The sequence below is a fragment of the Scleropages formosus genome, chromosome 13 (assembly GCF_900964775.1).
Source record: "Scleropages formosus chromosome 13, fSclFor1.1, whole genome shotgun sequence".
Taxonomy (NCBI): Eukaryota; Metazoa; Chordata; class Actinopteri; order Osteoglossiformes; family Osteoglossidae; genus Scleropages; species Scleropages formosus.
Window position 1 is genome coordinate 13,489,823 of NC_041818.1, and position 71,189 is coordinate 13,561,011.

Genomic DNA, 71,189 nt, shown 5'->3' on the forward strand with positions numbered 1-71,189 from the left:
ACACTGCAGAGTCACCAAGTCTCCAGGATGTACTGTGTCTGACACGAACTGTTGCACCACAGTCCAAAAACAAAATGTATATTTCAGATAGTTTTTAAAACCATTTTGTAGTAACATAATTAAAAATAAATTAAAAATATCTCTCTTCAAAGGTAACAATAATAATTTTATCTATGAACTCACCCAAATTACTGAAGAGAACCAAAGCCACACAAAGTATGCTCATTTTCTCAAGCAGCTTTTGTCATTTTGCAGGGATACTGTATTTTGCAAATAGGCTGTGCCTGAGTAGCAGAACTGTACATTTGAAAATTACTTGCTACAATTAAATAAAGGAGAAGCTGCACTGATGGAACTGGTTCAATGAAAAGAATGAACAGGATACTCTGAACCCGCTGCCTTCCATTTGACAACTTTTTCAGCACCTTTCACCTTGTTTTGACATTGTACGTTAATCATTTTCTCATTTTAGCCTTGATGTGAGGATGGTTTTAAGGCTTTCCCAAAGTTATTTGCGTTCTCAAAACTTTCTCAAATGTAAAAATTTAAAATGTGCAACTGTAATTTATATTCTAAATAATGTGACAATGACAATGTATATGTGTATGTATACTGAACTATGTTTCTTTCTGAATAGGGAATAATTACAACATTAAGATATTAATGTATAGGGAATAATAATACTCTACAAATTAGAATTTTATAAATTAGTCCATTAAGATTTCTCTGGAAGTATATTTTTTATTAATAATTACTACTGAACATTATGTAAATTGTAATTGTAACAGAAACAAGATATAGGCTATGGCTTATTGACTACACAATCAGGCTAACAAGAACCAAAGGTTACTGTGTGCCAGCCATTTTTATTAACTTGCATAAATGCATTATACATATAAATTTGTTTTGGAGTTCTGGAAAATGTGCAAAAATTGCCGTTCACTGTAAGAAATACTCCAGTCACAAAAGCAGTTGTGTAACTCCTCATGCTTGCACTGTCACATTCTAAAGTCACAGTCTCCAAGCTGAACTGATTTCAGGGGAATTGGTTGAACAATGTCATTACTGAAGGTCATATCTGAAAGAGATTTAAAAAAAAAAAAACAGGACAAAAATTTTGGAAATCTTGACCCTTGAAATTTGTGAACCATTTTGTAAATACTTCCTATTACAAAATATTTAAGACATAAGTTACCACCTTTACAACACAGAAAATTCTTAGCATTTATCTAGACATAAGAAAACTAAAACTCTTCATTAGACCATTAAGATTTCTCAGGAAGCATATTTTTTTCTTAATTATTACTACTGAATTATTAAACCACTCTTAAGGTCAGAAGTTTTGGGACAGACATCACAGTGAAACTACTGCTTCTGTTAACTATACAAGTTGAAAACACTGGGGTTTAGGGAGAAGCTGTTACATGATGCTGAAGGAGGTCTAACTTCTGTCTTCTGTCTTCTGCCTCTGCTGCCCTTTATTTTGTGTGACCAACAAAAATCTCTTAATAGTGTTTTTTAATCTCACATCAAATATAATTTATTTTATGGGTTTTTCTAAGGGGTGATGCAGTGGTGCAGTGGGTTGCACTGGGTCCTGCTCTCCAGTGGGTCTGGGGTTCGAGTCCCGCTTGGGGTGCCTTATGACAGACTGGCGTCCCATCCTGGGTGTGTCCCCTCCCCCTCCAGCCTTGCTGCCGGGTTAGGCTCTGGCTCCCCGCAACCCCATGTGGGACAAGCAGTTCAGACAATGTGGGTTTTTCTAGATATTATTTTTTTAATTGAAATGAATACGTTTTACTCTGACTGATCACATTCATCTAACTGATGCTTTTCTTCAAAGAAACTAGGGTATATCATGTTAAGTTACATACAATGATTTACCTACCACATAGTACAGATGAGTCATTTTTACAGGAGCAATAACAGACTGAGCTGGATTCCAGTCAAGGTCTAAACCAACACCTCTGGAGAGCACCTTTGAAGAGCGTCCTTGCCATGTTCATGTCTTGAAGCAATATGTGTTTATACTTAGTGACATTAGATTTTTTTTTATTATTTGTTATAATTATTATAATTTTTCTGACAAACCTAACAAGGGGGTCACATACTCTATCCTTTGCTGATATGAATGGACAGCTACCGCATGTTATTGTTGTTAATGAAAAAAATATAAATTTTACTGAATGAAATTGCATATGTTTAGTGCTTGTTAGTTAAGCAAACTATTTAATAAAATACAGTAAATGCACAAGATGCTATGCTATTATGTTATCCTGTATAGTGTGGTCTCCTACAAAACAGACAGATTTAAACAACTTTTTTCCATTGTAGGCCGATGCAATTACCTGATGTCCAACATACACTTCAAACTATTATGGTTGTAACTGCTGTTTTCACTGTCTGCAGGAAATTGCACCTCAGTGTTGCAAACAAAGGGGGCGCGGTGGCGCAGTGGCACAGTGGGTTGGACCGGGTCCTGCTCTCTGGTGGGTCTGGGGTTCGAGTCCTGCTTGGGGTGCCTTGCGCCAGACTGGCGTCCCATCCTGGGTGTGTCCCTTACGCCCTGTGTTGCCGGGTAGGCTCTGGTTCCCTGCGACCCCATCTGGGACAAGCGGTTCAGAAAAAGTGTGTGTGTGTTGCAAACAACTGCTTACTCAGGTGCAGAATGTACATTCAAGCAACTACCTGTACCTAAAGAGTAAAGAAAGGCAAACTAAACTGACAATCAACTTGAGAATGTTTATCAATGCAAATGACAGACCTTGGGTTTGAAAAAAATATGTGTTTTTTGTCATTTACTGACAAAAGTGCCCCATTAATGTAAACATATCCTGAATTTCACATTTTGTAAGTGCCAAGGTATAGCTGTCATTTTACCTTTATGTCACAGTTTTTTTTTTTGTTTTAACTATGTGTTAGTTCATGAGAGACATCAAAAATGCAGAAAAACAATAATGTCACCCATCCTGTGTGCTATTAAACCACAGAAGTAGCTGCACTACAAGCGCAACAGGAGTCTCCGATAGGCTGAATTGAAAGTTTTGAAGACTGTAGGCCGAGTGCTGTTTCTAACGTATTTGGTGGCTGTGGGTTGTGTACGGGGTTTTATAGTATCATGTGACCAGACTTCTTTTATCACGTGCGATGTGTGAATTCCATGATGAAAAAGTCTACTAAGCACAAAGGTTAATGCACAAAGAAAGACACTACAAACCCTTTGGCACAGCATTTAACCATCTGCTACAAGCCAAATGGAACAGAGCTCTTTATTGTACTGTAAAGTATGTTGAGCTGCACAACTATAAATGATTTTGCTAAAAAATACATGGGGTGTCACATCCTAAATTATTGGTTACAGCATCAAACTGTAAGATATAAGGTGGCAGGAACTGGAACAATAGAAAAGCATGTGAATTCCTAAATCCTTTGACCACATGATAAGTAATCCTGTGCAAATGAAGTCCTAGACTATGTCCTGTTAGCAAGACCCACTACAAGGACAGCATAAGGAACTGCACTTACATACTAGAAGTATTCTGTTTGGAATACAGAGGTAATCACTATTTGCTTTCCTTGCTGGTTGCACTACACAGATTTTAGGAATGTTTTCACTTTGTGCTGAAATCTTCTCTGTCCGTTCTACTCTTTTGTGCATATGTGACCGTAGTTACTTTTACCCCAGCATATATTTCTAACTGAATATGTTCTTAGAGTTAACCGGAGAACTCTATTCATCTTTTCTCTTTTGTTTTACAAAATTTGTAAATCAAAAGAGAAAATATGAATATTTAGATTTACATCAAAAATGAATTTTTTGAACTTGAAATGAATTACTACAGATGTATGTATGTGTTTAATAACTGGAAGTTATACCTGTAGAAAAATTGATTAATGCATTTCTCCAAGCAATATACTGCTGAACAGAAACAGGTTCTAAAAAGCAGCGATGTGGATAATTTGGACAATCTGGAAAAAAAGTCTTTAATAATAAAAATTGGATATAATACAAAGTACATGTTAGATGAAATATTCTGAAAAAAAATAACAGCAAAAGTTTATAGGCTTAAAAATCAGCACTTACTGGAAACTGAATCGAGATACATCTGGACATAAGATGAAACTGAAATCATACTTTCAAACTGGTTTGCAACTTGCTATTCACTCTTTATATACTACATATCTAAGTACACTGTAAATCAGAATTCCTGAATCCTTTCAACGGATTATTGATGAGACAGGAAACTTCAAGCTTAAATAGATCTTAGACCAAAAGATCTTAAGTTAAAAGATCATAAACAAGCACAGCATCGACAGCTCACTGATTTTAAATTTATATTTGTTTCATATATATACACACACAAGCGCCTTGCAATTTATCAGCATTAGCTGGAGTACAAATTATACTTGTACTATGCAAAACATTTTGCCATTATTTCTGCTAATGGTTCAAAGGTTGAAAGCAATTATCTAATTGTGTCTTTGTTAAGAAGTAGTTTTTCAACTGTGTAAACTAGAAGTTACCAGAGCTCAAGGGTTTGATTACTTATGCAGGCAGCATATTTCAGTTTTTTTTTTTTAAATTTCCAAACAATTACAATATTTCTGTAATTTTAGTGTTAGAGCATAGAAATTCATAATAAAAATACTGATTGAAAAAATATGTGTAAGTATAATTTGTAATCCAGGAAATGTTGATCATTTCCAAGGGATCTGGATACTTCGGAAGGCATTGTAAAAACAAACTAGCATTCAACACAAATATTACTGAAAATTACAGGTTTTCTAAGCAGCATTCTAAATGTTGTTTAATTTAGATCATTAAATGGAGAAATTCTGGGAAAAAAAGGCATGTTGTGTTTTCCAGTTATTTAGCTACTCATTTATGGTCATGAATTTGTATCTGAAGTATTGAAAATACAGGGGGCGCCGTGGTGCAGTGGGTTGGGCCACAGTCCTGCTCTCCAGTGGGTCTGGGGTTCTAGTCCCGCTTGGGGTGCCTTGCGATGGACTGGCGTCCCGTCCTGGGTGTGTCCCCTCCCCCTCTGGCCTTACGCCCTGTGTTACCGGGTTGGCTCCGGTTCCCTGTGACCCCGTATGGGACAAGCGGTTCTGAAAGTGTGTGTGTGTGTATTGAAAATACCATTCACATAGAGTATATGTGCCAAATCTCACAGCCGCTCCTTAGTTCTCTTGAAGCTAACAGAATTTACCATTTGGACTCTATTCTAATTTGCATATATACATACATACATCCGCACATTGCAAAGAATAAAAACAGGTTTGCATTCATTCATTAAAATTCAAAGATTCTGAAATTCTATAAGACAGCACAGTTTACTTATGGACTACGTTATGACAGATAATATAACTATTTGTAATTAGTCATAACAGGGATCAGTAGTTCACTGCAGAAAAAAGGATCCTATTCCTATCCTATTCCAGTGCCGGATACACTTTATAGAAAAATGTGAACATCAGAAGGACACAAATAACTACATTCCGTGCAACTGACAGCCAGACGAGGATCCTCATCTCAGCACCACAGGAATCTGATGAGTTAAAAGAATTTGTTACTAATGTCACTTTTACATTTTCTGTTTTTCCTGAATACCGATGACACTAACTGAGGCAAAAAAAGGGCACAGGTAGAAAGATGACATTGCAAAATAAAAGATGATGTCTATATGAACTGCTGACATTTGCTGGAATCCCAGCAGTGCACTGAATAGTGGATTGTTAATTTAAGGTTTACCTACAGTACTGCTACTACTACTACTTCTACTACTAATAATAATATAAAAATAACAGTAATAGTATTGATAAAACTAAATATATTAACAGTGAGCAAAAGATTACTGTTATCTGTGCAGTTACATTTAATATAAATGATTTTGAATGACTAACATTTAACTTTGACTTACCTTCAATGTCCAGCTGCGTCCCATTTCCAAACAGAATGTCCTCACATGTGACCACAGCACAGTAATAAATCCCAGCATCAGAGCGGCTGAGGTTCCTCTTGGGGAGGCTGTAGACACAGCTGTGTGTAGGAGACCCAGCCTCAGGGCTCTTCTCACACTCATCTCTCCTGTTTCCATGGGTGTAAATGAGTCCCGGAAGGGATTCTCCCGAGCCGTGTCTGAACCAGTAAACACTGTGTTCTCCTGCACAGGTCTCACTGTCTACTGTACACTGCAGAGTCACCGAGTCTCCTGGACGCACTGTGTCTGACACAGGCTGCTGAACCACAGTCCTGCTTGTGGATTTGCGATCTGAAATGACCACAAACATTCAAATAATAAAATTCCTATTTTCAAAGTAGATCATATTTCCAATACGTTGTCCTTTTTTTTCTCTGCTGGATGTTCTTACTTTTTAATTGCCTTTCTCAGAGTGGCCTTTTAAGCAGTCACTAAGAAATCTATCACAGAATGTGTTAAGGGGTTATTGCAAATTGAAATTAAAACTAAAATTGCAAATTTTGAAAAGACAGCTTACCTGAAGTAAGTAATTTTAAAAGAAGTAAATGGAAAAATTGGTAACAGCTTTCATAATTACCTGTTATAATCAAATAGGATGTGGCACCAAAGTGAAAGTCCAGTTTATTGCCATAGAAAGCACAGTAATAGAAACCTGAATCAGAAGTACTTGTGCCTGAGATGCGCAGATTGAACATGTTGTGTTTTCTCTGCAGAGTAAACCTTTGGGTGTCATTAAAGCCATTATAAAATGCATAGTCTGTGGAGTGCTGGTATGTCGCTAAAATAAACTGTGTCTTCTGTCCAGCAACATGTCTGAACCAAACTGCTGAGCTATAAGAAAAAGATGTAGAATCACATGTAAGAGTAACACTGTCTCCAGACTGCGCTGTCACCACTACATTGGACTGAACAATGTCCTCTGTGACAGTTTTACCTGGAAAAAATATTCAAAACAGGATCAGTACTATTACTTAATGAATGAAGGTATCTTAAGCATTAAGAAGCTGGCATTTTCGGTAGTTACAGACAACTTACATAATTTTGTGAAGAAGACAAAAACCAAGAGACCAGGCATCTTTGCAGACCTGTGATTCTTGAATCAGTTTGCTGTAGTGTCTCATTGAAAGTCAAAATACAATCTTGGTTTCTAATGGCAGTAAGTAGGAAGGCACATATTGTATCTGTGGCAATCTGATTGGTCACTGAGCTCATCTGATCGCTTTCATTAAAAAAACGTAACAATAACATTAGAATGTATGTGCATAGCTTCAAGGAGCAGTCACTCATTGCAACAATAAACATAATTACTGTTTCTGTTTTTATATTTTCCATTATCTAAAACTATGTGTTTAATGGAGGGTCGCAGAGGTCTGGAGCTGTACTTTGAACCAAAGAAGCTAAAGGACAAACTCATAATTATTATTATTATTATTATTATTATTATTATTATTATTGCTGCTGCTGCTGTTGCTCTTAATTATTTATCTCAGTCAAACATTTTAGCTGGTGTTTGAGAAATTCACATAATGAATTTACAATTATGTAAATACACAAAAGACAAATGAACAAGAGGCCAGAACATTTTTTTAATTTCTCACACTTCATCATGGCTTCTGTCACAGAGTACAGGAAATTGTGCCTCAGTGTTGCTAGTAAAAGCATTTCCACACACATTCAAACTAAACCACAGAACTATGTGTACTGGAGCAGCACCAGTGTTTGTTTCTATCTTTGTAAAGGCCAAAGTGGAAAAAAAAAAATAGTGGATTTTTAATTTGTGTGTCTGTGGTGCAATTAGACCTCTTCACACTAATAAAGAGCTTTGTATTAATCATATGTTGTGATGTCTCAGGACATACAAACCTTGATGCCATATTCAATATTTATTCTTGGCACAAAGACAATGCAAAATTTTTGGTACTTATAGTATAATAGTAGTTTGGTGCAAATATTATACTGTAACGTTTATTGTAAATAGTTGGGAACTGTGGAAGAAATGTAAAATAGTTGTTCAATCGCTGTGCAGGCTGACATGGATTGTAAGGGGGTGACTGTTTGTTGGGCGATGTAGAACGGCTAAACAGGCTTGTAAATGTTAGATGTCCTTGAGAGAAAGGGCTCCTTGGATCAGAAGCATTATTTCCACTGGTGTGCGCAGATAAGTGCTGATGTTCCAATCAACGCTCGTAAAGAACATTGTCCATGCGTCCTTCTTTGTCGCATCTGAACCAAAAGCATTACAATACTGTAATACTTTTTCGTTAACCCCTCTTTTGGAAGGTGCACAAAAGAGAATTTTATACTCAGCTGAACACTTGATCAGAAGATATTGTTATACCAAAACAGAGTAAGAACATGTTCATGATAATACAGTACTGTATATAATAATATACTAAAGTGAAATATTCGTACATTGATAGTTAAAGCTTACTATAAGATTTTCTACATTTGTGTTGTATTCCTTAGCAGCTGAAGAGCTTGGTCACTGGTGTCTAGTGATTTGGATATAATCATAAATCGGGATCAGCTAGCATCATTGGCACTGATGGATTAGTGTAAGAATGTCCTCCTGTAGAACAAAATTTACATGTCAGTGAAACAGGATGTGGTTGATGCAGCCTTGGTGCATTTTGTTTAGTGTCTGCATGTGGGTAAACAGTCAGTAGCTTGATGGATTAAAAAAAAAAAAAACTAACCTTACAAACTTGTCCCTACTTGTTTTTTAGGTGTGTACAAAATCATACCATTGCACATAAAATTATCTGCCGGTGTTTACCATAACCCTAACTCTAACTCGAAGTATTTGCAGATGTAATTAATGCAAAGATGTCAAGAACGCTGATCTAAAATAATAATGATACTGTTTTTAAGCTAAATAAGTCAACAAACAGCACCGTACAGAGAACAACAATGTATGTGTTGATCACAATGGAAAATTATGTAAAACACAGTTTATTTGTTCAGCCTAATGAGGTCAGTGAGGGGACTGAAAGTAGAAATGCTTAAGTTATTTTTCTGACAAGTATTACAGTATAAGTGATCAGTCCAGAGCTGACTAAGTTATGGCAATATCTGCTTACATGGAATTCACATAGAATCATAGAATTAACTTTTTAATAACTCAGGAATTTTGAATCAATAGCTGCCTCTAATGAACAGAGAGAGAGTCATTAAAATGAAACACTAGTACTATCATATTTTTTACAAAACCACAGGAGATGAGTCCTTCAGTGACACCTCCAGACCAAAGATCAGAAGGAAACCACCATGAATGAATGCACATTGTGGGTAAAACACTGCTAGTCAATGTGAAAAAACAAAAGAAACAGCATACCCACCTCATGCAAGCAGTTTTTTTTTTAGAACAAATTAAAAAAACAAAAAAAGGCAGATGCTTCCTACAGCCATAATATGTGAGTTGGAGAGGGTGATGCTGTGTTTAGTAAGACCTACTCCAAGATCAAACAAAGCAATAAATTAAACTATACTGACAATATTTCATTTGAAAAAAGTAAATGTTTTCATTTGCATTAGTTTCACCTGACAAGACAAATATTGTCTACATCCTTAACTGGTCTCTGTCACAATCATCTCATTGCACATTGCCCTCTACTGGTAATTAAATATATTACATATAGAAGGTTCTTTTTATTATAATCGATAGATTGCTTAGATTGTCCCTTTATCCTGTACAATTTATAATGTAGATTATTTTGCATTGGGGGGTGTGGTGGTGCAGCAGCGCGGTGGGTTTGGCCTGTGCCTGCTCTGTGGTGGGTCTGGGGTTCAAGTCCTGCTTAGGGTGCCTTGTGATGGACTGATGTCCCATCCTGGGTGTCCCCCCCCCCCACCTTGTGCTGCTGGGTTAGGCTTCAGTTTGCTGCAATCTTGCTTGGTATAAGCAGTTTCTGTGTATGTGCATTCTGCATTGCTGACTATTAGCAAGAGGGGCATGCTGGTGCAGGGGGTTTGGCCAGGTCCTGCTCTCTGGTGGGTGTCAGGTTCAAGTCCTGCTTGGGGTGTCTTGTGACAGACTGGCATCCTGTCCCGGGTGTGTCCCCTCCCCCCTCCAGCCTTACACCCTGTGTTGCTGGATTAGGCTTCGGCTTGCCGTGACCCTGCTTGGGACAAGTGTCTTCAGCAAATGTGTGTGGTTATTAGCATTATTCAGAGGTATTAAGGCAAGAGCAGGCAGTGGGACTAAAACAACTTACAAGTTACAAGTCCATGACCTGAACTACAGTAGTAATACAGCCAAAGTTCAGTGTACAAGTTGTGCTTTTTAGAGTCTCTGATCTATTGTATTGTATAGTATAGTGGAAAGTTACTAGGGGCAGCTGCTGCCTTTGGACCCGAAGATTGTCGATTGAAATCTCACCTCTGGCAGTATTACCCTTGAGTGACATATTGCTCCAGTAGAATTACAGTACCTAGCTGTATAAATGGGTAAATACATGTAAATAGATTAACATTGTAAGTCACATTGGAGAAAGCTTCAGATAAATGTATAGTAATAGACTTCCCAAAAGTGCAATCAATCCATCCACCCATTGATGATAATAATGAAAAATGGTTCAGTCTGATATTTCTATAGTGTAATTAGAAGCACTCAGTGATCCTGGAGAGCCCAACCAAGTCTACACTCACCAACTGTCAGCAGTTTTTAAAATTTCAGGTTCCATTGCATTCCCCAAAATTACAGTTTGCCATTCGACACCCTAAGTGTAGGCATACTCCTTGTGAGTAAAATGAAGTATTTGCAGTTGTAATGATGTACAGTATCATGTGAATGGATTATATTGTGATCACTTTCACCAGGAATTTTTAAGTTTTGAGTTTATTTTGATACTGATACACAGAGGGTGAGGAAAACAGATAAAAAGGAGCTAAATCTTTATCATAGTATATCGTACACTAAAATGTACAGTATGTCTACATATAATTTTACAGTATGGTAAAAATTTATAGCGAAGTATAGTAATTACAAAGGAAGCCGGACATGAAATTTGTAATAGGTTACTGCCAGTTACTAGCATTTGTTATAATTTTAAATTGAAGTGTATAGTAACAGTATTACCACAAAAAAAAAAATTAATTGCTGTAATACCAGTGATATTCACTGGAGAAGTAGAGTAAGTAGCCTTTAATAATGGGGTCCTATAACCTGAATTTATGACTACAGCTGTATTATCCAGTAATAAAAATCATAAAATGACTGCATTCAGCAAAAATAAACAAGATAAAGACTCTATAACTTTTTAAAATATACAGAAGATGTATTTCATTCCCATGCAGAACAGCTCACAGTCGAATAAACTGTTTCCTCTTTCAGTTCTCTTCTTTCTCTAGCAGATTTATAATTCTTATGCTTGAAGTTCAGAGCAGCATAATTCAAAATATCAGCATGATTCTGTAAAAAAGAAGTACTGCATAACATCCATGAATGCTTCATTGTCATGTATATGAATAAATATTAAATTAATAAAACATTTTTTGAGCTTAGTAGTTCAGTTTTCTGTTCATTTAAATTGTTATAAATTATCCTGGATAATCTATGTTTGTTAGACTACTTATCACAATTATTTCAATAAAATATTTAAAAAAATACTCTCATAAACATCTAGTGCTGAGACATTTTTCACGTTAAAACAATCTAAAATTTTTCAGTACATTACAAATTTAAAGAGATAACATGTTTTCAGAGGGATATTTTCTCACAAAACACAGCACACTGAACAGTCTGAAGAAGGTTAGACTTAAGGAACATTTATTCACCTTTTCAGTTGCTTTCAAGTCTTCTGCCGAACCGTCATGATGTTTTTTCTTATCTGGACAACAGAAAAAAAGCAGAAACAGAAAGTAGTTGCTCATATCTTTGTTTTATCTGGTGTCTCAATGACTGATTATTATTATTATTATTATTATTATTATTATAAGGGACAGTCCTTCATGTATGTAAATTGTGACAAATTATAGCTGTAACGTAATATAGAACTATTTGCTCTATACAGCTATACATATATAAAGCTCTTGTACAAAATAAAAAGCTATCCCATAAAAACATGATATAATTATTATTATACATTCCACATACCTGTAGAGTGCTCACAACATTTTCTGTAGTTTCTGGTGCAAATAAGAGCAAAGTTGAGAATGGCAGAGAAAGTTAATACAATCCCCATACCGATAAATGCTGGAGAGACACCATGGCCTAGAGAAATAAAGAAATTCAAAAATCATCAATAATTATGGACAAATCATTGAAAATTAATACCAAAGAGTACAACTGCTTTGCTTGTTGATCTCTAGTTATGGATTTCTGTACATAAAAGTTAAAAATAAAACATTTTCTCATATGTTTAAATAATCATTTCCTGGCATAAAGGGAACCCCTAGGATTTTACTGAAAACAAAATATGTGTATAATAAAAGTATTTAAAGCAGCGTAAGTCTTGCAGAAATTTGAAAAATTATATCTAGTTAAAACTAGGAGTCGATTCAATTTAAAATAAAAAGCAGCTCTGAAGGTGTTTATAAATCTATCTTTTTTATTCTACTTCTGTTTTTACTGAGAAAAGGTACTTTACTTTGTAAACATCATAATTAACAGAATTTTCAACTAAATTTCTAACCCCTTCACTTGTAAGGAGACAGCCCTTGCCATAGTGGTTTGAGCCACTGCCGTCTTCTCAAGATACCCAGGTCTGAGTCTAACCTCTTCCTCTAATTCCATTGAGCTCAATTAGAAATAATGCAGCTTTGTAAATATGAACATAACTGTGAGTAGCACAGTGTACAAACTCAACATTCTCATTTGCTTGAGAGAAAAGCATCGGATAAATAAATAGTGAAACTGTCATCTGCATCTTGCTTGAGACAAAAATTAATAGCTGTCTTGTGTTGAGAAGACATTCTTTGTCCAGTGCCTACCTTCAATGTCCAGCTGCGTCCCATTTCCAAACAGTATCTCCCCACATGTGACCACAGCACAGTAATAAATCCCAGCATCAGAGCGGCTGAGGTTCCTCTTGGGGAGGCTGTAGACACAGCTGTGTGTAGGAGACCCAGCCTCAGGGCTCTTCTCACACTCATCGCTCCTGTTTCCATGGGTGTAAATGAGTCCCGGAAGGGATTCTCCCGAGCCGTGTCTGAACCAGTAAACACTTTGTTCTCCTGCACAGGTCTCACTGACTACTGCACACTGCAGAGTCACCGAGTCTCCTGGATGCACTGGGTCTGACACAGGCTGCTGCACCACAGTCCTGCTTGTGGATTTGCGCTCTGAAATGACCCCAAATATTCAGATAATAAAATTCCTGTTTTCAAGGTAGATCATATTTTTGATGCATGCAAATCATCATAGATGCAGATTTTGAAGAAGATGCTTTGCATTTATTTTGTCATCCAACAAAACCAAAATTTAAATATAGCATCCCAATAATACTGAGGCATTTAGAGAAGAAAGCTTCATTGAATAGTCACAAGACATATTAAATTGGGTGCTACATATTTTACAGCAAAAGGAATATTTATTTTTCATAAATGTTTAACTGTAATAAACAAACTTAGTGGTAAAGTATGAAGTACAAATAGTTACCTTCAATATTTAAAAAAGTTCCTCTAACGAATTGTATTTCAAGTGAATACACAAAAGCACAGTAATATGTAGCTGAATCCAAGGGATTAATTTTAGAAATGTATAGGTTAAATATGTTTCCTTTTTTCTGGAGGACAAATCTTTTTGTTTCATTAAAGCCATTGTAGAATGTGTACTCCGTGGAGTATCTGAATGATCCTACAATAAATTGAGGCTTCTGTCCAACATTCTGCTTGAACCAAGCGATTGACCGAAATTCAGCATTCGGGCTGCTACATGTCAGGGTCACATTCTGTCCTGGCTGTGCCATCAGCATCAGGTTGGGCTGAAAAATTTCCTTGGTGAAAGATTTGTCTGAAAAAAGCAGTTCCGAAATTAACATTTTGCCTTAAACATACATTCAAATTTGTTAAAATAGCATTAAAAACATTGCATAGCTATTCTTACTTTCACTTACATATTACAGTGAACAAGACAATAGCTCTGGCCATCTTTTTTCGGTCCTCTTCTTTTCAATCAAACTCTGGATGAGCTAACATCAAAGTGGAATTAAAATGTTAAAAGTGAGACTATATGCGGACACATCTGCCAAAATATGATTGGCCAGTCAGTAGAGCTGATATGATGTGATGGAGAAGTATCACCTCCAGTAAGTAAAACCAATTTCCAAGTAACACCCTGCAAATGTTGGACTAAAATAGATTGTTGACATCACACTACTACTTTACGCCTACGACATTACGCCTACTGCTAACCACTCGATGAACATTTTTGATGTGTGTTATTTGTATAGTTATAGAGAATATACAGTGAACCAGAGCCTACCCAAGAAGCACTGGGTACAAGGCTGAGGGGGGCTACACCCTGGATGGGACACCAGTCCATAGTAGGGTAGCTACATATGCACACACTCACTCACCCATTCACACACTATGAGCAGTTCAGTTTCACCAGTTTACCTGAACTGCATGTTCTTGGACTGAGGGGAGAAACCAGAGCACCCAGAGAAAAAAATGGTTTTTCATGTCATTCATTCATTCATACATTCATTCCTTTTTTCATTTGTTTGTTTGTTTGTTTGTTTGTGTAATATTAAATACAAATTAAAATTCGTTCACCCCTCCTCGAACTGCCAGCTTAACGTGGTGGAGGAGTTTGAGTGCCTGAATAATCTAAGGAGCTATGTTGCCTGGGGCTTTATGCCCCTGGTAGGGTCTCCCAAGGCAAACAGGTCCAGGGTGACAGACGAGACAAAGAACAGTTCAAAACCCCCTTATGATGACCATTAAATCAAGGTTCTCGGTTACCCCGCCCGCTATGGGGTCACCAGGGCCCCATCCTGAAACCAGGCTGGGGGGGGCTCGCATGTGAGCACCTGGTGGCCAGGTCTATGCCCACAGGGCCTGGCTGGGCTCAGCCGGAAGCCAAGACGTGGAGCCGCTCTTCGGTGGGCTCACCACCTGCCGGAGAGGACGTAAGGGGCCGGTGCGTTGTGATTTGGGCGGTGGTCGGGGCCGAGTGCCCGGCCGACCCAAACCTCGGGCGCCAACTCTGGCTTTTGGGACTTGGAATGTCACCTCACTGGCGGGGAAGGATCCTGAGCTAGTGCAGGAGGTTGAGAGATACCGTCTAGATATAGTCCGGCTCACTTCCACTCACGGCTTGGATTCTGGAACCACTCTTTTCTACCAAGGATGGACTCTCCACTATTCTGGCGTTGCCCAGGGTGATAGGCGGCAGGCAGGTGTGGGCTTATTAATAGCCCCCAGTTAAGCCGCCATGTGTTGGAGTCTACCCCGGTGAATGAGAGAGTCGTCTCCCTGCGCCTTCGGGTCAGGGAACGGTCTCTCACTGTCGGTTGTGCTTATGCGCCTAGCGGCAGTGCAGAGTACCCGGCCTTTTTAGAGTCTCTGGGGGGCATGCTGGAAAGCACTCCCACTGGGGACTTTAATGCCAACGTGGGCAGCGACAGTAACACCTGGAGGGGCGTGACTGGGAGGAACAGCCTCCCTGATCTGAACTCAAGTGGTGAGTTGTTATTGGATTTCTGTGCTAGTCACGGTTTGTCCATAACAAACACCATGTTCATACATAAGGGTGTCCATCAGTGCACTTGGCAGCAGGACACCCTAGGTCGGAGATCGATGATCGACTTTGTAGTCATTTCTTCTGATCTTCGGCCATATGTCTTGAACACTCGGGTGAAGAGAGGGGCTGAGCTGTCAACTGATCACCACCTGGTGGTGAGTTGGATTCGATGGTGGGGGAAAAAGCTGGACAGACCTGACAGGCCCAAACGCATAGTGAGGGTCTGTTGGGAATGTTTGGCGGAGGCCCCTGTCAGAGAGGTCTTCAACTCCCAACTCCGACAGAGCTTCAACCAGGTCCCGAGAGAGACTGGGGACGTTGAGTCCGAATGGACTATGTTCCACACCTGCATTGTCGGGGCGGCGGTTCGGAGCTGTGGCCATAAAGTCTCCGGCGCCTGTCGCGGCGGCAATCCCCGAACACGGTGGTGGACACCGGAGGTAAGGGATGCCGTCAAGCTGAAGAAGGAGTTCTATCGGGCCTGGCTGGCTCATGGGACTCCTGAAGCAGCTGACGGGTACCGGCGGGCCAGATGGAACGCGGCTCTGGCAGTCGCCATGGGAAAAACTCGGGCCTGGGAGGAGTTCGTCGAGGCCATGGAGGAAGACTTTCGGTCGGCCTCAAAGAGATTCTGGCAAACCGTCCGGCGACTCAGAGGGGGGAAGCAGTGTTCCATGAACACTGTTTACAATGGAAGTGGTGCGCTGCTGACCTCAACTGAGGATGTCCTCGGGCGTTGGAAGGAGTACTTTGAGGATCTCCTCAATCCCTCCGACACGCCTTCTGTAGAAGAAGCTGAGGCTGGGGACTCGGAGGGGGATTCGTCCATTACCCTGGCTGAAGTTGCTGAGGTAGTCAAAAAACTCCTCGGTGGCAAGGCTCCGGGGGTGGAGTTTCTCAAGTCTCTGGATGTTGTGGGGCTGTCTTGGCTGACACGCCTCTGCGGCATTGCGTGGAGCTCGGGAATGGTGCCTCTGGACTGGCAGACCGGGGTGGTGCTCCCTCTTTTTAAGAAGGGGGACCAGAGATTGTGTTCCAACTATAGGGGATCACACTCTTTAGCCTCCTTGGGAAAGTCTATGCCGGGGTACTGGAGAGGAGAATCCGACCGATAGTCGAACCTCGGACCCAGGAGGAGCAATGCGGTTTTCGCCCTGGCCGTGGAACACTGGACCAGCTCTATACCCTCACTAGGGTGTTGAAAGGTTCATGGGAGTTTGCCCAACCAGTCCATCTGTGTTTTGTGGACCTGAAGAAGGCATTCGAACGTGTCCCTCGTGGCATCCTGTGGGAGGTACTTCGGGATTATGGGGTTCAGGGCTCGTTGCTACGGGCTGTTCGTTCCCTGTATGTCCGGAGTAGGAGCTTGGTTTGCATTGCCGGCAGTAAGTCAGACCTGTTCCTGGTGCATTTTGGACTCCGCCAGGGCTGCCCTTTGTCACCGATTCTGTTCATTATCTTCATGGACAGAATTTCTAGGCGCAGCCAGGGAACGGAGGGTGTCTGTTTTGGTGGCCGCAGGATCTCGTCTCTGCTTTTCGCGGACGATGTGGTCCTGTTGGCTTCATCAAAACAAGACTTGCAGTGTGCACTGGGGAGGTTTGCAGCCGAGTGTGAAGCGGCGGGGATGAGAATCAGCACCTCCAAATCCAAGGCCATGGTTCTCAGTCATAAAAAGGTGGATTGCCCCCTCCAGGTTAGGGGGGGAGTTTAAGTATCTCGGGGTCTTGTTCACAAGTGAGGGAAAAATGGAGCGGCAGGTTGACAGACGGATCGGTGCGGCGTCCGCAGTAATGCGGTCATTGTACCGGTCTGTTGTGGTGAAGAAGGAGCTGAGTCGTAAGGCAAAGCTCTCAATTTACCAGTCGATCTACGTTCCTACCCTCACCTATGGTCATGAACTTTGGAGTTTCCTCCGCGGAGTGGCTGGGCGCACCCTTAGGGATAGGGTGAGGAGCTCAGTCACCCGGGAGGGGCTCGGAGTAGAGCAGCTGCTCCTCCGCATCGAGATGAGCCAGTTGAGGTGGCTGGGGCACCTGTTCCGGATGCCTTCTGGACGCCTCCCTGGTGAGGTGTTCCGGGCACGTCCCACTGGGAGGAGGTCTTGGGGCAGACCCAGGACACGTTGGAGAGATTACGTCTCCCAGCTGGCCTGGGAACGCCTTGGGGTTCCCCCAGAGGAGCTGGAGGAGGTGTGCGGGGAGAGGGAAGTCTGGGAGGCTCTGCTTGGACTACTGCCCCCGCGACCCGGTCCTGGATAAGCGGAGGAAGATGGATGGATGGATGGATAGATAAAATTCATTCAGCCTCTTTATTACTGGCAATGTGAAAGACTAATTCAAAAACAAGTCAACAAAACAAGTCAATAAGCATATCATCAGGTAAAAGCTCATGCAGAGTGACAACATAGCGGGTTTCAAATAGTAATGTTTTTATATGGATGATCAGGGGCTTGTAGGTCGGGTTGGACGTGTTTATCTCTACTGAGGAAGTGACGTATTGCTGTCATTGTACTCTTTTTCTGAACATGAGTACTATCACCCGGTAACATGATTTAAACTGATATTATCAGATATTGTTACTCCCCTGATAATTAAGTACTCTTATAATTCTGACCTTAGTGAGCAACTTAGTCTTCATTCCATGAAACCTGTTTTCATCATACAGGAAGTATACATATATAGAAAGTATGGGGTGTTGCCTTGAAAAATGCTTTGTTTCTAGACTCACAAAGAAGAGCGACCACTGCTGGTGTACTGTGTGTACATGTGCTGTAATATCTTCTGTGATCAATCGACTGTGGAAAATAATATTTAAAAACACCTTGTCATGGCCGTAATTATTTCCCCAATGAAAATGATTTCCTTCGTAACATCATCTTCAATGGGTGATCATGAATAAAAAAATATGTTGAATGAATGAACTGCCAGTTTATTAAACATAAGTATGCATGCAAATAAAGAGATATTCCACCTTATCCCCAGAGTCTGTTTCCCATGTGTACACTGTATCATTCCACTTGTCTTTATGGATATGGACATGCTTCACAACTCTGCACATTTTACTTTGAGTAGTATTATTTAACCGGACTGAAAACCAACTTTACAATTACTTCTCTGTGGAAAAAGGGAATTTAATTCAATTAAATGCACTTTCTGTAGACAAACGAGATTGTGACTAATGTCATTTTGTCCATTTATATGTACACAGAGTAAAAGGGGAACACTACTGTCACCCACTCTTTGGTGCTCTCTGCCCATACAGACACGGAGCATGGGGAACTCTACATGACCATTAAACGATGAGGTTCCATTCCTCTGTAAGATATTGGCTAAAAGAAAATAGGCACAAACTCTACCATCCGTGCAAGATTTCCACACACCAAAAATGACATTTGCAGCTTTCCTATAACTATAGAAACTTGTTTTTTATTGAGTCATAACCAAGTATAATTTTTGAAGGACTTGTTGTGCATGCTTCAGTACATCTACTGCATGACTTTCAGGTACCTGTAGAATTTTTCTGGCCACACCAACCACAGAGAAACATCTTTTTACCACGGGGTGCTTTCTCTTGGTTGTACAGTTGCACAAGAGGTAGAGCGAGCATCTCATGTCACCTCGGCTGTTTTGTTGTAGGTTCGACCCCAGCGCAGTCTGTGCGATGTAAGCATGTCCGCTTGGTGTCTTCATGGGTTCCCCCCACAGTACAAAGACGTACAGTTCAGGTGAATTTCACGCTTTAAACTGCCCATAGTGTGCAAACGTGGCTATGCTGCAGTGGACTGGCAGCTACTTCTAGCCTTAAACCCAGGGATCCAGGGTTTCAGACATGGGCTCGTGAACCTTGCCAGGGCAAGTACTTAACAAAAGTAAGTGTGTTTTCTCTGACAATATTTTTTCAACATTGAAACTTTTATGTTTTGCCAGAAAGATCTTTTTTCCTGCATAAAATGTGTCCTTGACACTTCCTCCCTCATAGACTTTGAGTTTGTAAACCAGCGGAATTCATGGCAAACATTCGATTACAGTAAAATCCTGCATTTTTGTTTGCACATAGCCTTTGGTAAACTTTCCACAAACTTTTGATACTCTGACCACATGACCAGCATTAAATTGAAACTTTCGCTTTTCAGGACTATTTAGCTTCAAATTATAAATGCTACTAAAAATGTGAAAGGCATTCAGTGTCTGTACCTCAACAGGTTTCAATTAAATAGTGCAATGGTATGCATTATTGAAAGAACCTTCCAAATCTTGCATAACGTCTACATATATCCTTGTGCTCTAAGAAGTAAAATAATGTTGAATCATTCTCTTCAATGTTCAGTTAAACCTTTCTCTTACAGATGCCTTGAGATAATTATAGATGGCAAAAAGAATTTTGTCATGTTTATTCTTCACAACGTGAAAATATAAATTCTGAACAAATATAAGGTCACTGGAATTGCAACAAAAAATATTGACTATTTAAGAAGTTAGCCATTCCCACATCTCCCAGAAATGATGATGTTGCAATACAAAAACTGGCTTGAACCAGGAGATATAAATGCAAGTAGGGCTGACATAGAAAGCTATTCTGACTGACAGCATCACCTACAAATGGTCTTAATTTGGGTTACCCTGAGCTTTGAAGTGACAGCCAACATTCTACAGGTTGGTACTGTATGAACTTTAAATTGTGGAATATCCACTTCCAAAAATATAAGTAAATTCTTCGCAAATGAAAAAAAAAATTGTATTAAGTAGAATATTTTATGGGTTTCCAGAGAAATCTGGACTTCATTTATGCTGTTGTTGCTTTACATGTCAAAATTCATAACATGTTGTTCAATGTACCATTGTGTGATTTTATTTCAATAGAAAATCCAGTTAACATATCAGTCCAATATTTTTTATTCCTGTAAAATCTTATTAACTTAGATGTTAAGTTTAAATGTTAGGAACACCACAGTTCATCAGGAAATGTAAGATTCAAAAGCACTGCTCACAAGCATTTGCTTAATTAGTCTTACATTTTAACAGTAAAGCTTTCTGGGATATAGTATTATTGCTATGAAAATGTTTGCTTTCCTCTAAAGTGAAGTTCCTTGTTCTTTATATGAAGTTGCAATTATGTCTTTAATTTTTTTTACTTAATCATCACGACCCCTCCATAACACTAGCTATTACAAAAGGTAACAAGTTTGTTCCTCTCACCACTAGTAACTTTGCTTCAATTAGGGACAGCCAGTAGTTAGAACTATTGCCTTTAGATGAGAAAGGCTGCAGGTTTGATCCCTGCTTCTGGCTGTATTAGCCTTGAGCAAGGCTCCAATAGAATTACCTAGCTGTATAAATGGGTAAATAATTGTAACCTTAACACTGTAAGCTGCATTGCAAAAAAGTGTCAGCTAAATTAATAATTGTAAATTAAATATTACAGGGTAAATTTAAGGTATTTTAAACTTATATAATGTTGTCATTGCGTTTTTGTGTGAATTCCAGCATTTATCTGAAGATATTGACTTTGTTCTACCTGAAAAAAAAAGAAAATTTTAGAAAGCATCTTACTTAAAGCAAAATATTCAAAGGTATGTTAATTGTTGATTATTCAAAAAGTCCCATCAGTGTACTTTTTTAATGGAATGTTTTCATTGTTTTATTTTTAAGTCAATGTCAAGTGTTTTATACCCTTTTATTTACAGTACCAGTCCGTTGCTAAATTATACTGAAAACACACACACACACACACACACACACACACACACATTTTCAGAACCGCTTGTCCCTTACGGGGTCACGGAGACTACCCGGCAACACAGGGCGTAAGGCCGGAGGGGGAAGGGGACACACCCAGGACGGGACACCAGTCCGCCACAAGGCACCCCAAGCAGGACTTGAACCCCAGACCCACCGGAGAGCAGGACTGCGGTCCAACCCACTGCGCCACCGCACCCCCATAATATACTGAAAACATTTTTTGCTTTAACAACACAAATGTGATGCATTTGGTTACCAAGTTTCAGTGCTGAAACATTTCACTGGTACTGTAAATAATCTGAATAGTTTGGAATATGTTCTCTGGGTATTGAAATTAGTCCATGACAGCTGACTATGTCTAGATGCTGAATATAATTCGGCCTGTGTATTTTATGTATGAATACAATTGTAAAATATTCATCATGGTGATGTCAGTCAGTACCCTATGAACCAGAGGCAGTAACCATACACTAACATTCTCTTCCTTTGTTTTTCCAGACATGAACGTTGATCTGCAGTGCCGTGCCTTGGTTCTTATCCTGCTACTGTGGGCTGTACTATCCGTCTATGGTCAACCAGAGGATGTTAAATACAGATACAAAAAATTTCTCAATCAGCATTTTTTTATTAAGATGAATGAACATATCTGTGACAAAGAGATTGGTTCTAGAAACATTTATATTGAAGATGATGGTAGGCAATGCAAGGACACAAACACCTTTATATACAGCACGTCGTTAAACAGTGTAAAGCAAGTTTGTAATAATGCTGGAGAAAAGATTATAAGAGATGGCAAAGTCTATTTCAGAAGCCTCCAGCCATTTCCTGTGATCACATGTAGACTAAAGTCAGGGGTACGTCCACCGCACTGTGAATACAGGGGAACAAAGAGTACGAGGTACATCGAAATTGGTTGTGATCAAGGTTGGCCAGTACACTATGACACAGACATTGTTCAAGTCTAAAATGACAGAACGCTCAGATGTTTGGCTGAAACCAAAGGACAGCAACAGCTTCAAATGACATAAAACATTATACGAAAAATTGCCAGCTAACAACTGTTGCTAATTGAAGTTTAAGGTAGTTTTAAATTCAGATTTAAAAGTTTTTTTGGAATAATTTTTTTCTAAAAATATTGCTTATATGTCACATTGTCATTTGAGAATGAATCATTCTGGAAATAAGTGAAAAAAAAATTTAAAAGGGTATCCAGGCACAATTGCATTTTTAATGTTCATGTAATTTTTTTGGATAATTAGGAAACAGTTCCTGACAGAGACACAAAGTTTTGTAGGATGGTTATGCATATTGTTATCTTGCAAGTATGGTCCCATATAGTTTTGTACAACATTGTACAAAAAACTACAATGCTGTGATCAATAACTTTTGAACGGTTAGTGATTTCTTTCTTTGCATGTACACTAAATAAAAACATAATACTGAAAGCGTTGTTTCTGATAAATCTAATCTTTGTGAAATTGTGAAATCATTCTGGCACTCTTCACAGTTTGAGTAAGCATGGGAGTATGCTAATACAGTCTACAGGTGTTTTGTGGACTAGGAGAAGGCGTATGACCATGTCCCTCAGGATGTGCTGAGAGATCCTGCAGGCATATGGGGTACTAGTGCTGATGTGTATCATCTGATCCCTGTAAGAGTGGGAGCTGTGTCAGAAGGCGTCTGGGTGAAAGGATTAAACGTTGCACCTCTGCTGTTTGCAAATAATGTCTTTTTGGCCTCACTTGACTGCAACCTTTGGTGTGTTCTTCAGCAACTGTGAAATGATTGACATGAAAATCAGCACTTCTGAAATTATGCTCTTTTCTCTGGAAAGGGTGGAGGGCAGCCAACTGAGTAATGGAAACTAAGCTGTATTTCACAGGTTCAACACTAAAACACGTGTTACTTGAAATACCATATATATTATCACTCATATACTGCAAGCCATTAAGAGAAATGTAAAAGAACTCATTCTGAAGCACTCACATTGCAATATACTCAGTAAAAGGGCAATTTGGAAATGCTCATAATACAAAGTAAATATTTTTTTCTTGTTTTTCTTCTTACTTCTTCCATAAACTGTGGAATAAAAGTACTGTCGCAAAGAGCAGAGCGAAAACCCAGGTGCGGCCCCAATTGCAGGATCTTTTACTAAAGATATTAAGGACAAGCCAAACCTCATAGTTCAGAGACAAACGTGGTGAATCCGAGGTGCAAATGTGGTTCGAGGGGACCATCTGAAGACATGGTTGATGAAGCGAAGTGAGGTTCGATGCCATAGGAGACAGGAACAGGGACAAGGAGACGGGCGTGGGTACATGGAGGAGGCCAGGTAAGGCGCTGTGGAAGCGCCATGAACACTGGAGGGACAGTTGTCTCAAAGAGATTTCACAACTGGGAAGGGACTGGGGATTGTTTTTATAGCTGAGTGCTCCAATTGTGGACAGGTGCCTAATCGGAGCCAGGTGCTGCTGGTTGTCCCATTCAGGGTTGGGTACATATGAAGAGGAAAACTACAGTTCAAGTGAAGCCCATGTAGTGTATGCTGTGTCCAAAATGCAAAATGTTATTTTAAATTACATTACTACACACACACACATTGTCTGAACTGCTTGAGATGGGGTTGCGGTGAGCCGGAGTCTAACCCAGCAACACAGGGCGTAAGGCTGGAGGGGGACACACCCAGGACAGGACAACAGTCCGTCACAAGGCACCCCAAGCAGGACTCAAACCCAAGACCCACTGGAGGGGACCCGGTCCAACCCATTACGCCACTGCGCCACCACGCCCCCCTTTGAAGATATAGCCAAAGCTAATAAAATCGTAAGTCTCTATACTAATAATCTCACCAAACCTACAATACTTACCTAATATTTCAAACATTTCTGAAAACACTGCCAGGTATAAATTTCTATTGTTAGATTTAGCCTTTAATAATATATAAAACAATCTGTGTGCAGATGTGATAGGGAGCCAAGTACACAGTGTTCCTGTAGTTGCTGAAATGAAACTGAAACCACATAAAACTATCTTGGTTGCTAAATACAGTAACCATGAAAAAAATATGTTTAAAAAAATATCCGGAACCGATGGGTACATTTACTTGTCTATTCTTGTACCTTATAGAAATTAAAAAAAAAAAAAAAAAAAAATCCCGAAGACAAAGGAAACTGGACTTTGCCCTTAAGGTTGCAGTTCAGTCACCAAACCAGTCACCCCCACCGTGTTTCATGTGACTTCTTCCACTTGTACTTTTTCTCCAGTGGACGTTCCCCGCCGCAGCGACCGCGACAACGTCGGTTCCTCCAAAGCAGCTCTTGTCTCTTCCGCCGTTCCGCCACTTTGACACGCAAGGTGAGTGAGCTACGGCGAAAACACTCCCAATTGGCCCAATGTTCATGCCAGATTTTGAATGCGGTGTGACTTCTGGAAAATAATGAATTCCATTTTTTCACTGCTTTCATTTCTCCCTCATCCATGTGCCCTATTGATTTCACTTACAGCTCGTCGCCACGGACCCAGGACCAGCCAGGTTTGTACAGACGCGCATTTTCTATACACGACGTTTTCTTCAGTTTTATTCTCTGTTTATGGGTTAATGCTATCACATCAAGTTATAAGTTGTCGCTACGCCTCGCACTGTAAATTATTATAATGTATTTCCTTGCACGTGCTTTCGATATCATTTTCTCATAACAATGCACTGTGTGATTAAGAAAGATACAGAAGTCTTTATTTATTACAGCACTGAACCGTAAAATGAAAGAACGCAATGAGCTTTGGGAAAAAAAAAATAAAGAAAAAAACTCCATGACTGAAGAGTACTGATACGACATTCCAACGTCTGTGAGGGAGATTCCTTTCCAGAGTTGGCCGGTTCTGTAACCGGTTTATCGACGATTCAACCAAGCGTTACATTCCAAGTTCATCACATTTGTTTTTTACCATTGGCATTAGACGTTTACCACAGCTGCAAAACAACACTATTGTATTTTACACGTGTTTTTTGCAGGGTTTCCAGATTAAAAAATTCTGGTTTCACTTTCACTTTCACTTATAAGGGGACTGTTAACTGTTTCAAATAAATGCGTCACTCCCAGTCGATGAACTGAAAGTATTGATTCCCCTTAGTACTGAGCAGGAATTATTAAAAAGCTTTACTCTTCATTATGTGATAGGGCTCATTTTGTAAACCATTTGCAACAATAACAAAAGGCAACTTGTGTGTATCAGTGCATAGTGCACTTAATTCATTCCAGGAAATCATCCCATTTGGGTAATTTCCTGCTGCAAAGGCAGCTAATTTACATTATTTCCCATGGAAAAAAAAAACAATAGCAGTTTTCTGGGCCAAAGTGTGCAACCAAAAGTTTCAAAACCAGCATAAAAGTTATTTCTCTGCATGACAATTACAGACACACCAAAATATTTTAGAATATTTATAACTATAAATTATTTCCATCTTATTTTTTTCAGTATTATCTTTCAACATTTAAGATGCTGATGTTCAAAAATACACACATTTGCGGAAGTAGTTATTTTAAGTTGTATTTTCTGTACCTGTTTTTTATTTTTTTTATTTGTGAGCACTGAACCAAGACAAATAAAATAAAACAATGCCTTCACTGGGGTCTGACCAGTTAGTGATGATAAATGGAAGTTGAGTGGTAATGTTTTTAATTGATTGGCTAACTCATTGATAAGTGAATGGATATCTGTGTTATTCAGCTTTCATTGATTTGGCCTTTGTGGTAAAAGTGATTTTGGAGTACACACAAACTTCCTGTACAAATTGTGTTTGTATGTCAAGCTTCCAGTATACATCTGAAAATCCCAACATCTCACCAGCACAATAATGATAAATTCATGGTTTCCTCTCCAACAATCTTTCAACACATTCAACAATCAAACACATTTAGTACTGATGATGTCACTTTTATTTTTTTATTGTAGAAGGAGACGTGTGCCTCCTCTGAAGAATGGAAGGTTACGAATACCCACTTTCAGTTCAAGGAAACTGGGTACCAAATGCTGCTAAAGTAAAGAACAAGCTCCAGATTTACTTCCAGAGTGCAAAGAAATCTGGTGGGGGAGACTGTAAAGTGGAATATGATGAGAACAACAATACAGCAACTGTTTGGTTCAATTCTGAAGAGGGTAAGAAATAGCAACTATTTAATATATTAATAAAGGGTTAGTAGTACATCAATCATAAATTGATCTTTTTTTAGTTTTGGTTGATTTATTGATTATGGTTGTGGCAATAATGGTTTGGTATTCAACATTTAACATTATTTAAAAATTATTTAAAAAAATTTAAAATATTAAAATTTTAAAAATGTATCATTTCTAATATTTTCAGAATTTTCACTTCACTGAACATCAGGGTGCAAAAAGCATGGAGTAGGCAACTAATTAACAGTGTGATTTTCTCATTTTATCCCTCAGTTAGGAAAAGGATTCTTCAAAGGAAGAGTCATGTCATCACTATAGATAGTAAGGAACTGAACCTCAGTATATCATTAGAAAAACCTGGTAACAGTTCTACCTTTGCCCATGTGGTAAGAGGCATTCTATCTATCTATCTATCTATCTATCTATCTATCTATCTATCTATCTATCTATCTGTTTTTTTGTCTGTGCATTCAATCTCTGTGTCTGTATGTCAGTCTTCGTGTCTGTATATCTGTTTGTTTTACAGCATAATTGACAGCAAACATGTTTTACAACATAATTTCTCATCAGTGAAACACCTAACAATATATTGACATCAAGGACCTAATAAGGAGCTCATTCAGAATAGTTGTACTTTTGCCATCTATTCTGTGAAGTGCCTATGTATCCCTATCTGAGCTTTGAATTACCACTACTGTTCCTCTTTGAACGGGATGCACGGTGGCACAGCAGGCTTGGACAGGTCCTGCTCTCTGGTGGGTCTGGAGTTTGAGTACTGCTTGGGGTGCCTTGCAACAGACTGCCATCCCGCCCTGTGTGTGTCCTCTCCCCTTCCAGCCTTGCACAATTTGTTGCCGGGTTAGGCTCCAGCTTGCTGCAACCCCACTTCGGACATGCAGCTTCAGACAATGTGTGTGTTCGTGTTCCTCTTTGCTGATGCAGTTTGGTATATCCTAATATGTTTAAGATCCTCTTTTATTCCGTTTTATAACTGACACATACTACTAACTGGCAATCAACCTGATATGACTCACCTTTGCAGCTACATGTGTTATTGCAATTTAGTTATTTTTGTACCTTTTTCTGTTATCCTGTCCACCCCTATATGTGCAAGCAATACACATGAATTTCACATGATTGTGAAAATCATTACAGTTGGGATTGTATTTTTTTTTGTTTTTTTTTTTTTAATGAGGTCTTCTATTTGCAAACCTATTTTAAATAAACATAACTGAAAAATTAGCACTATTAACTGTTTATTTATTTATTTATTTACTTATTACTTACTTACTTACTTATTTATTTTACAGGAAAAGGTGCCAAGTAAAAAGTCAGGTAAAAAAAAAAAAAATTTTATTGTCTTTTTAATACTGATGTTTAAATTTAAGCTAAATTTTAACAGTGACAAAATATTGAAAGTGAAAAAGAGAAAATTCTGTTCAACATTATCTTTTCCACTTCCAAACTGGATGTCAGTACTTGTAGAAATTTCCTAAAAAAATCTCAAATGCTATAAATATGTGGTGCTTGTTTCCTCCAATAAATTTAATACATATGTTTTATTGATTTCTTCGAACATTTAGATGCTGGACAGGAAGTTGCACGTGCTGATCTAAATGTTGAGGACAGAAACAAACAACCACCTCAGACTAAAATGATTGTGCTGGAAAATGTGAAGGAAAATATGCAAAAAGAAATGTTAGGACTAATGTTGGAGCAAATCGGTAATTTATCAGAAGATATGTTTTCTCTAGAGCTCATTACTGAGATCAACAAAGCTGTCATATCCTTCACAAATACCGAAGGTAAGTGTTTTCCAGATATATTTTCTCTGGTGGTATGGTATATAAATAGCAAAGAAGCAGTCTTCAAATGATGTTCTATGGACAGTAGGAATGTCACGGAATTTAGATTTAATCATGAGTACATTCTTAAGTCATAATCAAGTAAAGTTGTGTCTTCTGTATTTGTGTAGGGTGACATACAAGATATATGAGAGATATACTGAAGACCACATTTATGCTATTGCATGATTTAAGTAACAGTTTGCAGTTTTTTGGACCCAAAAAACGCAGGAGCAGACGAAATCAGTGGTCAGGGACAGGCATTGGTCTTCCGGAGCACAAACGTCGTTTCTGAGGCAAGACAGTACTCAGTACATTGGAAAAACGCAGGGGTCAAAAGCCAGGTGAACACAGGAATGAGGAACAGGGTGTAAGGGACAAAGCGCTGAATTCACAAGCCGATCAGGGAGGCGTTGCAAGACTCCGCAACCCTGAGGAGGGACGGCATTGTCTTTATCCCTGGCCTTGTTAAGAATCGTCACGTGCAGCTGCTTGGCTTGTGGGTGTGACACAATTAAAAATGAGCATTTAATGTATTAATTAGAGAGACTTTATAAATAATAAAAATATTAAATAATTAACTAGTTTTATTATTGTTAAATGGTTTGCACTTTAGTGGTGGAAACTATGCACAGTTTTTCCAGGTGAAAGGACCACAGTTTTTTTTTTTTTTTTTTTTTCAGGGGGAAAGTAATATTTCCGTTTGGTTCAGTATTTGGGAAGTTTTTCTTACATTGTACTTCTCATACCCAATATATTGTAAAATTGATAAATAACTTTTTCCTAGTCATGATTAAAAAAGTAACAAAATATCAATAAGACATTAAGTTGAATGGGACTGAGGTTGAATTAAGGGTTTTGAATCACTTCTATTGATCTCATTCTCAAAATATTTTATGTGCATATATTTTATTTATCTTCTAAAGTATGTTGCTAAGATTATGGTTGTACTCCATATGTACATACACAAATCTTACACTTGTAGTCAACAGAAATGACAGTATTATGGATGATGCTTTGTTTTGTCAAGAGTTTTATGTGGTAGCATTTTGTAGATATTCAGGATAGATGTCAGCCTCGGTCAGCAAATATAAGCAACAAATTCCATGTAGCAGTGGTAAGGACGCAGAACTGTAAGCTGAAATGGTGCAGATGTAACATAAAGTAGAGGCTCTGTTTTGTAGTGAGCCATTATGTTAAATATATACTGTACATTCAAATATTTTTTCTTTGTTCAAATATATTTAATATTTCCCAATGTTAATGAAATAATTCCTGACCTAAAAAAAAAGGCTGAAATGAATGACATTCAAAAATTGTATCAATATTCTGATATAAATCTAGATGCATCCCAGTTCCTCAAGGACTGCTCCAGCAACAGGCGATTTCAGCAGTATGGTCTCAGCGCCAGGCCTCTGGAGCAGACCAGGAGTGTGAAGGTAGAGAATCTGCCCTCTGAAATTTCAGAAGACTTCTTGGAGTTAATGTTTGAAAGGGAGAAGGAGGGAGGAGGCCCAGTGGAAACCATTAAAATGATACCTGAAGAGCAAGCAGCAATCATCACTTTCATGGATCCTAAAGGTAAATTTATGTAAATAACACATAACCTTCTATTGTGCAGTTTACTCGATAACTAATTGAATTGCTGCCTGTTTTTGTTTCAGTTGTGGAGACTGTGCAGAACAAAAAATGGCAAATCAGAAAAACCTCTGTTAATGTGTATCCTTACTATGGGTCTTTCGAAATGGCTCTTTATGGTAAAGACAGACCAAAATGGAAAATGCCTAACCCCTTTACTCAAGGCATTAATTATGGTCTTTGGTCATTTCTACATAAAAAGGAGCAAATAGACATCATTAAAGAACACATGAAAAACAACTTCTGTGAAGCAGACTTTGAGACATCCATTGTGAAACTCAGCCCATTACCAGACCTATTGAGAAAAAGAGGTCTGACAGTCAAACACATAAATGACTGGCAGAATAATGCAACTGAAATGTTCCAGAAAGTCCTTTCCAAGTACAAGACATTTGAATTTCATGTGAGTTCTTCTGTGTGGAGCCAGACTGAAAGAGTTATTGAAAGTGCGGTGAAAGAGGATGTTTCTTTGGAGTACGATAGCGCAAAAGGAACTCTGACAATAGCAGGTTTTACTAATGATGTAGACAGGTTAAAATCAGTAGTAGAGGGAACAGTTCAAAACGTCACTAGTAAAATTGAAAGAGAGAATAACAGTGTCTCCATGGAGATGGATCTGGAAGCTGAAGTGTTCTGCATCCTGCAGAAAGAAGGGATTCAGCAGAGAGCTCAAGATAAATTTCCAGAACTGAAGTTTGATTATAAACCAGATGCCAAGAAATTGGTATTTGTTGGTTTATCTAATGAAATTTTAAGCACAAGAAATGACATTTTGGAAACAAGGCTGCAGATGAAGAAAAAGCATGTGGAAGTTGACCCCAGCCTTCTGAGCTTTCTTAATGCAGTGAACAATGTAGAGATGTCATCTCAGATATTTACCCCTCATAACATTAATGCCCTGTACAAAATTCATCAAGGGGTGGTAGAGATAATCAGCATCTCCGAACAAACTTTGATTCAGGCAGAGACAGAGCTGAAGAAGGTCCTGGTGACTCAATGTATTGATACCGAGGACAAAGAACTGCTAAGGAAACCAGAGTGGTTGAATTTAGAAGAAGACCTCAGGAAGACCTACAACACCACCAAAATAACAATTGAAATAAAACATGTTGGAAATGGAAAAATAACAATATGTGGAATAAGTAATCATGTGAAGAGGGTGTATGAACTCATGTCGGATTTTATTAATAAGAACACACAAATTGAGGAGTGTGTCCCAGTGCAGTTAAGTGTGCTTTTGAAGTTCATACAGGACATCAAATCAGAGTTTTGGAAGAAGGGTACAAGTGGTAAAAATGTGGAGGTAGCTTTTGAATTCAGTGGCCCACAGATAAAACTGTCTGGGGGAAGGCTCTATGTTCAGGAAATGAAGGCTTCATTATTACAACTAACATCTTCTCTCTACACTGATTGCCTGAGAATTTCAAAACCTGGGGCAAGAGAATTCTATCTGGAAAAAGAGAAAATGATCAGTGGGATCCTCATGAAAGATTGCAATTGCATGGTGATGCTGCAGGAGAAAAATGTGGCTATGCAAGAGGCAGAAGACCACATAGTGTGCACATCAAATACTGAATCCCTATCGAATATCCAGGATGTGGAACCACTAAAAACGATTAGTCATGATCACCCAGAAAAACAGAAAACCAGAGATGGCCTTGAGATAAACACTAAAGAAGGATTAAGCATTATTCTCAAGAAAGGATACATTCAGGAGGCTATAGTGAGTATTCTGTTAGCTATTGATTGACATTTAAAGAACATGAGCGAGGAACAACATGAAGGGTATAGAAGTACAGAACATTTCTGCAGCACATCCTTGATAGTGAAGGTCCTTGTGGGCATACGTTTTTATTTGTTCCAGCCATGGAGAAAACCACCTAATTTTACCAATCATTAAGTCTCCTCCTAAAATACTAAGATTTTAGTTTATATTTGTGTTATATTTGTTATAGTTGTGTTGGGGATAATATTAGGATAAGTGCCTGAGGGCCCCTCTTCTAAATTTTGTAATACAGCACAATCATTAGGACTATAAGAGAATAGTCAAACATTTGGATTTTGCCCAAACAGACAAGATAACTAGCTAAGGCCCTTGTGGGTAAATTATTTTGTTTGAATGCTGCTAAGTATGCCCAGCTGGTAGTGTAGTGGCTGGAGCTGCTGCTTTTGGATCTGCAGGTTACAGGTTTGATCCCTACCTCTGGCTTCTGTTAAACTGGTACTTCCCTTAAATTGCTCCAGTAAAAATTACCCAACTGCATAAATGGGTGAATAATTGTAACCTTAACATTGTAAGTTGCTTTGGAAAAAGTGTCAGCTAAGTGAGTAAATGTAAATAAGAGTGAATATGGAATCAATACCTTTCAAAATATATGATCACTGTTATAGCATAATGTCATATATCTTCAGTACATCTGTGTGCTTTATGTCTGCAGTCTACCGTGATTATCAGCAGCATCTCTAAAGACCTGGATCTCAGTGATGGAGGTCTCTCCAAGGCCATTTTGCAGGCAGCTGGTCCTGAGCTTCAAGATTTTGTTCAAAAACAAAGAGTAAATACCCCTGCTGAGGATGGTGATGTTGTTGTGACTGATGGCTGCCAACTGAAGTGTGACACAGTCTTCCACACTGTGTGTCCCCAGTGGGATAATGGAACAGGTCAATCAGAAAAGGTAAGGTACTATTTCAGTGGAAACTCCCACTACAGTAACAAAATCATTCAAATGGATTATGTTTTTGGGGAAAATCCTTGACATAGTCCTAGAAGTTACACTTTCTATTGAACCTTTGAGAAAGCTGTATTAATGTGCAATATTTGTAAAACTGAACATAATCCCCATGGAATGAAAGTACTTGTTTTGAAAATGATGTATAACAAACCTTTTTAATTATCCCACTGGTTCTGAGAGCACCAGCATTGTCACACTAAATTTTTTACATTCCACAGGAAGTCCAAAAATATTATTGCAGGCAATTTTGACTACTCTTTGAATGTAGAATTTGAGCTTTCTAGATGCTCTTATAATGACAAAAACCATTTTGACCTCACAATGGAATATCTTTTGCATGATGTGATGAGATGTTCCATAACAAATTGGCAAAAATTAGACAGAATTGGTTTTCATTATATACTAATTTATAATACTACTTTTGAATGTAATGACAACAGTGAGTCAAAGATCAAGTCACTATTTACTTATCTTAGTAATAATGAAGTGTTTGGATGCGGTACTTGTATATAGCTTTATAAGTTTTCGTCTTTGTTTCCAACTTTTTTTAGATTCTTAGAGAGATTGTACAAAAGTGTTTCAAGCTGGCTGAGAAGCAGGAAGCTCAGTCTATCTCCTTCCCAGCCATCGGCACAGGCAACCTGGACTTCCCAAAGGACCTGGTAGCTAAAATGATGCTTGAGGAAACGCTCAAATACAGCAAGTCTTGTCCAATTCACCTTCAGGAAGTGTTTTTTATTGTCCATCCCAGCGATACTGAAACAGTTGAGGTTAATAATTTTAACATCTTATATTTGTATTGCTAATTCTGCGGCACACATTCGTACTGTAATCTCTCAGGTTCCACTAATATCTGGCCCTAATTCTGTTTGCAATGAGGTCAAGCTTTTTTCCCCTTTTTCAGTACTTCCACAAATGCATGAATCACTATTTGTCACTCAACTACATATAAGAACTGGAGAGACACTGTTGTGACAGGGAAGTCAAGAGTAAATAAGGAGTATTCACCCAAGGCTGAAGTAAGAAGGGTGTAGTAGCTTAAATCAGACAAAAATGGATGGAGAGAGGGTGGTAAATCCACAAAGGAAACCAACATATTCATGTGTAATTGCATATACACATTTCAGTTCTTAAAGAGCTTCAAATAAAATTGTAAATATTGCCTTTTTACAAAGACATTTCTAGTCAACTAAAATATGGACAAGGAATTAAAGCATTAAGGAGTTTAATATACGTATTTGTAAATATTAGGTTAGAATATACTCTGAAACAAATACAGGCCAGTGTAAATTGGAGAAATTGATAGTAATGGCCCAACTGAGCTTTAGCGGAAAAAAATTGCATCATCTGTTTTTTGATTAAGATGAAAGTTATCTATTTTACCATGTTTTAGTGAAAGCCTTCATTTGAATTTAACCATACCTTGATCACTTCTGCAGAGCTCAAACTTGCTTTCTAGAAAGAATCCCAAAACGGTCTACAAAGTAGGCTCTGATGTCTTAAATATTCTTTGTTTACTACATAAGGGTTCGCATTTCACTTTTAGGCCTTCAGTAAATTCTTCAACAGTCAAGGGCAGAAGGATGGACATGATGCAGAGCAGCCGATACACGACTCTGGTGCGTATTTGTACAAACCTTTCAAATAACCTGGGCTGGTTTAGGCATGTCATAGGAGTGACTCCTGGACAGTTCACCCTGGAGTTTTTTCCATTTGGAGGAGACCCAGGACACACTGAAGGGATTATATATCATGGCTGGAATGGGAACACCATGGGAGCCCCCAGAAATAGAGTTTGGGCCTGTATTCTTAGCTTACTACTACTACAGCCCTGCCCAAGACAAATGAACAGAAACTGAACTGAATTAAGGGGGTGCGGTGGCGCAGTGGGTTGGACCGCAGTCCTGCTCTCCGGTGAGTCTGGGGTTCGAGTCCCGCTTTGGGTGCCTTGTGACGGACTGGCGTCCCCTCCTAGGTGTGTTCCCTCCCCCTCCGGCCTTACGCCCTGTGTTGCCGGGTTGGCTCCGATTCCCTGTGACCCCATAAGGGACAAGCGGTTCTGAAAGTGTGTGTGAACTGAATTAAATATTGTCAAATCCAATACCTTTTAGCTATTGTGAGCTGGATGGGATGTTAATGTTTTTTATGGCACAACTACTTAGTTTCAATTTAATTTTCCAGTTTTTGTCTCAGATTATTAATCCATGACCATAGGTGAAATAGCTTTAATAAGGCATATGTTACCACACCTCAATGAAGGTACTCTTTCTCTGTCAAGGTTTCTTTGGCCAGATCTCCACACCCGACAAGGGGGTTTACAGGATGCAGATTAGTCACCTTACCCTTGAAGTGTCGTCAGGAGACATCACAAAACAGGACACTGATGTCATTGTCAACTCCTCCAGTCCAGATTTTACCCTTAAAACAGGTTACGTGTATCTGTTTACATCATGTAGTGTATTTTATATTTACATTTACATTTATTTATTCATTTAGCAGACACTTTTCTCCAAAAGCATTGGTCTCAGTACATCTTATATAGTTTAAGAACCTATTGTAAGAATTAAAATTCATGTTAAAAGTCTAAAATACTGCATTTTTGTACAATGAATGTATTTACAATTATTTCAGGTGTCTCTAAAGCTATCTTGGAGGGAGCTGGCAAAGCTGTGGAGTCACAGTGTAAAGATTTAGGTGGGTGGGCATTATTTTATCGGAACCTGTACAACTTTCTTCAGCTTTAATTTTTTATAACTTTTCACTCTGAGTGGAAAACCTGGAAACAGCTGTGTTTTTGCAGAAATATATTTTGTATATTTTTAGATGGGGGGGGGGGGGGGCTGGACCGGGTCCTGCTCTCCGGTGGGTCTGGGGTTCGAGTCCCGCTTGGGGTGCCTTGCAGTGGATTGACATCCTGTCTTGGGTGTGTCCCCTCCCCCTCCAGCCTTACGCCCTGAGTTGCTGGGTTAGGCTCCAGCTCCCCGTGACCCAGTATAGGACAAGCAGTTCAGACTGTGTGTGTGTGTGTGTGTGTGTGTAGTAATGTGAATGTAATTTAAAATAGCATTTTGAACACAGCATACACTGCATGGGCTTCACTTGAGCTGTGGTTTTTCTCTTCATATTTGTGATACAGCTTTTAAGCAAGCAGTCACTTGTTTCTTTTTTCAAATTTACAAAGGGCTAGCCTTGCCTTTTGTCGTTTTTTTTAATGAATTCTTATTTTGGTTTAATTCTGTCATTTTGTAGGCTCAAAACCAAATGAAGGAATTATAATGACATCTCCAGGAAACCTACCATGTAAAAACATCATTCATGTTTATATCAAAAATAATACAGCAGACATCATGGATAAAATTCTGTCAGTTCTCCTGATGTGTGAAGAGAAGAAGTTTAAATCTGTTAGCTTTCCTGCACTGGGTACAGGTTGGTATGAATTTGCATTACTGTAAAGTCATATACAAAATGTTGGGCACCCTGTCAGTCTATACTTAGTATGAACTCAGTAACAACAGATCTGAAATTTTCCATCACATTGAGTCTTGCTCTTTCTGTTTCTAATTGCCTATTCTTTGCAAAACTCTCTTACATCAGAAATACTCTTCCTTTGGTGTATACTAAATGTTTGACATTTCCTCACACATTTTTGTGATTTCCTACTTTGGAGATTACGAATGTCATTCCAAAACCTTGAATTTTTTTTGCAGCGAATGCTTCATGCTTCATTCTTTTGATGAATTTGTACATTTTCTTTTTACCACTCTTACATGCTGATCACTTTTGAGTAAGCATTGCTCTACTGCTGACCTGTGCACTACTAGTCTTGTGTCAGCATATTCTCTCTGCAGGTCCCTTGCAGAAATATTTGGGTTCTGCTTGTGGGTCTTCAATGGGGGATGCATTGGCGCAGCAGGTTTGGCCTGTGCCTGCTCTCTGGTGGGTCTGGGTTTGAGTCCTGCTGGGGGTGCCCTGCAATGGACTGGCATCCTGTCCTGGGTGTGTACCGTCAGCCTTGCGCCCTGTGTTGCTGGGTTAGGCTCTGGCTCACCGCAATCCCGCTTGGGATAAGTGGCTTCAGTGTGTGTGTGTGTGTGTGTGTGTGTGTGTGTGTGTGTGTGTGTGTGTGTGTGTGTGTATATGTTGTGGGCCTTCCACATCTTGTATTGAACTTATTTCAGCATATCTCCTTAATGTTGTTTCCTCAAGAAAAGTTTAAAGCTGGAACTGCATATCTGTACTCATCCTGTTTTATAAGAGTCAGTTATTGTTGTTACCAATCCCTTAACTAGCTGCTTAAAGGACCCAGTTGCTGTTGAAAGTCCACAAATATGCAGAGAGGTTAGAAAAATCAGGGTGTTTATTCAACTTCATCTCCGGCATCCAGGCTTCACGTTCTCTCTCTCTCTCTGTCTTACTGGTCCGCCCGAGGGAAGAAATAGAGGACCTGCTTAGATTCTAGTGTCGTTGCTCCACCCCCCGCTCCACCTGGCCCTTAGCCCACCCCAGCATACTACACCACAGTAATTGTGAATCAAAATATGCATAAATATGTCATGTTGTGCAGGGGTGACCTAGGTTTTCTCTTCACTAGACAGTTGGGTTTAGCATTGGAGTCATTTGTTTCATGTCAGAGTGACATTTTTCAGCCTGAATATGTTTTATTTTAGGGAAAGGGGGCATATCTGCATCCGCAGTTGCTGATGTATTGATGGATGCTGTAGTGGAATTTGAAATGAAGAGAAAAAGGCATCATTTGCAGACTATGAAGGTGATCGTCTTTCAGACGGAGATGATTGCAGAATTTCATGAAAGCATGCAAGCAAGAGAGGGTACAGCCCTGCCAAATGCTGGTAAACAAAAGTCCTGGTTTACCAGTGCATTTGACAAATTAACAGGTAAGTATGTAATACCTCAAACACTTGGATTTTGATGAAAATAAAGTAATGTACATGTTCCTATTAGCACATTCACAGAAGCAAGAATTGTAAAGATTCATCCACATTTCAAAACCACATCTTAAAACCACATGCTATTTTTTTTTTTTTAAATTTCATCTTACAGCAGTAATGGTGGGGTTACAGAGTTCAGTGTGACTTCAAGCAAGTTGAAAACAAATTAAGTTAAACTGATTAATAGTTGGAATGAAAGGTTCATCTGAATTTCAGACTGAACATCAGTTGGTGAAAGTAACTAAAGAACGTGCAGATAATAAAGCTCAGAATTTCTGGAGTTGTCCCACCTCTGCAGATGTACTCATGCCAAACTCATATTAATAACTGTGCAATGATTATGTACTCAGCAATATAATACATTTAAATGTCAAAATGTAAGCTATATTCTTCTACCTGTTAACTGGTAGAAGAGTTAAATCATTATATCATTGACTAAGCAATGTTTTATAATAAAAGCCGATAAAACTTTCAGAAATCCCAGCTATTTGCATATATTGAAAGAAAAAGGGCAGCACTCAGATGCTGAAAAGTCGTAAATATTTTTGCATAATCTTACTTTCAGCACCTGAACTCTAAATGCACAGTATGATAAAGACTTTGACTTGTAAAATGCCTCAATTCTATTATTTTTTTCAACAATAGGTCTCTTTAAGACCCCCAGTGAGAATGAACCAAAAGCCAGGAAGCCTGACCTGCTCACCAGCAGACCCATAGAAAGGAACATCTCTCCTACAACCTTTCAGTTCTGTGCTGAAAGCCTTCAAGATGTTACTAAGGCCAAAGAATTTCTGGAAGATCTCATTTTAAAAGAGCAAATGCAGAAAACCATCAAAGACAGATGCATTTCCCAGTTAACCTTAGAAAATATTAGAAGGATTAAAGAGCTTGAGGAGAAGCATAGGGTTCTAATTATTATGCATGAAAGCGCTCCTGACCCATACATACAGCTGGAGGGCCTCACCCGAGATGTGATGAGTGTTGATGGTGAGATACGAGACATGATCAAGGAAATTGAACGTGCTGAGAGTCTTTTACGTGAGGCCAAAATCCAAAGCTCCTTAGTCCAGTGGACGTATAAGTCCGAGGATGATCATTTTGAGGCTTTTGACGCTTTGACAAACCTCCATCTCGAAAAAGCTTTTCAAAACAAAAATTCTCATTTGGATCTCAGGATCAACAATAAGGATTACAAAGTTAATTTTCAGACTTTCAAGGCCGAAACATGGGGAGCTACATTTGATGTTAAAAGAACTGAGCTGAAAGGTAAGAGCAGTCTGTGTCCATAGATATAGACACATAAAACTGAATGCAATATTTCATCATCTGTAATCGTTGCTAATTAATAGTTGTTCCTTAAGTAGTTGCTTGCACAGTTCTGCTCATAAGCCACTCATTTTGGAGTTATATCAGTGTCCTGAAAAATAAAGCTGTCTGTATCCCACTTGTGGTGGTGCAGTAGGTTGGACCGCGGTCCTGCTTTCCGGGGGGTCTGGGGTTTGAGTCCCACTTGGGGTGCCTTGCAATGGACTGGCGTCCCGTCCTGGGTGTGACCCCTCCCCCTCTGGCCTTACGGCCTGTGTGGCAGGGTTAGGCTCCGTGACCCCATATGGGACAAGCGGTTCTGAAAGTGTGTGTGTGTATATCCCACTTATCATTTGATGGTTAAAATGGTGTAGTGTCTTTCATGAGATACAGTTGAGCTATTGCTGTTTGGGCAGCATGTATTGTAGTGACAAAGCTTTCACCTTACAGTGTTCAAGTCCTCAGCTGGAATCCTGCTCCTGCTGTAGTCCTCTTCAGTAAAGTACTTAACCTGAAATACTCCAGTAAAAATATCATACCGTTTCAATGGGAAAACATGTTTTCTTGAACAAATATGTGAGTTAGCTAAAAATGTAAAATAATGACTAATAATTGAACAAATTTTAGGTACCCTTTGTTCAAGATCTGTATTGTGATCATACTGCTTTAGAACTTGAGAAGTATGTTTGACTGAAACAGAAGTTATTCCCTGTTACTGTTATAAAATGTGCTCTTCTTTAAAAATGCTATAATTTGCTGGAATTCTAAATCACTGCAAGGGAACAATCAACTGAAAAGCAGAAATGATTCACAGAATAAAACAATTTCTAGTACATTGGCTTACTTCATCAGCAATTTTCATTATACTTTTTTAGAATTGTTTTTACACTTTTTTAATATATTGAGAAAAAAAAATATCTTTAAATATCAGTGTACATATTTTCACTTGTTTGACTAAAAGCATTCATCATGTTTTCCAGGAGTAAACATTCCAAGTCACTGGGACCCAATGAATAATTCTGAAACAAAACAAATTGAACTGAAGACAGATTCTAACGAATTCCAAGAAGTGAAAGATTTGTTCAGAGCAACCTCTTCAGATTTCACTGTTAAAAAGGTGCCTACTTGGAGCAGCTCAGCTTTTGTGCTTAGAATATTAAATTGAAGTTTATTGTGTTGTATTTTGTCCATATACATTATTATCACATAGTTACCGCTGTTATATTTTGTCTTGTATGTGGCAATATCTTTTTTCATGCTAGATTGAAAGAATTCAGAATAGTTCACTGTGGCAAAACTACCAGATTAAAAAGAGGCAAACTGATGAAAAAAACAGCCACAGCAATAATGAGAGACGACTCTTCCACGGAACCAGTGTGGACACCATTCAGAAAATTAATGCCCATGGTTTCAATCGCAGTTTTCATGGCAAAAATGGTACGGACTTTTTAAATTAATATCCTTATATAATTCTTATTTAATTAATTTAATTTTATATAGCATGCATGCCTTTTAGCTAATATTTTTTACCAAGTTCTGTTACCTGCTATACCAGTTAATCAATTGTGGGAGACATTTAATATGCTTATTCATATGACATGTTAATAGAATGTTTTCTAGAGATTCAGCTGTTAAACCTGTCCATTCCTTGGTAATGTACTTGTGAAAGGATGTGTAAAATCATGCCATTATTATACGGTTTTTTCTTTTTCTTTTGGGATGATGTGAAAATGTAGTATATATAGTGTGTGAATGTGTGTCTGTGTTTATATATGTATCGAAATTTCTAAAGTGTACAAAGTTTCCTTTTGCAATACTTCTCAATTTCTGGCTACCTCAGTTTAATGTCCTGTATCATATAACGTTTATGGATTTATTTATGTATTTATTTATCTATTTATTTATTTACACACAGCTGATGTGTATGGGAATGGAACATACTTTGCAGTTGATGCAAAGTACTCAGCACAGGGCACATACTCAAGCATGGATGACAAGGGGCAGAAGTATATGTATCTGGCCAGAGTGATAGTGGGAAACTACACTCGAGGACAAAAAGGTCTGCGTGAACCTCCTCCTAAGGATCCGACAAACCCCACAGACCTCTACGACAGCGTGGTTGATAAAAAGGATAACCCAAGCATGTTTGTTGTATTTCATGATGTGCAAGCTTACCCTGAATACCTAATCACTTTTTGTCAGTCTTAAATAGGGATTATTCCTTTGTACAAGAGTACACTAAATTGTGATAGATTTAAGTAACGCAGAGAACAGTGTGAACCAGTGCAGTGCAGTTATTTTGTTTTTAAAAAAGTAATAATAAGAATAGGTGCAATTTTCTTTTGTTGAAGAAGAAAAACATAAAATGCAGACCAATAATATGTTGTACCTTTGGCAGAAAAAAGCTTTGTTTTTTTTTTTTTTGCCACCTGAGGAATTTGGGTAAGAACTGTTTTTATTTCTGTGTTGCATGCCCAGCTCCCTTCAAGTATTCCCACAACATATCATTTAGATTTCAGTTTTTGCTCTCTCTTGGTGACTCCTAAAGTCTCACTTTGTTCTATCTGAGCATTCAGCTGTGGGTTTGCTCATGTTTTGCACCCTTGTCCAAAGACCGTTTTTCATACTGTTTTTGACGGCCTTACATTCTTCTTCAGTATTCTTTGGAACATCGTGGAATACATAGTTCATTCAGTAATAGCATATGATTAATTGTTGATAATTTCAAAGTAACTCATACCATAATGCTCCTACCACCATCTTTTGGAACAGCCAAATAATTCCAACTTTGACTCACCTCTCCGGAGTATATCAGTCCACGAGTCATATTTTAAGCTCAGGTGACCCCTGGCCGACATCAAATGCGAGTAAACTTTTTTGGCAGTGATTTGAAATGTTTTCCATTTGTAAACATCTTTTAGAGTAAATTATGTCCTTGCATATTCTTTGAAATCGCTTTGTATGGGATAAGTAATGTTGTTGCTGCTACTTCTGCTGTGCTTTATTACACTGAGCCTTACATTTAACTGTGATTAAGCAATCCATGAACACAGCTCAGACATAATACAGTACAGTTCCAATGTTTTTGTTGGTGGCCGTATGTTTGTAACATTAAATAAATTTAAAATACCTAATATTCCAATTCTTTGAAATTTATTTCACACAAATTATATCATTTTTAATCAAATCCAGTTTTAAGTTGTAGATGATTGTCATTATATGTTCTTTTCAGTTGTATATGATTGTTCCGGTTGTGTTTATGTTAACACTAATGTTATTATATTTATGAAGGTACCCAATTCTAAAGAGTCCTCATGCTGACAAACCATCTGTGGTTTCAGTGGATGCATTGAGCGATGGACAGGGGGCCATCTTAGCACAAGGTGAAGAGGTTGAACAGAGATCAGTTTTCTACCTTAGACAAAAGCTACTGCCAAGAGAAACCACGTACTCTGGATTTCAATTCCAGAAGATTCTGTTTGAAGGGCCAGGGAGTGGAGCCTTGGGTACAGACCCTGGCTCACTGGGGGTGTTGATCACTACAAAAATATTGTCACCTGGGTCATCATGTACACTCCTTTGGCTGCAAAGTTACAGACCACAAGTATAACTTACATAACACTCATGTAATATAGACACTTTTTCATGATCATGTGTGTTATTTCCAGCTAAAAAATTTTCAAATTGATCAGTAGACATTTCTCATTGTTCTGTTGTTTCATCGAAATATGTCCGAAAGTAGTTTTTTTGAATGGTCAGCGCATTTTAAAAGTAAATATCTGTAAAAAACTGACAACTTCAAAATGAGCATCTACTGTGAGGTTGGTTTGGTGATGGAGACATGAAAGACAAAGGAGACTGATGAATTCTAAGATTAGGTCCACTGAGCTCCAGCTCTTTACTGCAACACTTTCCTGGTATCTGTCAACAAATTCAGGAAGCATCCAGGACTTACCCGAAAATAAAAGTTAAGGAACAAAGGTTCATCCCTGGGCAGAAAGTACACAAGTGTTTCTCTTACAGTTGGCTCAGTTCAAACCCTGCGGTCAACTCCAACCTCTTTGTCTTAATTGGTAAGTGGGTACTCATCAGGCTCACTCCTGTCCCTGTTGGATCCGGTCTAGGTGCCGCTGTTGCTGCTGCTTTTGACAGATGAATCATTGCACTCTGTCAGGAGGGATGGATAATCATTTAATAAAAATTTCTCTCACATACTCTCTCTGAAACCACTTGTCCCATGCAAGGTTGCAGGGAGACGGAGCCTACCCTGCAACACCGGGCATAAGGCTGGAGGGGGAGGGGACAGACCCAGGATGGGACACCACTCTATCACAAGGCACCCCAAGCAGGGCTTGAACCCCAGACCCACTGGAGAGCAAGACCCAGTCAAACCCACTGCGCCACCGCACCCCCCCCCCCAATAAAAATCACTGCTTTTAAAATACATTTAATTAATCAAAGTACAATTAAATTAATTTTATAACATAAATAAATTAATATAATAGATTACCAAGAAAAAAACATAACTCCAAAAAGCACACTGACCATGAATATGTACCAAGATTGTGAATTAGAATATTCTCAGCAATGTCTTTATTATTAACATACCCACCACAACCACCTCCCTGTGGTGAGCCCATCACACCTGAACAGCAATCTGACATAGCATAAGTAGGAGGGTTCCACAAAGGGAAGCTTCAGAATCTCATCAGAGTTTAAATGCCTTATTTCACGCTTCCAAAATAAATGAATCTCTCTCAGACCCTGGTACCAGCCTACTTCTGTCTTTTTACTATAGCCTTGTCTAGGTATATCCCTATCCGGACTCAACCCAGTACAGTTTACGACTACAGTTTATCAGACCTAGTGCTTCCTGTCCTTGCTTGATCCTGCTTGTCCCACGACTATGAATTTCATTTGATCCTGAAGATCTCATTCCCGGTTTCAACCCAACACATCCCCAACCATGATTCTGGCCACACCCGCTACGATCTCACCAGTACAGACCTCATTTCTGTCCCATGACTTTGATCCTGCTCCATTCCTGTCCACTAAAAAAAAAACAGTTGAATCCATCCCCACTCTGCCTCGTGGTTTATGACAATTACATTCTGGTTTCCTGAAGCATGAGTTAATTTCTTATTCTTGCTCTATCGTAAATCAAAGTACTTCTGCTAACTCATAAATCACCATATGCAGCAAATGACTGCAGTTACAAGAAACCATAAAACATCACAGTTGGAATTCACCATGATTGCTTCAGATTCTTGGTACAGACAGGAAAAAACTTGGAGTGGTTGTGTTTATTGATATATAAAAGTAAAGGTTATTGTGAAGGAAAAGTGGATGGTACAGAAAGGGTGAGGCTTCAGCTAAATGGCCATCTAGCTTTACTCAGCAAGGAACTCAGCCAGAAAGCTCTGTAAATCTCATAACTAACCATAATGTGTTCTGCAAGAACACTAAAGAATTAAATTTATATTTTGACCCCATTTGTTCTCTAAACCCCATAGAGCACATCAAGACACAAACACCTATTTGCACATATTCAAAATCATTTAGATATTGTGGCACACAGCAGGTTGGGATGGGGCAAAGAAGGACACAGAGGCAGCATTCATCACAAACAATTTACTAGAACACTGACACACAAAGAAACAATGATCTCAGTCCAAGAGTACCATTTCCTCCAGGACCACCACCCAAGGCCTCTCCCACACACACACACTAGCAAACACAGTCACCCCATCATTTCCCCCAGAAGTACCCCCAGTGGTTACACACGCTATTTACAAATGACCCACAGTTAAACTATTTACACAAAACATCTTCCCACCTAAACACTAGTAACGGGGGTCATTACAATATTATTCGCCTACTACAGGGAGACTAAGAATCATGTGTTAAAATTTGGAGCATATGTAGTAATCTTAGAATTATTTCTCTGCTTTGATATGTAAAACCACTTAAATGATACGGGCAAATACGTATTTAGTTTTTACAATCCAGGCACCTAGTGGTGACTAAGGTGTAACATGAGGTGAGTGGTGACGAGTGGTAACAAGAGGGCAAAAAAAACACACATAAAACAAGGAAGTGCTTAAATGCAAGTTCTTTTTACTGTGCTAATAGGTGCAGATATTCCGGTGACTTTTTTCAATATTACAGAATACAAAGATACTGTTCAGAGGGAAAGGAACGAAGACAGTGTCAAAGCAAAGAACTTGGGAAAACCAGACCGAATTAACTCAAGCTGGTAGACTACCCTAGCTATGAAACAAAACAAAACAAAAGGGTCTCCAACATCTAGGATGCTCTAATTAACCTACTCTATCTTACCAAAAACTAAAAGTACAGGAGGTGGCACCCAACTGTTCGCTAATGTGTCTAGACAGGCAGCTGAAACCTACATACTGGATATGTAGGTCACGTGACGTGTTTACTTGTCCACTTTTTCCCTAAGACAACAACGCAAAGTCAATAGACAAGTAATCATAACTATAAACCAAAAAAAGACTATACACACAAATAGAGCAAGATAGCCAATAATCAAAACACAAACCAAACACAAGCACCAGGAAACAAAAGTCTGAGTTTCTTGGGAATTGGTGTTTTTTTTAAGATGGTAGAGGTTATATATTCAATATACAATTATCCCAAAATGTATAACTTAAGTTACTCCACAATATACACATTTAACAGTACATATATTTCACAAAATTAAAACCTTGTCAGTAAATATATAGAAGCTGACATCAGCTGCCTCCACCAGCTACTACACAAAGGAAGAAGCTATTGCTATAGCTCATTGTTTTGAACTTTACAGTCCTGGGGAGTAAAACAGTGGTAAGACATTGAACTGATTATAGTCTGTTGGACTCAGTGACATGTTCACACAATGAGTAGAGCTGATAGAGCATCTGGGCTGTTCTGTTGTGGACTTGAATCCAGCTCAGCCTCTATCATATGCGTGTGTGTATGGGAGTTTGCATACTCCCCACTTCTGTGGGCAACGACATGGTCTCCCCTCCGAAAACGAATATTAACGTGACTTTTTGAGGCGTCACCCTTGACAGCAGCGACAGACACAGAGTATCCCGAATACAGCTATGTCCACACGCTCGTCATGCGCGATCGTACCCACTTTCAGTTTCGATCCTCGCTTTTCTATCGCTTCATTCGCCGCTTCCTCCGCTGGGTGCCGTACGGCCGCAGGACTCCGTCTGTGAGTGTTTGTTTGCGTCCCTGCATCCTAACAAAATCCCCACAATCCATCGTCCTGCTTATGAATAATAACTAAGAAAGTAAGAAAGTTCAGGGTACTTTACGTTCAGTTTACATTTATTCGTTTAACGGGCGCTTTTCTCCAGAGACTCGCGGTGTTAAGATACCAGAGATTCCTGCGAAGAACCAGTTGTGTTCCGACCTACCTATGTATGTCCGTCTTTATTACATTTCCCGCATTTTCAAGCCCTGTGACCGAGTCCTTTACTGAAAAACGCCGAAATTCTAGTCATTCTCTGGGGAACGTTCGGCATTCAGCATGTGAAAAGTACATTGGACCGTCCCTTAGCCCTTCCGTCCTGTACGAGTGAAAGACTAACACACCAGCGCCGAAACTCATTCATTGACAGGACATGATATGAGCGCAAACAAATACATCATTCACTCGCTGTTAATTAAACTGTCTATATTGTCTAAGCACAGACTACAGTTTACTTTTTGTCCTGAAATTGTTTTTCATGTAGAATATATTTCACTTTCACTTTCGGTTTGAAAACTACTGCTCCGTCGTTCGTGGTCTTATAATAATAATAATAATAATAATAATAATAAATTATTATTATTATTGGGAGGGGCGCGGTGGCGCAGTGGGTTGGACCACAGTCCTGCTCTCCGGTGGGTCTGGGGTTCAAGTCCCGCTTGGGGTGCCTTGCGACGGACTGGCGTCCCGTCCTGGGTGTGTCCCCTACCTCTCTCCAGCCTTACGCCCTGTGTTGCCGGGTAGGCTCCGGTTCCCCGTGACCCCGTATGGGACAAGCGGTTCTGAAAATGTGTGTGTGTGTGTGTGTGTGTGTGTGTATTATTATTATTATTATTATTTAGAAACTTCCCAAAATTACGTCATCAAACATTTCTGTGTGTGCATATGTATGTAGGATATACAGCAGTTGTTGAATGCTGTTTTGTGAACTGTTACAAAACTGAATCAGCCCAGTATATTCTGGTTACAATGCATGATGAGGGCTAATTTTGGCTTGCTACAGTATTACACCATTTCAGGAAAAGTACGCCGCACAGTTCATAAAACGAACGTCTGCCTGGGCCACAGTGAAGTTACTGATACATTTACTGACTAAAAAACTCAGTCTGTTTAGGGATTGTAGCTCAGGCACTAAATGTAAACGGAAGCTACAAAAATGAAGGCTGAAAACTGTTATAAAGAAGTCAGAGATAAAATGCACAGGTTATGAAAAAGGTAGAAGAATAATGATTTTTGATATCTCTATCAGCACTGCTTGTTCAGCTCCAGTAAAAATTTCCTTACTATGCAGATAATTTGAAGTTACACTGTGTTAAATTTTGAACTGTAAGTTACCTTTGATAAAGGCATCAGTTAAATAAATACATAATTTTCTGATTTTCTTCAGATTTTGCAGTCTCAGGTGTTTTCCAGTGGAAGGATGGAAGATCATCCATTCCCAGTAGTGGTTGAGGGCGACTGGGAACAAAATACTAATAAAGTGAAGAAAAAGCTCCAGATTTACTTCCAGAGCCCCAAAAACTCTGGTGGGGGAGAATGTGTAGTAGAATTTGACACATCTGGCAATAAAGCAATTGTATGGTTCAAATCTGATGGTAAGGATTTTTAACAAAAATAATAGCAAGTGTGGATTAGGTCAAAATAGTTGTTTTAAAAGTATATATTTATATCTCTGATCTTTATTTCTTTACAAAAGATAACTGTGACATATGTGTAATGGTAAAATTCACATCTACATGATTTAGTACAGATCAACTATATCCTATTGTTGGGTTATGTATTTGAAGGTAGCTTTTGAGATTTACAGTTTCTTTGTATACTACACATGTCTTTTGCTAAGTAGTGAACAGCAAGACCAAAGGTATGTAATTCAGTGAATGTTTTTACAAAATGTCTTTGCAATTTTTAGCCATGGGGCTCGAGAACATGTTACATAAAGCATTTAGTTTCTTTTCATTAAAAGGATGACAGAATGACCCAAACAAAGATTTGAATTTTGAGATTTGAACTGAATAAAGTATCTGCTAAGCATCTAAATGGAAATGCAGTGGGGTTTTTATTATCCATGACATATAGCAGATCTGACATGTATTCTTTACATCTTTTCACGTCTTTAGTCAGAGAAAACATTCTCCAAAGAAAGAACCATGTCGTTAATATAGACAGTAAGGACGTGAACCTGAGAGTGTCAATAGCAGAACTGCCTGAAGGTGCTACTGATAGTCATGTGGTAAGTAGCTTTTTCTCATTAACCCTGTTCATTTTTATATACTGTTATGGATTTATCACTAAATGACTTGTTATAACAAAATGTAAACCAGTCCATAACAAATGAACTCATTCGCATTCATATTCAAAAATCATCACCAGTTCACCCTATGGAAAAAATCTGGACAAAGAAGTGCCAAACACAGAGAGAACAGGGAAACTCCAAATCTGAACCAGATTCTTGTTACGACATTAAATTAGATTAATTATTTGAATAATTACAGTATACTACTTTGTCATACTGTGTACATTTTTGAGAATAATTAATAAAATATTATAGTAACTATACATAGAACTGGGAGAAATCAAATAAAATATTTTGTTTAACTTTCTTTTCTTGCAGGGAGAACTCTTCCGTAAACATGAGTCAGGTAAAAAAATGTGCAGATAAATATTATACATATTAATATATAATCAATTTTAAAACCACTTTTTAATTGAATGCATTGCGTGTATTAACAGAAATATTGACATCATTAAAGCATATAGTTTGTCACCACAAAAAATAAATGTTGTACATAATGGCTGAAATAGTTTTAGCAGTATATTCATCATCCTTTTAATGTCATTGTTTTGCAAAATTCCAGAAGTAATAAAGCACTGGAAAATTCTAATTCATAATTTATTAATTTATTCAATTATAATTACTTTTTGCATTGCCAAAAAGTGGTGAGTGGGGCAATTTTTCCATACTGCAGGTGTTGAAAAGGTCCAGAATTCCCTACAAGCCAAAACTGAAGAAATACACATAACTAACATAATTTTGTTAGAGAATTTGAAGAGCATTGAAAAAGACATTTTAGTAATGATGGTTAAGGAAATTAGCAAAGATGAGTTTTCAGCAGAATTGCACAAAAACATCAAAAAAGCCATCGTTTCCTTCAGCAACACTGATGGTAAGTGTAAATTAAACCTCAGATTTTTGTTGTGTAAAGCTGACTGTGAATGTCAGTCATGGAGGACATAACTTGCAGTGTGGAACTCTGTGTCTGATGTAAAAATTCAAAATTGCTGTAGTAATAACAAGTAATTGACTTCCATCCATCCATCTTCCTCCGCTTATCCGGGACCGGGTCGCGGGGGCAGTAGCCCAAGCAGAGCCCCCCAGACTTCCCTCTCCCAGCACACCTCCTCCAGCTTCTCTGGGGGAACCCCAAGGCGTTCCCAGGTCAGCTGGGAGACGTAGTCTCTCCAGCGTGTCCTGGGTCTGCCCCAAGGCCTCCTCCCAGTGGGACATGCCCGGAACACCTTCCCAGGGAGGCGTCCAGGAGGCATCCGGAACAGATGGCCGAGCCACCTCAACTGGCTCCTCTCGATGGGGCAATCCACCTTTTTATGACTGAGAACCATGGCCTCGGATTTGGAGGTGCTGATTCTCATCCCTGCCGCTTCGCACTTGGCTGCAAACCTCTCCAGTGCACGTTGTAAGTCTTGATTCGATGAAGCCAACAGGACCACATTGTCCACAAAAAGCAGAGACGAGATCCTGCGGCCACCAAAACAGACACCCTCCGTTCCCTGGCTGCGCCTAGAAATTCTGTCCATGAAGATAATGAACAGAATCGGTGACAAAGGGCAGCCCTGGCGGAGTCCAATATGCACTGGGAACAGGTCTGACTTACTGCCGGCAATGCAAACCAAGCTCCTACTCCGGTCATACAGGGAACGAACAGCCCGTAGCAACGAGCCCTGAACCCCATAATCCCGAAGTACCTCCCACAGGATGCCACGAGGGACACGGTCGAATGCCTTCTCCAGGTCCACAAAACACATATGGACTGGTTGGGCAAACTCCCATGAACCCTTCAACACCGTAGTGAGGGTATAGAGCTGGTCCAGTGTTCCACGGCCAGGGCGAAAACCGCATTGCTCCTCCTGGATCCGAGGTTCGACTATCGGTCGGATTCTCCTTTCCAGTACCCCGGCATAGACTTTCCCAGGGAGGCTAAGGAGTGTGATCCCCCTATAGTTGGAACACAATCTCCGGTCCCCCTTCTTAAAAAGAGGGACCACCACCCCGGTCTGCCAGTCCAGAGGCACCGTTCCTGAGCTCCACGCAATGCTGCAGAGGCGTATCAGCCAAGACAGCCCCACAACATCCAGAGACTTGAGAAACTCGGGGTGGATCTCATCCACCCCCGAAGCCTTGCCACCGAGGAGTTTTTTGACTACCTCAGCAACTTCAGCCAGGGTAATGGACGAGTCCCCCTCTGAGTCCCCAGCCTCAGCTTCCTCTACGGAAGGCGTGTCGGAGGGATTGAGGAGATCCTTAAAGTACTCCTTCCACCGCCCGAGGACATCCTCAGTTGAGGTCAGCAGCGCACCATTTCCACTGTAAACAGTGTTGGCGGAACACTGCTTCCCCCTTCTGAGTCGCCGGACGGTTTGCCAGAATCTCTTTGAGGCTGACCGAAAGTCTTCCTCCATTGCCTCACCGAACTCCTCACAGGCCCGAGTTTTTGCCGCGGCGACTGCCAGAGCCGCGTTCCGTCTGGCCCGCCGGTACCCGTCAGCTGCTTCAGGAGTCCCATGAGCCAGCCAGGCCTGACAGAACTCCTTCTTCAGCTTGACGGCATCCCTTACCTCCGGTGTCCACCACTGTGTTCGGGGATTGCTGCCGCGACAGGCACCAGAGACTTTATGGCCGCAGCTCCGAACCGCTGCCCCGACTATGGAGGTGTGGAACATAGTCCATTCAGACTCAATGTCCCCAATCTCCCTCGGGACCTGGTTGAAGCTCTGTCGGAGGTGGGAGTTGAAGACCTCTCTGACAGGGGCCTCCGCCAAACGTTCCCACTATGCGTTTGGGCCTGCCAGGTCTGTCCAGCTTTTTCCCCAGCCATCGAATCCAACTCACCACCAGGTGGTGATCAGTTGACAGCTCAGCCCCTCTCTTCACCCGAGTGTCCAAGACATATGGCCGAAGATCTGAAGAAACAACTACAAAGTCGATCATCGACCTCCAACCATCAGTGCACTTGGCACCAGGACACCCTTATGCATGAACATGGTGTTCGTTATGGACAAACTGTGACTAACACAGAAATCCAATAACAACTCACCACTCGGGTTCAGATCAGGGAGGCCGTTCCTTCCAATCACGCCCCTCCAGGTGTCACTGTCGCTGCCCACGTTGGCGTTAAAGTCCCCCAGTAGAACGACAGAGTTTCCAGTGGGAGCGCTTTCCAGCACGCCCCCAAGGGACTCTAAAATGGCCGGATACTCTGCACTGCCGCTAGGCGCATAAGCAAACGACAGTGAGAGACCGTTCCCTGACCCGAAGGCGCAGGGAGACGACCCTCTCGTTCACTGGGGTAGACTCCAACACATGGCGGCTTAACTGGGGGGCTATTAATAAGCCCACACCCGCCCGCCGCCTCTCACCCTGGGAAACGCCAGAATACTGGAGAGTCCACCCTTGCTCGAGAAGAGTGGTTCCAGAACCCAAGCTGTGAGTGGAAGTGAGCCCGACTATATCTAGACAGTATCTCTCAACCTCCTGCACTAGCTCAGGTTCCTTCCCCGCCAGTGAGGTGGCATTCCAACTCCTAAAAGCCAGAGTTGGCGCCCGAGGTTTGGGTCGGCCGGGCACTCGGCCCCGACCACCACCCAAATCACAACGCACCGGCCCCTTACGTCCTCTCCGGCAGGTGGTGAGCCCACCAAAGAACGGCTCCATGTTTTGGCTTCGGGCTGAGCCCGGCCAGGCCCCGTGGGCATAGACCTGGCCACCAGGTCTCACCGGGGCCCCCCCCCCCAAGGCCTGGCTCCAGGGTGGGGCCCCGGTGACCCCATACCGGGCAGGGTGAACAAGATCCTTGATTTAATAGTCATAAGGGGATTTTGAACCGCACTTTGTTTCGTCTGTCACCCAGGACCTGTTTGCCTTGGGAGACCCTACCAGGGGTATATAGACCCAGGCAACATAGCTCCTGAGATCATTCAGGCACTCAAACCCCTCCACCACATTAAGGTGGCGGTTTGCGGAGGGGAGTAATTAACTTTTAAACCAGAAATAACTGTAACTAATACTTCAGTGCTTCACGGCTGTCTTCTGATTGTATTTTTTCTACTGATCTCCAGATTCAGAGCAACATTTTCTCAGTACATTTTCATTTATTCATTCACTTTGCTTCATAGCAACTAATAATGTTAAGCTACCTACAATTACTTACCCATTTAAACAGCTGTGTAATTTTTACTGGACCAATTTAAACTGTGAGTTCCACACAGCTGGAGGTAGGTAGCAGCAGCTTTAACAACTTTAACAAGTACCAGCTGCCCCTCGTAAGAAAATATATTGCTGTTGCATATGCCACATATGTTATATATTACAAAGGTAAATGCTGGGCTACAAGGGTGTTTAGCTTCAAAGTAAGCCATATATTCACAATGTACATAGAGAGCCTGTTATTAAGTTCATTCATTCTTCTTTCTTGCTTCCTAGATGCAACTCAGTTTCTTGTGGATTGCTCCAGTAACAAAAAATTTCTGCAGTACGGTCTCAGTGCCAGGCCTCTTGAGCAGACCAGGAGTGTGAGGGTTGAAAATTTGCCATCTAACACCACAGAGGGGTTGCTGAAGTCTTCTTTTGAAAGGGCAAAGAGTGGAGGAGGCCCAGTGGAAGCCATTAAAATGATACCGGAGGAACAAGCTGCGATCATCACTTTCATCGATCCTCAAGGCAAATCCATATGAATGCTCATGTATATGTTAGTACACTGTTGTGCAGTTGGGGGGGCATGGTGGCACAGCGGGTTTGGCTGCGTCCTGCTGTGTGGCAGGTCTGGGGTTCAGCTCGTGCTTGGGGTGCTTTGCTGTGGACTGACATCCCATCCAGAGTGTGTCCTCTCCCCCTCCAGCCTTGCACCCTGTGTTGCCGGGTTAGGCTCTTGCTCGACGTGACCCCACTTGGGACAAGTGGTTTTAGACTGTGTGCGTTGTGCAGTCACATTAACATATTTTTGTTTCTGTTATGAAGACTACTCATCACTAAATGCATTCATGTAATTGTTGATTTGTGTCTTTTTGTTTCAGTTCTGGAAACTCTGCAAAACAACAGACAGTACGTCTGTGAGGTTCCCATCAATGTGTACCCCTACTACGACTCCATAGGCATGGCTCTGTCTGTGGCCAAAGGAACAACAGTAACAACAGGAGTGGCTACAGGTGCAGAGAGGCTAAAACCAGTGGAAGAGGAAGTACTGCAAACAACGACAAGACAATTTGAAATGGAAAAGGAGTGCGTGTCAGAGGAGATTTATCTGGAACCTACCATGTTCTACATCCTGGAGCAAGGTGGAATTAAGCAGGGTACTACTGGAAAATTTCCTGAACCAAAGCTTACTTACATTCCAGATGTTCAGAAGCTGGTCATTTTTGGTTTGCCCAATGAAGTATCAGCCATAAAACATGACATACAGCTGAAAATTAACAAAATTAAACAAACATCTGTTGATGTTGATGTCACTCTACTAAGCTTTCTTAGTGAAGTGGACAACAAGAAGATGAGTTTGCAAATGTTTTCTTCCTGTAAAATTAATGCTCTGTACAAAATAGTTAGTGGGGCTGTGTTCATTGTTGCGAGCTGTGACCAAACTTTAGCTAAGGCAGAAACACGGTTGAAGAAGGTCTTGATGACGCAGCATATGAATGTGCAGGATCCAGAGATTCTAAAGAAACCAGAGTGGCTGAAGTTTAAAGCAGAGTTAGTGGAGGCCTACAATTCAGCCTGCAAAACAGTAACAATAAACTATGTTACAGAAAGTACACTAGTAATATGTGGGCTGAGTAAGCAAGTGATGGCAGTCTGTGAAAGAGTGTCAGATTTCATAAACAAAAACACACATGTTGAAGAGTTTGTCCCAGTTCAGTGCAACACAGTCCTAGAGTTCATACAGGTATTTGAATCCCAAGCCTGGCAAAAATATAACAGTAACAATGGAGTAAAAATTCTCTTTGAGAATAATGGTCCACATGTAAAACTGTCTGGGGGAAGTCTCCTGGTTCAAGAGCTGAAGTCTTTATTTCACAAGTTAGCAGATCCCCTATTCACTGATTGCCTGAGGATCTGTAATCCTGGGGCTAGGAAGCACTTCCTGGAAAAACAGAATTTACTTACCACATTTTTGATTAAGCATTACAACTGTGTAGTAATGCTTGAAGACAACAAGTTAGAAGTGGGTGGAGAGGAAGCCAAGAAGAACACGGCAGAACAGGAAGATAAAGATGTGCAATGGACTTGTAAAGTAAAGATGCCAAATGGAGAAGTCATTGTTGTTGGCAAAGCCAACCTCTGTCGAGTTGCTGTAGATGCTGTTGTCAATGCTGCTAACGGACATCTGAGGCACACGGGTGGTCTGGCTGGAGCGCTTGTCTTTGCTGCAGGACCTCAATTACAGGATGACAGTGACCAGTATATCAAGAAAAATGGCCCTCTGAGGACTGGACAAGCCATTGCTACAGCAGCGGGCCAACTCCCTTGTCGGATTATTATCCATGCAGTTGGTCCAAGGTATAGAGAGACAGACAACGCTACAGCTGTGCGGCTCCTTAAGCGTGCTGTGTTGGAGAACTTGATTGTGGCTGTGAAAAATAATTCCTCCACAATAGCTATTCCAGCTATAAGCTCTGGGATTTTTGGCTTTCCACTGAACTTGTGTGCTGAGACCATTGCAAAGACTGTGCGAGAGCACTGTGAGAAACCTCCGGAAGGCAGGGGCACTCTGAGTAAGATCTACCTGTTAAATCATGATGACAAGACTGTCCAAGCCATGACCACGGCTGTGATGAAAGTGTTTGAAGACATGCAGATGCAGCTCCCAGCACAATGGAACCAACCAAAGAGCAATGCATCCTCAAACAAGCAAAAATATGCACAAGGAAGGAAGAATCTCAACAACAGTGATATTGTTGGAAAAGAAAAAACTGAATCCATCCAAGGAGCAGCAGTGAGTAATCTTTGCAACCTTTATTATATACAAAATTTAACAAAATTAATTTAAAAGTTCATGCTTGTTTTTTGCAGTACTACTCGTGGGTCTTTAATTATATAAGTAAAACTTAACTGTGTTTATCTCTGAAGGGAAAGAACTTGTTTTATAATAATCGAAATTATGCGTTCTTAGATTGTGTTACAATAATTATTTCTTCAAGTTTGTCTTATACAACACGCAGCAGATATAGTATAACTAACTATATAACATTGCCCAGAGCAGATATATAACGACACAGAAGAAACAAAGAGTTGAATCCTAAAAGACAATTTAGAACTTTCACTGCAGTCTGTTTAGTCATCCAGTTGAAATTAATTTGTCTTTTTTCTAAAAAAATATCTTTCAGTCCATAGAAGCAGATGTTGCTCAGACACCACAGGAAAGTCCTGGTAAGTACCCAGCGTAAAGAACTCTTCTGTATAAATATAGTAAAATAGGACAGTGAAATAAGACAAGAATTTGTAATTACTTCTGCTGCCAGCTGTTTCTGGCAGTATCCTAGTCCCTGTGTCTAAACTGAGAGTATTTCTGGCATCTCTACGTGTTTTTGGTTTTTCTTCCTGTCAAGCCTTTTTCAGCTTCATCTCCATACCCAGTCCAGGCAGATACATGATGCAAATTGGGCAAATTACTTTCAAAGTGTTATCAGAAGGTAACGTGGAGGAGGTCACTGATGCAGTTGTCATCTTCAGTAGTAATGCCTTTACTCCAAAATCAGGTGAGCATTTATGCTTTTAAAATATTATTTTGAAAACATCGTGTTGCTTCAGACATGATGAGTTTTTTTTTTTTTTTTTACTTTTTCAGGGGTATCATAACAATACTGTAAATTGCTCTCTTTTTGTTATTAATTTGTGGAATTGGAGACAAAATGAAACACAAAAAAAGTAATTAATGTGTAATGGGTAAACTTAACCGTTCAATGAACAAAAAGCTTTTTTTTTTTGCTTCTATGAGGGAATCGCATACGCATGTGTTATTTCCTATAAACTGATATTTTCTAGGTGCATTGCCAAACTGTGGAATTGCAGTGACCCAGTCAGGACACCTACCTTTAGTCATTCATGTTTGCATTGAAAATAATACCAATGACATCAAGAAAAAAATACTTGATGCGCTCCTGAAGTGTGAAGAGAACAAGTGCACGTCTGCCCGTTTTCCTGCGGTGGACACAAGTTAGTATGAAAGCATCCTGCATTACAACGTGAAACCCTGGTGTAGATAAAATTAGCAGGCTCATTGCTGCAGTCTCTTTTTCAGGCATGGGAGGACTTCCTCCATCGTCTGTCCCAGATGCATTTTTGGGTGCTGTGGCTGAGTTTCAGATGAAAAGGAAAGGGCGACATTTACAGGCCGTGAATGTGGCGGTCTTCCACTCAGATATGGTTGTAGACTTTTACAAGAGCATGAAGGCAAGGGAGGCACAACCCTGCACAGCACTGCAAAAATCATCTTGGTTTTCGAATCCCTTCAGTGGAGTTGCCGGTTAGTTCAGGTTATAATTACAGACTGAAATGTCTCTCCTTACACTTTCTGATGGAATATTTCATTGTTGATCATCTGAAATTTTACATAGCGTTTTTCTGTATAAATGTGTTACAAGTAAAACTAAATATATACATTTTTTTAACTTGTAAGTAAGTATTACTTGTATTACACCTCTAAAATGATCCTTGTAAATGCTTTTCAGGTGAGCAGGTATATTTTATGACTTTCTGACACGATTATGAAAATCTTATATCGCTGTTTTTCTTTTACTCTTTGTAGCTGAACAGTATCAGAATGGTAGTTTGGGCAAAATGCTCTCATACCAAACTTGTAAAAAATAAAAACTAATGCTATTTTATATGATTACATAATTTTATGTGATTTTTCAAAATTTATGAGTAAGGGCTTACAATATTTTATGTAGCCTATTTTCTGATATATAGAGTAGCGGGACACTATGACACTTAAAATGAAAAAGCACTTCCATTAGGACCCACTTTTGAAAAGTATACAGTAGAATAAAGCATAATGTGTGTAGATGAATTAAAAATGGGTATTTTTTCTTTTTTTCAGAATAATAAGTTGGTACAGGAAAAATTTATAATACCAGTTCATTTTTTTTTTTTGTTTAATAAACAGTATATGTCAGGGATATTCGTACCAACTTCTCATGAATATAGTAGCATTACTTGTTGCCGTTTTCTTCCATGACAGGAAGAATATGCAATTTATACAATGCATTTCTAGGAACAAGCGGTGTAACAAATGAAGCCTCTAGTAGAAGACATGGAGAAGAGGCAGATAAAGGCTTCACCTTGGACAGGGGAAAAGGTAAGGGCTCAGGCTTACCCTAGTGATAGGGACAGTATTCCATTTTCAAACTTAATAGGTAAATAAAAGTCCTGTGGTAATTACACTAAATAGATAAGACACAAAATACTTGCAAATGAAATTTATATTTCAGCTCCAGAAAAAAAAGAAAATAAAAATATGACTTACACAGCAATTTACATTATATTATGTGCTCTGCAACAAGAAGATTAAAATGTGGCCGTAATGATATGATATGTATATAACAGTACAAAATAGCAGTGTCATTTTCTCCCGTATCTGTAGCTATAAAAATAGACGAAATGATAGAATAAATGATTTTCATTTGTATAAAAGGTAACATTACCACTCAGAAATGCAAAGGAAGGAGTCTTACCCTGCAGCATTACCATAGTGAACTGATTACAGTGCACTGCATTTTGCAATAAATTACATGATCGTTTTTTCCACTTTTCATTTGCAATTTATTGACCTAAGGAAGATACTGAGTTCAGTAAAGTTTTACTGTATTTACTGTATCAAAGGCCAGCATTGTTGTTCGATTATCCATTAACCAGGCTTTCTGTTTTGCATGCAGCTTTTTTATTTACAATGACAAAGGTTACAGTCAGTCATGACTGGTTGCAGTTATAGGCTTTTACCTTCTTGTTATAAGGATTATTTTGAACAATCCCAAACCTACCCTAACTGGTTGAATAAAGAATAATGAAAGAGAATAACAAAATCAGTAGTTTTAGCCTGTTCTGGTGCTGTTCCTTTACTGAGTTTATTTTGCCTGAGTTTTGGCACCGCGAAGGCATTCTGGCATCACTTTGAGGAACAGGATAAAGACCAGGCGGTGTCCCCTAAGCGCAGGAAATAGGATCACTTAGAGACAATCAGACCTTCCTCACAGCACTTTCTCAAGGGAGGGCATGTTAACATGCCCAACTTGCCCTCTTATAGTCTAGCTGATGTTGTATTAATAAATGTTCATTCTGTTTGGCCTTTAAATCCAAATTCACTGATTTGTTGGGCATTTTAATTAAAAATGAAACTATGTTTGATTTACATTGCAGTACACATAAAAAGTGCAATAAGTATAAAGAAAATCCATGAACATTACAAACAAAAAAAATCTGACAAGTAGTACTGTGCCCTAGGCCCATGGTGCAGAAATGAATTTTTAACTTGTTCACTATTTTGTTCCATAGATATAGAGAGTGAACCAAAGACCAGGAAGTTTGACCTTTCTGTCTATCAGTCAGTGGGAAAGAACTTCACTCCTGTAGTCTTTCAGTTCTGTGGTCAAAGTGCAGAAGATGTGGCAAGGGCAAAAGAAGAGTTTTATAACATCATTAAAGGAGAACTACGAGAGTGTACAATTGAACACCAGTGTATTGCCAAAATCTCAGCAGAGGATTTTGTGAAGCTGAATGATCTGGAGAGGAAGCTAACAGTCAAGATTCTTCTGGAGAAGCATCCCAAACCTTTATTTCATCTGGAAGGGCTCACCCAAGATGTGCTTACAGCTGAAGAAGAGATTACAGGGATCATCAATGACATAATACTAGCTGAGAAAGCATAATGTTTATTTTACTTGAGCAGTAAAATGTCAGATGTTGTTTACTGGAAGAATTCATAACCTTTTCTGTGTTGGTAAATTGAATAAGAGGTGTGGCAGGTGGTTTAGTGGTTACAACCACTGCTTGTGGATTCAAAGAACCCAAGTTGATATCCTGCTGCCTACTATGGGACACTTACTTAAGCAATGTACTTTGAATTGCTCTAGTTCAGAATTGTTCTGCTGTTTAGTTGTGTAGATCACTGTAAGTGACTTTGGAGAAAGGCATCACTGAAAAATAAATACTGTATATTTTTATCAGTTCAATTGGTTGCATTGTCATTTAAAATTTATGAAAGGTTGCTCACATTTTTTCTTAAGTTTTTACAGGGATCACTGAGATGCAACCCTTGCAAAAACTAACAAGCACTGAGGATGAACAGTACTTGCGGGTTTAAAATAAATGTTTTAAGAGCATTAGGTGAGGGCCACCAACACTGGCGCCATAACCAGGAGTTCAAAGCAATGGCAGAAGCTATCAGTACACCATAGCATTTGTAAAGCAAGGTGAAAGAGCAGGACTTACACCCAGTGCCAGGTTTGAGTCAGTAGTTCTGAATGAGAGTGTGAGGTCATTCTATCACATCGGAGCCAAAACTGAAAACCTTTCTGCTTTTGGACCTTTTCTGTGTTGATTATTACACCTTAGCTGATGTGAAATGATCAAGATGTCAAGTTTGAAAGAGAGCTTTGAACAGGAGTTGAGACCAGCTGGAGCATTGCTTCTCCAAAGGTTGGAAGTCAAAGTGTGTGCCCATCACAGTAGGCTGTAGAAGTCTTGCACAGGCATCTTTGCATAGGGCCTGACTTGTATCACAGGCAGCCAGAGAATAAGATATTGAAAGTTATTACTAAAGCTACAGAAAAACTAGTTAGATGGATGTGGAGAGGTGAACTGTGACTTTAAAGTAGAGCTTCCTGGGTTATTCTGATTGAGGTCTGATCAGTGCACACTGGGTCAACTGGACAATGGTATCTGATGCTGAAACACCCAGTGACACAAAATTGCATCAGTGATGATGTGTCCTGGTGCAATGTAATACATGTAACATAAATAACTGCCAGCTATTTTATTATTATTATTACTATTATTATTATTATTATTATTATTATTATTATTGAGGGGGGTGAGGTGGTGCAGTGGGCTTGACTGGGTCCTGCTCTCTGGCAGGTCTGGGGTTCGAGTCCCACTTGGGGTGCCTTGTGACGGATTGGCATCCCGTCCTGGGTGTCTCCCCTCCCCCTCCAGTTTTATGCCTTGTGTTGCCGGGTTAGGCTCCAGCTCACCACGACACCCCACTTGGGACAAGCGGCTTCAGTCAATGTGTGTGTGTGATTATTATTATTATTATTATTATTATTATTATTATTATTTTTTTTTTTTTATAGAGCGCTCTTCTCACGCAGTGACACAGAGCACTTTAACACAGACATAAGGCAAGAAAAACAGATAAAAACAAAGAAGATGGTCAACTAATGGCTACTGTAATGAAGAACTTATCATAGAGCTATAAGTATACTTACTGGCCATCGGGGAAAGGAACAAAAACTCCCAACTGAAAGTTGAGGGAGAAAAAACCTCTGGGGGTCCACAGGCCAGTGGTTGCCCACCCCTCCTGGGCATTCTAGAAAATAACAGTTTGTAAGCCAGTGTTTAACAAGTAATTATAATGTTTGTAAATGGCATCTTGGATCCCCGACTCGGCATGGAACGTCTCGATCGTCACGGCAGATGGACATCATCCTCTGTCAGCATGGGATTCGTCTGTCACCACTTGCCAGCCTCCTCAGGTCTCATGTAGCTAGGTAGTGCTCAACGAGAAGATAGGACAGAGTTAGTAATTTGTTACTTAAGTAAATTTAAAATGCATTTTTGTAAAGGTGATAAAATAAACAACCAAGGCAGGTCAAATTACATTACAAGGTGGAATGCCTGAGTGAACATATAAGTCTTAAGTTGGGATTTGAAAACAGAAACAGACGGTGCATTTCTGACAGTAACTGGTAGACTATTCCACAGTTTAGGTGCTCTATAACTAAAGGCGCGACCTCCTACTGAGGTCTTATTGATCACAGGTACTTTAAGGTAACCTGCATCTAATGAACGGGGATATTGTCCTGGGATATAAAGATTAATGATCTCACAAAGGTAAGGTGATCTCACAAAGGTAATATTATTATTATGTGAATAACAGAATGGATTTTGCTGCCAACGGTTAAAGGTAGCAGTGTCACACGTAATTCTTACCTGGTCCCTGTATCCACATGATCTCATTAAAAAAGTATTTTAAAAACAAATCATGTGTTATGACTAATAACCAGCTGATGGCAGTCATCTTCAGTGAAACAGCAGAATCACACGCTGATGACTTCCTTCACAGTATTTCCTTTCTCAAAAAGCTTTTATCTTTGAACACTTGCTAGAAACATGTTTCCCTGTTTTATGAGCTACTCTCGTTAATGACTTCTTGTCTTCTCAGTATGTGCTTCAGACATACGGCAGAGATGCAACAGAGCTTTAAAGAATATGACATATTTTTGCTGCTGTAATTTACAAGGTTCTAACACACACATTTATCAAGGAACCATTTACAGTGGTGTAAAATGATATGGCCAAGTTCTTTTCTCAGTTCAATTTATTGTACCGCAGTTGCTCTTTTAGTGGTAGAATCACGCTCACACGTACTGTGTCTGTGCATATCTATATATGTGTGTGACTGTGTGTTTTTCGAAAGGATGTGTCTCCATTGCATATCTTAACTGACATTTGTCCAGAAATAAAATATTACAGTGAACATTCATCTAAAAATTTTAACAATAGGTATTTTTATTAAGTACAAAACATACGCAGGCTACTATTTGTATGTACAAGATATTTTGTTCATTTTTCAGTTATATTCAACTGCCTTGACATCTGTATTTAAATATTTTACTAAAAACTGTTTCCTGAAACATATATATCTGACGCTATACTCAAATCTTGCAACTTCTTTTTAGAGACTGTGTGTGTGGTAGATGAAAAGGAAGCACAGGCCAGTGGAAAATAATAAACATAAACCACAACTTCCTTTAGTTAACTGAGCTTCAGCTCCTCAGAGACCATAGTGTGACTTGTCCAATGGCCTCATGTCCTCCACCAAGGCACAGTTCGCATGTCAACAGCAAAGGAATTATACTATTATACATAATACACCATGCATATGTGTGATGTTAATGAAAAGGTTTTGTGTTAAAAATCTATAATTACTGAAGCATTTCTCTATTTCATGTATCATTTTCACCATACTGAAAACACAATTAGTTATTTTTTAGCTTAAAGTTGGCATGGCTGTGAGTGTTTCTGTCGTTAACTCTAGCCCAGATAAACTGTAAGTGGTTGAAATCATAAAACTGATATTTTTTGGTTGTTTAGAAGGCAACATCACAATTTGGTAGGCAACTGAACTCAGCACAATCATAATCAATAAATGAAAGATGAAAGAAGTCACACAAAATATGTACAGTACAAATCCCATATCAGGTAACGCAAATCATATGAACAGACCCACTTTCATTAAGATTTCCAACTCGATCTTGATAAAAGAAAATGTATCCCCACTAATGTCAGTGTAAACCTCAACCGCGTTTTCTAGCTACTATAAAAAATAAAAAAGCAAAGATTCACTTTGAATTACATTCAGTTTAGCTAAACGTTTCCAGGTTGAAATTAAGAAAATTACTACTTTTAACCACATTCACTTGGCAAAATATCAAATATTGTAAGTTATGGTTTATCTTGGCAAATGGTGTGCAGCCGTAAATTGACTTGTAGTCGTATAATCATCTAAACACACATTTGCAGTAAGAATATACATTGATTACAGTAAAAAGTCTGTATAGCAACAAGAATAACAGCACTGCTAATTGACCAATGAGATCAGGTTCCGTTAAGTGCCCTCCTACTGTGATAGTATCATTATCAAGATAGATTCTAAACTCTCTCTCAAGTTAACAGAGCGAACATGCATCATTTCACATGGAGAGGATTTACTAAGATGACAAAACTCTTGGCTCTTCTCTTGCTCACCAACATACGTAAGTGAAATTTTTAAAAGGTTAACAGATTTAACTTGAATTAGTAGTAAATGTTTATTTTATCGGGATCTACAGATATGTAATGTCGTTAATAAAGCCATTTTGTATTTCTTCCAGGTAAAACTGTCACAGAGGACATTGCTCAGTCCAACGTAGTGGTGACAGCGCAGTCTGGAGACAGTGTTACTCTTACATGTGATTCTACATCTTTTTCTTATAGCTCAGCAGTTTGGTTCAGACATGTTGCTGGACAGAAGACACAGTTTATTTTAGCGACATACCAGCAATCCACAGACTATGCATTTTATAATGGCTTTAATGACACCCAAAGGTTTACTCTGCAGAGAAAACACAACATGTTCAATCTGCGCATCTCAGGCACAAGTACTTCTGATTCAGGTTTCTATTACTGTGCTTTCTATGGCAATAAACTGGACTTTCACTTTGGTGCCACATCCTATTTGATTGTAACAGGTAAATTATGAAAGCTGTTATCAATTTTTCAATTTATTCCTCTTAAAATGATTTACTTGAGGTACGTTGTCTTTTTCAAAATTTGCAAAGCCTGCAAGTCACTCAATATATAACACCTTAACACATTACGTAATGGATTTCTTAGCGACTGCTTAAAAGGCCACTCTGAGAAAGGCAATTAAAATGTAGAAACAGTATCCATCCAATAAAGAACAATGTATTAAAAATATGATCTACCTTGAAAACAGGAGTTTTATTATCTGAATATTTGGGGTCATTTCAGAGCGCAAATCCACAAGCAGGACTGTGGTGCAGCAGCCTGTGTCAGACCCAGTGCGTCCAGGAGACTCGGTGACTCTGCAGTGTAAAGTAGACCGTGAGACCTGTGCAGGAGAACACAGTGTTTACTGGTTCAGACACGGCTCGGGAGAATCCCTTCCGGGACTCATTTACACCCATGGAAACAGCTGTGATGAGTGTGAGAAGAGCCCTGAGGCTGGGTCTCCTACACACAGCTGTGTCTACAGCCTCCCCAAGAGGAACCTCAGTCGCTCTGATGCTGGAATTTACTACTGTGCTGTGCTCACATGTGGGGACATTCTGTTTGGAAATGGAACACAGCTGGACATTGAAGGTAAATCTGCTTTGAATTAAGTATTTTGTTTGCTTAATGAATACCATTAAATAAATACATCTCATGTTAATACGATATGCAGGGTTTGCTGTTATACCAAGAAAAAAGTATGTCTTTGAAATACTAAAAAACTGTGTGTATTTTTCTTTTATGTTATCCTCAGCAGTTTTTATCTATTTCTTACAGTAACATTTATTTAATCTCATTATTATTGTTCTTGTTGTTGTTATCGTGCGAATTTCTTGAGTATTTTTGTCCAAAAGTCCCATCACTGACTGACTCAAAGCTGAGGAAATATTGTACTCTAGGCTACTAAAAATATTTAGCTGTTTTGTCCCATTTTAAAGTTACAACATCAAAGTTGCCATGTGTTTAATATGTTGAAATTTTTCCATGCAAAAAAAATTGACCTTCTACTTAACTACATTTAGTCTAAAAGATGTCATCAGCCATTATTCCAACTGCTCATCATTTCCAGTAAAATAAATGCTGTGATTTTGCATGCTGAAGTGCATGATTAGAGGATTTAAAAGTATCTGTCTCTAAGAAAATTTTTCAATTTTGTAGCAAATGCTCCATATTTATTATCCATTGCCCTCGGAGTAGCTTTGGGTTTGTGTACCATTCTCATCATTGCTGTCTTCTGCACCAAAAACAAGAAATACTGCCAGCATTGTACAGGTAGTCACTTTCTTATTTTCATTTATGCTTTTAAATCAAATTTATATGAATGTAAATATTAAATATTTCCTACTTTTAACTGAAATGTTTACTGTAATCACATTTTTCAATGCAGAAAAATCTTTTATTTTACATGTTACAGTATGTACTTAAAATGGTAGACTAATAGCCATCTGTAAAAATCATCTATCATATAACTATGATATCATAATCAGATATGAGGTTATTGCAGTGAGCAAAATATAATTTTCTCTTCAGCATTAATTATATTGTACAGGTGCAATAAATTTAGATAAAAAACAGAGGGTATTAAAACCATGTTAACAGATATTATATTTTGTGTGAATTTTTTTTCCTTTCCTTTAATGCCTTATTTTTATGTGAACCAACAGCACGCAAATCTCAGCACATCCATGATGGTGACTTGACAGAGGAAGGATACAACAAAGAGGTAAATGATTTTGAGGATTTTTTTTGGTTAGATTTTACATTATTCTTCAAATATCTGCGGACTTACTAAAATAGTTGTGGTCTCAAATTAATGAATGACTTTAAACAGTGCCTGATTCTAGACTAAAATAAATGTTGTGTTGTTTACTATATCAATCAATCTGTTAATTGCATTTGTTATACAGTTCTGATTGTTGTTTAATGATAATTAGGCTGATCATCGATTTATTCTGTACTTTGGGTGTGACACTGGATAGTACACGCAATTATTATTTTTACTTTTTTACACTTTTTGAATCTTCTAAGCTACTGTTGCCAAGTAAACCATTTCAAAGTAGTTATGTGTATTAGTGCATAATGAGCATGTTCATTCTGTTCTCTAAATCAATCAACTCGCTCCAGACTTTTAGAAACTGCCCATATAAACACACTTATGGACATTAAAAACAACTTTATTAACCATAAATCTCAGCTTAATCCTGAGTTTAGTTGTATTTGCAACATCTGTTATAGCAAGAAAATGTGGATCATTTGGGGCACTTCAAACCAATGAGCATTACATTTACCAATGCTTTTCTCCAGGGCAGCAGATAATTCAGAGTGCAAAAACATATGATTCTCATAAAAGTCAGGAACAAAAGTGCACTCCACAGCAATCAGATTTAGCTGCAGACATATGATTATCAGAGCATTGTTTGTCATATGATTTTGCTGGTACACATTGGGCTCCCTATACAAGTGACATTCAGATATGAAATATATATGCAGTATATGTGGAATTAGACCAGAATGTGTGATGAGATTCACCAGTTATGAGCGAAAGAAAAGTCACATTATACCACATTCATGGTCTATAAAATGTATACAGTTAATCTTAACTAGCAGTTATATTTAACCTCTACAAAGGCAACATAAAATGAATTTGGTGGAAAGTCCAAACATTACAGATTTGTCATTAATTATTTGATAGTAATGGAAGTACGACTTTCCAGGTACTAGGGACCAAATAATAGTATCAATAATATTCAGACCAGTACCACACAGACTTGTTTAATCGTAAGGTGGCAATGTTCAATTTTACCCTTTGTGCAATAACACTATTCTTCTATTTGTGATGAAACATTTTGTAATATGTAAAAAGTTCACAGGTATTTCCTAGTGACCATAGCAATCCAGGTCCCAGTTCAATAAGACTGTATGAACTTTCAAATATAATCTGGAAAGAGTGAAGTAGGAACATTCAAACTCCACTCAAGGTTACACTGTTTACTGAACTGAAATGATCGCAGAACTATTTATAAAGAACTATTCATAACTATTTATATAACTATTTATATTTATAGGGAAGAACAATTTATAAAGACTTGTTTGTTGGATAACATACTCATCCATCCACCAATTTTCAACAACCACTGATCAGGGTCAAGGTGGTCCAGAAGTATTTGACGCAAGGCTGAGAGAGGGTGCACTCTGGATGGGACGCCCGTCCATTGTAGGGTAGAAAAACACACACGCTCACTCACCCATTCACATGCTACAGACAACTGAACATCACCAAGCCACCTGAAAAGCATGTTGTTGGACTGTGGTATAAAACCAGAGCACACGGAGGAAACCCTCTCAGACCTCAAAAATGGAGAGAACGTGTAAACTGCACACAGATCGAGATTGATTCAAATCCATGGCTTAACAGCCCAAATGCTGTGAGATGGCAGCACTTTTGGCTGAAATACCGTGCCATCCGCTGAATAAAATATGATTTCTTTAATCTTTCTTTCACAGAATCAGAATCATGATTCAGAAATGCTGAATTATGCTGCTTTGCAATTTCCTGACAAGAAACCTAGACATGGACAAAAGAAGAGACAGATGGAGCAGGAAAGTGTATATTCAGATGTCAAATGGAGAAACTGGGAGTAAAAATGTCCGTTTACACATTCAGAATATAAATGATCATTTTTTACTACTGTATTGTGTTCATAAACCATATTACTACTGGTGTTCTTAATCGTTACAAACAATCATGAGTTTGGACCGCCTTATAGTCAATGTCAGGTAGGTGGAATTGGCGTAAAGATTAACATAATCGTTTAAATCTCCATTCATATACGAAATATGATAACAGCTTGTTAATTGGGAAAATCTTTGACCCCCTTCCCACCAACAGAACTCAAGATAGAGAGGACATTTATGTGTTTCTGGGCATTTTCTATGGTCTGCTGCACTTTTAAGTTTGTGTATGTATTTAAAGCAACATGTTCAGATTCTTAGAAGAAGAGCTTTAATGTTGGAAAATCAGTGGAATCAGTAGAAGAAAAATGTGTAACTGATACTATTAAAGTTCTTTTATAGAAATACTTGGAATAATGGTCTGTTTTTGTTATTATGCAGTTTGATAGCTATTATCAACATTTGAGACGCTCATACACACTTACTGATACTCTCCGATTGCGACAGTGCTGATAATTAACAACACATGAAACCATGGAAGCACTCAACACTTCCTTCACATCACCATCCTCGATACTTATAAAGTGAATTTTTGTAAGAAGAACTCTTCATTATCATGAAATATTATTGAGAAAAACAGATTATGCGTTTATGAGCCACAACATGTTCACCTGTAACACCACAACTGGAAGTTGTTTCTGCAGTTGTGGAAGCTATGGTGTGTGACACGGGGCCCTGAGTCATCCAAGTGATTACTGCCCTGGTTCATTTTGAGCTCTTGATCCAGATCAGCTGAAGTTCATAGCCTTAAAACAGGCTGGGCAATCCTGTCTGGAATGATGGGCTTCAACAGCCTTTTTCTGCAACTCTTCAGAAGCTTCCTTTGAGCAGACAAGGTATACCTTTATGAATCTCTCTTTTGCCATCTTTACCTCAGAGTAAAGTCACTGCTCCTCCAGATCAAAAGCAGTTCATGTGGTCCAGGCATGTCGTAAGACTACCACCTTTTCGGCATCTGCTGGAGTTACTCCAAGCATATCCCACTGGAGGAAGACCCAGGGAAAGACCCAGGGTGCATTGGAGAGATTATATGTCACAGCTTTCATGGGAACGTCTCAGGATCACCCAAGGAGACCTGGACACTGTGGCTCAAGAAAGGAAGGTCTGGGCCTGCTAGCTCAGCCTGCTATGACATTGACCCTCCTGAACAAGTGGGAGGAAATTGAACTGAAGCTGCAAAACCAGAAAACAATTAGAAAGAGGGAAAATATTTTTTCAAACTACTGTTTTCACAGAAAACGTTCTATAACATGTACAGTATTTACCTTTATACTTATTACACCAACAGAGACTCTGACAAATTGTTACTTTCTATTGTTACACTCTTTAGTTAGAATTTCGTCAGTCCTCGGATTACTAAAATCAGGGGGTTTTACATTATTCATTTAGCTGACACTTTTCCCTGAAGCAGCTTTGGACTGTTAGGCTACCTAGAGTTACTTACCCATTTGTGTAACTGGACAATTTTACAGGAGAACTCAAGAATAAATATATTGCTAGGTGGCATTTGAACCTACAACTTTAAGAAGTGCAGGAAGCAACTACAAGCACTCCACAATCAGCTGCCAGCTGACCCTTTTGATTTTACAGTTATTAGCTATGATTCAAAATTTTAAAAAAGATAAGGACATCTTCCTGAGTATCTATCATGATCTCGGGGCTTGGAAGATGACAGGGAGCACAGTGCTGACCACACATAAGCTCACAACACACCTGTGCCACATTTGAAAAACAATATAAAAACAGGAGCTACAACTACCACAAACTGCAAAATCTCGTTGAGACAACACACCCTTCTCTTCTTGTTCAGCACATCTTGCTTTTCAGATTAAGACCCTCGCTCTTCAGACCACAACATTTGGCTGAAATCCCTTGCAGAGATCATTCGTATTTTGAACCTCATTCTTTGGACCACAACCTTCTGGATCTAGTCCCTCACGTTTCGGACAAGGACCTTGTGGATCTCAGCTCTTGCTTCCTGAAGCACTACCATGCCGCTTTATATCATGATCACTGGACTTCAACTAGATCTTCAGAACTCGACCCTTGCAATTCAGACCATGACCTGGATCACGATTCACACCCACACCCATACCCACACCACCAAACCCAATCTGGACTGTTTTCTCCTCCGTGGCAGACACTCTCAAGTTGTGCTGTGCCTCTTCGCCTACTGCTTTAGCAGGCCACACTAATTTTACCAACTCACCTCTACTCTTGTGTTGTCAATACTCCACACAAAATCACAACAGCAGGCTTCAGAGGCAGGTTTGAATCCAGCTCAGTGTTTGTGTATGTTTCCTCCTATGGTCCCAAGACATGTTTTGGGTGAGCTGGTCATTCTAAATTGCCCTTATAGTGTGTATATATGAGTACATGATCAATGAAAAAAATATTTTAATAAAGCCCTACTAAAAAATAAATAGTACAAAGCCCTATTCTACAAAACATTCACAAATGTTAATTGTTTATGCAGTCTTACAGTACTTGAGATTTAGATCCCAATTGGAATTTAATGGTTTTTTTTTTACTTTTCTTTGTTTACCTTTTTTTGTCCTACTCTAAGACATTGAATATTCCTGACTGTTGTTTAAACAATGCTAGCAGTGCTATCTCCATCCCTGATCGCCATCCCTTTCTAAAATGCCCTTCTCAGTCATAGTGAGGTCTCGGGTCTTCATGTTGGTTTTTGCAGACTGATTCAAGCAAGACTTCATAAGCAGTATCACCTGAGCCATACCTTATGAAAAAGTTGAAAAAGAATTGCTGTTGTGTAATGCGTGTAAAAAATGTATGCACAAAATACTCATAGGCAAAAACGGGAAATTCTATGCTTTTGTTGAATTTACCTGTTTTTATTTACAATCTGTTTCCTAAGAATAAAGCTATAATAAGCTAATTTCAACTCTTACCCCAAGTAATTGTGCCAGAGACTTACATTATCATCAATAATTAGATTTTAGTGTAATGCTTCATGGGCAGCTTGGTGACACAGTAGGTAGTGCTGACATTTCAGCATGAACTCCTTTATGTTGAGGCTGAACATGGCTCAGTGTACATGGTGTTTGCATGATCTCCCTGTGTTCATGTGGGTTACCTCAACATGCTGTGGTTTCCTGTCATACTCCAGAGACATGTGTTTCAGGTGAACTCGGGACTCTAAATTGCTCTCAGTGTGTGATTTTTGATTGATGGACTGGGGTGCTGCTTCTTGATTGTGATAAAGTACCATAGAATGTTTGGAAGGCCAGTGTGGTTACATAAAACCATTTATTGCTTTAGTCATCCACATGTTGATATTTGTAAAGTCTGAAACATTACTTTCTGAAAGACTATGCGCCCCCTGCTGTGACAAAACTGTAGG

At 39.3% G+C, this 71,189-nt stretch overlaps 5 protein-coding genes across 5 annotated transcripts; 4 read left to right on the top strand and 1 right to left on the bottom strand.

The window, feature by feature from the left end:
• Nucleotides 1-5,588: 5,588 nt before the first annotated feature.
• On the bottom strand, nt 5,589-13,963 carry LOC108925252 (uncharacterized). The gene is made up of 7 exons (XM_029257504.1): nt 13,582-13,963; nt 12,915-13,265; nt 12,079-12,195; nt 11,760-11,812; nt 6,208-6,275; nt 5,925-6,091; nt 5,589-5,626 (listed from the first exon to the last, which is right to left on the bottom strand). The coding sequence occupies exons 1-7, from the start codon at nt 13,961-13,963 to the stop codon at nt 5,589-5,591; spliced, it is 1,176 nt and encodes a 391-aa protein (XP_029113337.1).
• Nucleotides 13,964-20,257: 6,294 nt separating this feature from the next.
• On the top strand, nt 20,258-22,375 carry LOC108925251 (ribonuclease-like 3). Its single transcript, XM_018737081.1, has 3 exons — nt 20,258-20,324; nt 21,156-21,241; nt 21,909-22,375. Exon 3 carries the CDS (start codon nt 21,911-21,913, stop codon nt 22,373-22,375), a length of 465 nt encoding a protein of 154 aa, XP_018592597.1. The 5' UTR covers nt 20,258-20,324; nt 21,156-21,241; nt 21,909-21,910.
• A 2,097-nt stretch (nt 22,376-24,472) lies between these two features.
• Nucleotides 24,473-42,195, top strand: LOC108925487 (protein mono-ADP-ribosyltransferase PARP14-like). Its single transcript, XM_018737468.2, has 19 exons — nt 24,473-24,764; nt 24,914-24,942; nt 26,364-26,567; nt 26,859-26,971; nt 27,896-27,920; nt 28,169-28,390; nt 29,774-30,010; nt 30,094-31,790; nt 32,506-32,742; nt 33,351-33,569; nt 34,346-34,418; nt 35,078-35,227; nt 35,431-35,493; nt 36,049-36,225; nt 37,467-37,694; nt 38,394-39,014; nt 40,034-40,170; nt 40,316-40,490; nt 40,969-42,195. Exons 3-19 carry the CDS (start codon nt 26,390-26,392, stop codon nt 41,259-41,261), a joined length of 4,845 nt encoding a protein of 1,614 aa, XP_018592984.2. The 5' UTR covers nt 24,473-24,764; nt 24,914-24,942; nt 26,364-26,389; the 3' UTR covers nt 41,262-42,195.
• Nucleotides 42,196-46,243: 4,048 nt separating this feature from the next.
• Nucleotides 46,244-59,646, top strand: LOC108925342 (protein mono-ADP-ribosyltransferase PARP14-like). Its single transcript, XM_018737185.2, has 13 exons — nt 46,244-46,278; nt 47,705-47,912; nt 48,435-48,547; nt 48,929-48,956; nt 49,284-49,481; nt 53,033-53,269; nt 53,623-55,535; nt 55,927-55,969; nt 56,149-56,298; nt 56,585-56,755; nt 56,841-57,065; nt 57,816-57,899; nt 59,093-59,646. The coding sequence occupies exons 2-13, from the start codon at nt 47,738-47,740 to the stop codon at nt 59,464-59,466; spliced, it is 3,711 nt and encodes a 1,236-aa protein (XP_018592701.2). The 5' UTR covers nt 46,244-46,278; nt 47,705-47,737; the 3' UTR covers nt 59,467-59,646.
• Nucleotides 59,647-63,502: 3,856 nt separating this feature from the next.
• On the top strand, nt 63,503-68,060 carry LOC108928592 (uncharacterized). Its single transcript, XM_018742581.2, has 6 exons — nt 63,503-63,576; nt 63,694-64,050; nt 64,334-64,684; nt 65,252-65,365; nt 65,758-65,816; nt 67,598-68,060. The coding sequence occupies exons 1-6, from the start codon at nt 63,504-63,506 to the stop codon at nt 67,733-67,735; spliced, it is 1,092 nt and encodes a 363-aa protein (XP_018598097.2). The 5' UTR covers nt 63,503; the 3' UTR covers nt 67,736-68,060.
• The last annotated feature ends 3,129 nt before the right edge of the window (nt 68,061-71,189 follow it).

What these genes read in the sequence shown, in the direction of transcription:
- LOC108925251 (XM_018737081.1), top strand. Translation starts at nt 21,911, where the DNA reads ATGAACGTTGATCTGCAGTGCCGTGCCTTGGTTCTTATCCTGCTACTG.
- LOC108925487 (XM_018737468.2), top strand. Translation starts at nt 26,390, where the DNA reads ATGGAAGGTTACGAATACCCACTTTCAGTTCAAGGAAACTGGGTACCA. An exon ending in AGATTTTACCCTTAAAACAG is followed by an intron (nt 35,228 to 35,430) that starts GTTACGTGTATC and finishes CAATTATTTCAG; the next exon opens with GTGTCTCTAAAGCTATCTTG. An exon ending in TGCATTTGACAAATTAACAG is followed by an intron (nt 37,695 to 38,393) that starts GTAAGTATGTAA and finishes TTTCAACAATAG; the next exon opens with GTCTCTTTAAGACCCCCAGT.
- LOC108928592 (XM_018742581.2), top strand. Translation starts at nt 63,504, where the DNA reads ATGCATCATTTCACATGGAGAGGATTTACTAAGATGACAAAACTCTTG. An exon ending in ATCCTATTTGATTGTAACAG is followed by an intron (nt 64,051 to 64,333) that starts GTAAATTATGAA and finishes GGGTCATTTCAG; the next exon opens with AGCGCAAATCCACAAGCAGG. An exon ending in AACACAGCTGGACATTGAAG is followed by an intron (nt 64,685 to 65,251) that starts GTAAATCTGCTT and finishes TCAATTTTGTAG; the next exon opens with CAAATGCTCCATATTTATTA.
- LOC108925252 (XM_029257504.1), bottom strand. Translation starts at nt 13,963, where the DNA reads ATGTTAATTTCGGAACTGCTTTTTTCAGACAAATCTTTCACCAAGGAA. An exon ending in GACGCAGCTGGACATTGAAG is followed by an intron (nt 12,196 to 12,914) that starts GTAGGCACTGGA and finishes TTATTTCTCTAG; the next exon opens with GCCATGGTGTCTCTCCAGCA. An exon ending in CAGTGCGTCCAGGAGACTCG is followed by an intron (nt 6,092 to 6,207) that starts GTGACTCTGCAG and finishes CCATGGAAACAG; the next exon opens with GAGAGATGAGTGTGAGAAGA.
- LOC108925342 (XM_018737185.2), top strand. Translation starts at nt 47,738, where the DNA reads ATGGAAGATCATCCATTCCCAGTAGTGGTTGAGGGCGACTGGGAACAA. An exon ending in GTGCTACTGATAGTCATGTG is followed by an intron (nt 48,548 to 48,928) that starts GTAAGTAGCTTT and finishes CTTTTCTTGCAG; the next exon opens with GGAGAACTCTTCCGTAAACA. An exon ending in CACCTTGGACAGGGGAAAAG is followed by an intron (nt 57,900 to 59,092) that starts GTAAGGGCTCAG and finishes TTTGTTCCATAG; the next exon opens with ATATAGAGAGTGAACCAAAG.